Raw genomic sequence first — 72,089 nt, 5'->3', positions numbered from 1 at the left:
AGGACATCATCGGTGGTCATTTTGACCACAGGAGTGTGAGCTGTCTCTGCAGGTGATGGGGTGATGAGTTGTCATGTCAGCATCCACCTTGCCTTGCTGTCGTAATCTGTACTTGATTTTGACGTAAGCAATAGACAAGACACCTTATTAAGTTCTCCAATAGACCAGGAAGAAGACATTAACGTTGCTAAACAGAAAATACTGCACTTGCAAAACATAAAATTAAATGAACAGCTGAAGTACTTACTGTATCTTCTCAATTTTTGGGAGTTTAGCTACTTAGAGTCCTCTATTAACTGATTTGTGTGTGTACGTCCATGGGCACGCTCACCAGTATGATGCAAAAGACACAAATGACAATCAGCAAACTTTTTCAGGACTAAAATTTTTTTAGTAGGAAGACTAAGATATATTTTTAGTTTAATTCATCTTTACTGAGGTTAGAAGTTATTCTATACATTTAACCGAATTACTCATATTTTTAATTTCATGGCTTAAAACAGAAAGTATATATTAGCTCATTCTGAATTAATCAGACTATTAAATTAACAAGGATATTTCAGTGCTGTAACCATTCTAGATAACTGAAGTTTTATTATGCCATCTAAATTTATTGCCCTACCCCAATCTGTTTTTAAGAAATAAAGGAAGGATATTAGGGATTTATGTCTCAGATATTAACAATATTCACTAATTCTACCAGATAATGCTTCAGCCTTTTATTTTCCCTTGCCTGTGAAGAATATATGTGCGTGTGTGCGTGTGAGTGTGTGTATACGTAAATACATACATCTCCTTGTTTTCAAGAGATAAACATACATAAGGACATACAGTTTTTCCTCTAATTGTAAGCTGAAGCACTGAACTTTCCGTGACTTAAGATGAAGCACCTCATTATCCAAGTCACATTATCATCTGGAAAGAGTTGGCTGTGTTTAAGCTGTGCTTAACTGTATTTAAAATGAAATACAACATATTTACATTTTCCCCCTAGTGTATTATAAAGTTTACAGTTTAAAATTTTTAAATAGAAAACGTTTCCCAGAACTAGGATTTGTATGTGTTCCTTTGACTTAGCTGCAAAAATCAATCAGATCATGTTAAAGTGCACAATAAGGCTTTTTTGAAGCCTGTTATTAAATATACATAAGAATAGACTTTTTTTGTGTTCAGACATAAAGAGAAAGAAAGTGTTCCATGTTTTCGAAGATTGAAATCCTTCAAAGCTTTTTTCGTTTGTAAGAAAACAAAGGGCTATTGTAAATTGAAGCGCTGAAACAGCGACAGCAGCAAAGTAATTAATTGCTCATTCATGAAAGAAGTATAAGTGAGAAGCAAAAGTTAACCCCTCAAAGTGTGCGGCTAATGAAACAGCTATCAGCTGCTCTGTTTTTCAACACAATGGTCCTCTTTTTGCTGCTGGTTGTTTTGTTTTGAGGACTGGTGGCAATGGTTGATGTCACTATACCTATTTTGGAAAAAGACACAAGCATGCATCTAAAGATTTGAGTTTTTTTCTCAGAGGAAGAGCTTGCTGGTTATGGTACTATATTGTAAAACCAAGGTAAGGAGTTTTCTACGGCTAGTGTCTAACACTTTTCATACATTATATTTACGATCATCTCTGTGATTAGATTATCTAATTGAAATATACATGCATATATGCATACACATCTATGGTACAAGTGATTATTATGCTTCCAGGGGGCTGTGAACAAGTGCTAGTAATTGAAGACTATGTAGGTTTTTCTCTAAAACAATCAAATTAAGTGATCAATCCCATTTAGAAAGGTTTTTCAATATATTTCATGCCCCAGGGAATCTTGCTCCAACCAGGAGCTGTGGCTGGTAGTTCCTATGTCTACATTTGCAACAGCTTGAGCTATGCCATCTCACAGGGTTTAGGGAAATTGCTGCCAGCATAAAGCAAATAATTCCCTCCCTCTTGTCCTCAAGAATGGCAGGAAACTGCAATTTCTCATTATCAAACCTTCTGCTCTGTGCCATCCTGCTGTACCTTTGAACCGAGAGTCTTATTCACAATCACCTTTCCATCTTAAGCACAGGTGTATATGTATTTTGATGTGACAAAATCACACCTAGTCGTCAGCAGTATAACATCTTCCTAAGGTGATGGGATAAATCTGAAGCAGATTGAAGGGTGGCTAAAAAGTTCTCATCATTTTAATATTAAAACCTTAACTGAATTCACCTACAAAGGTTCACACATTTAAGTTAGTTGGAAAATCAAGTATCCATTTGGGTTTTACCCAAAATATTTGTTCACTTTACTTGAGACAGTCTAAGGCACAGTGTCCTGAATTTCATATCTAAATGTTCATTCAACTGGAGAGATCTTTCTTGAATTGTATTGATTTAATTTTTTGATCAAACAAGAAAACATAGATAAGAATTAAGGATGAATAATAATAATAAATCTATTCAAGGGTAAATGCAGTTCCCAATATATAAATATCTTATAATATAATTAATTTTATTTGTAAATTCATGTTTAAAACTCAGAAGCCATTTTCCCATGAAAATATATGATAAATGGTTATTGAGTTTCTTGGACAGCACAGGAAATGTATTTGAAATGTGGAAGGTAATTATGATCTTAAATAATATTTCTATGAGAAAAGGTATTCAGGGTGCCATAGAATGTCAAGACAGGTCATTCTCCTCATCCCCAGTGAAGCATGAACACTCCCTCCACCATCTGAGAGCAAGAGGACTTGGAGTGCTGTGGATTGAAGGCCCTGGTGGTGGCTCCTATGGCTGGAGAAGGATTTTCAGCAGGACAGGAGGTTGAATGAGGAGGAGCCTGAGGGATTGGAATGGGAGGCAGTGAACTGAGATGCAGAGAGACAGAGGGATGAACAGGAATGGTTGGGGAGAGATAAGGATTGCCAGGGGCTTAATGTTCTGTCATCCTGACCAGTGCCATGTCCATCACAGTAAGGGGGATGAGTAGCAATGTTTTCTCCCTCTATGGGGAAAGAATTTCAGGTTAACATTAACAGCAGAGAGGGAAGGGGAATTCCTATCTCATTCTACTTGGGGTGCTATTCACAGGTATGAGATATAAGTAAGTTGAGGGCCTGCTTATAATGATTATTTTCTTTATTGAATCTTTTGAATTCTGGCTGCAAATTATTAGCAATTCTTAAGAGAGTTGTTCTTTTTTTAAAAAAAAAAGATCATGTAAGCATTTGTTCATTCATCAAATAGTTACTGAGGGCTTACTGTGTATAAAAGATGTTAGCTATCTTAAATTTATGAACTAGGTGGATACAAAGCAATGCAGTAGAAACTTAACATTGCAAAGTATATTCTGGTTGTTGTGTTTCTGACTCCAGGAGCTTCTGGTTGTGGAGAAGACAGTATTCTCCACCTTATGTAATGGGAACTCTTGTAACTATGAGGGTGTAGACAGAAGATGGTAAGCTTTTAGAGGAGGGAGAGATTATTTCTAGTTAAAGAAGTTGGAGAAGACATGGAGATAGTGGTGCTTGAATCAGGTTTCGAAGGATGGACAAGACATATAGATGTGGGGTAGGATATTCCAGTCAAGATGTAGTGAGCACTTGAATTAGGTTGTTTTCAGATATGAATGTAGAGTCAGTAGGCCTTGGCAACTGATTGGATAAAGAGAGTAAAGAAGTGTTACTATGATTTTTGAGCTGAAGTAATTGTGAAGACACTGAGATCATTACAGGTGGAGAAAACACAGGAGAAAGTTTATATGCTTAGTTTAGGTCACACTGAAACTGAGCAGCCTTTCTGTCTGTTTAAATGGGCAGATGCAGTTAGCAGTGACATGCTGGGGTAAAGAGTTTCAAGTCCTCTAGAAATCATGGGTTGTATAAAATTAAGGGTTCCAGAAGGTAAAAAGGTCAAGAATACATCTTTGGGGGTCACACTGGCATTGTGGCACTAGCCAGACGGGCTGTGTGTGGCATCCCTGGACATGCCACCACACTGTCCAGCCTGACTGTGTGCAAGACTCCCTGTCATAGCTGTCTACAGTGTGGTTGCCACTGGTGACAGCCACCATACCACCCAGGCTGGCTATCCTTGGGACACACTGCCAATGCTAAAGTAGTAGCCAACCTGGCTGGGTGTGGGACCCCCTGCTGCTATATCTGCAACACAGCTCCTGCTAGTACCAGCAGTCATCCACGCTGCTGCAGCTGCACCAGTCAGACTGGCCACATGGGATGCACTTCTGACACCATGCATTGACACAAGGAGGGTCATGAGGTGGAGCCTCTGGAAGGAGGTAAGCCAGCACAGACTCATGTCCCAGTGGCCCAACCTGTAGGGGAATTATGCTGCTCCTGTGGCTGTGCACCAGGGGGTGGGAGCTACATTCACAGCACACACAACTGCCTTGACATGAGAAGAGACACACGCAGAGACCCTGTAGAGTAGAGAAACCCAGGATAGCTGAACAACATACAGAAGAAAATTCCCAGCCACCACCAACCCATCCCCCAACCAGGGAAGCAAGGATATAGGAGAAGGCTAGACCTGTAGGAATGAGGAAACGGAAACCTTGCCCAGGGTCACCCAGTCAAGTGGAGAGGATGTAGAATACTTTAGTGTTCCCATCAGGGTCACAGGACACTAGACAGGGAGCCAACAAATCCAACCAGGGTCATCCATCCCAGCCAAAGAGTGACAAGTCAGGTACTTCGCCCAAGAACTTGAGATCTTGCCTTTGTCCTCAATGACCCAACACAGTGTCATTACCATAGTAATGAATAAGTGCCCCAGTGCATAGGCCACAGAGGCACTCACATGCAACTTTGACACTGAATACAGCAGAAGTACCCACACAGAGATGACACTACTGTCTACCCAGAATCAATACTAAAATAACCTACTTAATGGTCAACATAAAACACATCATCAGGAGGAAATCTCTCTCCTCAAAGCTCACTCCAGAATGATAGAAGAAGCAACTACTGTACCAGAAGATCCAACATCAATGTTGAGATACTAAAAATATGAAAAAGCAAGTAAATATGACACTACCAAAGGAATACAATAATCTTCAAGTACCAGAACCCATAGAACAGGATACTATTGAAATGACTAAAAGGAATTCTGAACAGCAGTCTTAAGGAAACTCAGTGAGATGCAACAAGACTCAGATGACACAATGAAATGGGAAAAACTATCCAGGATAAGAAGGAAGAAATTTATGAAGAGATTAATACCTTAAAACAGAATGTAGCAGAACTCATGGAACTGAAAGATTCATTCAATTAAATAAAAAAAAACACAACTGAGACCTTAAGCAGCAGACTAGAGCAAGCAGAAGAAAGAATTTCTGATTTTAAAGACAGTCTTTTCAAAATAACACAGGAGGACCAAAAAGAAGGGGGAAAAAAAAACCCAGAAAAAAGAATTAAAAAAAAAAAAGAAAGAAAGAAAATCTAAGAGAGCTAGCAGACAGCCTTAAGTGTACAAATATCCAGATCATGGGTGTTCGAGAAGCGGAAGAGAGAGGAAAAGGCATTGAAAACATACTCAATGAAATAATGGTGGAAAACTTCACAGGTATTGGGAGAGACACAGACCTTCAGATCCAAGAGGCTCAAAGATCCCCAAACAGATTAAATTAAAAAATTCCTCTCTGAGTCAAACTGGCAAAACACAAAGACAAAGAGAGAATCCCCAAAACAGTAAGAGAAAAGCGTAAAGTCACCTATAAGGGAGTCCCCATCAGACTAACAGTAGACTTCTCAACAGAAACTCTACAGGCCAGAAGAAAATGGGATGATATTTTCAAAATACTAAGAGAAAAAAACAGCCAGCTAAGAATAACACACCCAGCAAGGCTATCCTTCAGAAATGAAGGAGAAGTAGTGTATTTCCTAGACAGACAAAAACTGGAGTTTGCTACCACATGACCAGCCCTACAAGAAATCCTCTGGAGAGTCCTGCTTCTGGAATCCAGAAAATGATTATCACTACCAAGAATACACAAGAAAGAACAAAATCCACTGGTAGAACAAATATGCAAACAAGAAAGAGAAAGAAACAATATATCACCACCTCAAAAAACAAACACTGAAGACAAACAATAAAAGAGAAAGAAAGGAGCAAGAGATAACAAAAATATCCAAATGAAAATTGATAAAATGCCAGGAGTAAGACAATACCTTTCAATAACAACCCTAAATGTAAATGGATTAAATTCCCCACTCAAAAGACACAGACTAACTGATTGTACTACAAAGCTACACCCAACTATGCACTGTCTTTGAGAGACTCACCTGTAAAGACACAAACACACTAACAGTGAAGGGATGGAAAAAGACATACCATGCAATTGGAAACCCAAAGTAAGCAGGAGTAGATATTCTTATATTGGATAAAATAGACTTCAAACCAAAAACCATAAAAAGAGACAAAGAAAGCCATTATATAATAATGAAGGGACCTATCCAGCAAGAAGACATAATCATAAATGAATATGCACCCACACTGGAGCACCCAGATATATAAAGCAAATGCTGTTAGACCTAAAGAAAAGATAGGCCCAATACAATAATTGTTGGGTACCAGAACACCCCTCTCTTAGCACTGGACAGATCATTTAGGCAACAAATCAGCAGAGAAACACAGAATTTAAACCACACTTTAGACCAATTGGACATGGCAGATATCTATAGAACATTTCACCCAACTACAGAATATACATTCTTTTTATCAGCACATGGGACATTCTCCAGGGTAGAACACCTGTTAGGTCACAAATCAAGTCTCAGCAAACCTAAAAAAATTGAAATCATTTCAATATCTTTTCAGATCACATCATATTAAAACTAAAATCAGTAACAAGTGAAACTCTAGAAACTATACAAATACATGGAAATTAAACAACATGCTCCTGAATGATCTATGGGTCAAAGAGGAAATTAAATAGGAAATCAAAAAATTTCTGGAAACTAGTGAAAATAAAGACACTATACTAAAACCTGTGGGATACTGCAAAAACAGTACTAAGAGGGATGTTTAGTGCAATAAATGCTTACATCAAAAGAATAGAAAGATTTAAAATAAACGATCTAACACTACACCTCAAAGAACTAAAAACAAGAACAATCCAATCCTAAAATTAGTAAATGGAAAGAAATGATTAAGATCAGAATGAAACTAAATGAAATAGAGAACCAAAAAACAATACAAAAGATCAATGAATTAAAAAGTTGGTTTTTTGAGAAGATAAACAAAGTAGACAAACCACTAGCTGGGCTAACTTTAAAAAGAAGAAAGAAATACTGCATGTTCTCACTCATAACTGGCTGCTAGGAAGGAAGGAAGTGAGGGAGGAGTGAAAGAGGGAAGAAGGAAGGGATGAAGGAAAGAAAGAAAGAAAAGACTACAACAATACATTGAACTTTCAGAAAGAGATAACAAACTTAAGGATACTAGAGATGGGGTGGAGGGAGGGACAGGGTTTGGGAAGTTATAGTTCGGGAAATGAGCATAAAGAAATATCATGATTTGTAAAAATGAATATGCTAACAATAAATAAAAATTTAAAAAAGAAGAAAACCCAAATTAAAAAAATCAGAAATGAGAAAGGAGACATTACAACTGATACTACAGAAATACTAAAAATCATTAGAGACTATTACACACAACTATACACCAACAAAATTGAAAACCTGCAGGGAATGGATAAATTTCAAGACACATACAAGATTGATCCAAGAAGAAATAGAAAACCTGAAAAGATCAATAACAAGTAATAATATTAAGTAGTAATTAGCAGTCTCTCAGCAAAGAAAAGCCCAGGACCTGTTAGCTTCACTGCCAACTTCTACCAAACAAGTAAAGAGGAATTAATACCAATTCTCTTCAAACTATTCCAAAAAATTGAAACAGAGGCCATTCTCCCAGTCATTCTATGAGGCCATCATCACCTTGATACCAAAACCAGACAAAGATACAACAACAAAAAATAAAACTACAGGTCAATATCTTTGATGAATGTAGATGCAAAAACCCTCAACCAACTATTAGCAAACAGAATACAGCAACACATCAAAAACATCATACATTATGATCAAGTGGGATTCAACCCAGGGGTACAAGGATGTTTCAACATACAAAAGTCAATAAATGTGATACATCACATCAAAATCAAGGAAAAAAACCATATAATTATCTCAATAGATGCAGAAAAGGCATTTGACAAAATTCAACATCCCTTCATGGTAAAGACTCTCAACAAATTAGGTATAGAAGAAATATATCTCAACACAATAAAAGCCATGTGTGACCAACCCACTGCTAATATCATCCTGAATGTAGAAAAGCTGAAAGGTTTTCCCTTAAGAACAGGTACAAGATAAGGATGCTCATTCTCACCACTCCTATTTAACACAGTATTGAAGTACTAGCCAGAGCATTCAGCCAAGAGAAAGAAATAAAGGCCATCCATACCGGAAAAGGTGACGTCAAACTGTCTCTGTTTGCAGATGATATGATCCTAAAGATAGAAAAACCAAAATACTCTACCAAAAAACTCTTAGAGCTGATAAACAATTTCAGTAAAGTTGCAGGATGCAAAATTCATGTGCAAAAATCAGTAGCATTTTTATACTTCAACAATGAACTAGCAGAAAAAGAAATCAAGAAAGCAAGCCCATTGACAATAGTCACTAAACAAACAAACAAAAAACCCCAAAGCAAAAACAAAACAAAAAAAACCCCTAGGAATAAATCAAACCAAGGTAGTGAAAGATCTCTGTAAGGAGAACTACAAATCTCTGCTGAAAGAAATTAAAGAGGACAGAAGAGATGAAAAGACATTCCATGCTGTGGGATTAGAAGAATTAGCATTGTGAAAATGTCCATACTACCCAAAGTGATCTATAAATTCAATGGAGTCTTCATCAAAATACCAATGACATTCCTCACAGAAATAGAAAAAACTTTCCTGTTGTTCATAGGAAACAACAAAAGACCCTGAATAGCCAAACTATTCCTGAGCAAAAAAAATTAAGCCAGAGGGATTACATTACTTGACTGAAAATTATACTACAAAGCTATAGTAACCTAAATAGCATGGTATGGGCAAAAAACTAGACACTCAGACCAATGGAACAGAATAGAACACCCAGAAATCAACCCATATACTTACAGCAAATTGATCTTTGACAAAGGCACCAAGAACATACAGTGGGAAAAAGACAGCCTCTTCAATAAGTGGTGCTGGGAAAACTGTGCATCCATATGTAGAAGAATGAAACTAGACCCCTACCTCTCTCCATATACCCAAATCAACTCAAAATGAAATAAAGACTTAAATGTAAGACCCGAAACTATAAAACTTCTAAAAGAAAACATAGAGAAACACTTCAGAAAGTCAGACCAGGTAAAGACTTTATGAATAAGGCCCCCAAAACACAGGCAACAAAATAAAAAATAAAAAACAGGATTATGTCAAATAATTATCAGAGTGAAGAGACAACCTACAGAATGGGAGGAAATATTTGCAAACTGTTCATCTGACAAGGGATTAATATCCAGAATATGCAAGGAACTTAAACAACTTCACAATAAAAAAAAGTAATCTGACTTAAAAATGGCAAAGGAGCAGAATAGGCATTTTCAAAGGAAGATATACAAATAGTCAACAGGTACTTGAAAAAATGCTCAACATCACTAAGTGTCATCTCATGCCACTTAGACTGGCCATTATAAAAATAACAGAAAATAATGCCGGCATGGATGTGGAGAAAGAGGAAACCTCCTACACTGTTGGTGGGACTGTAAATTGGTGCAGCCATTATGGAAAATAGTATGGAGTTCCTAAAACAACTACAGGTAGAATTACCAAATGATCCTGCATTCCTACTGCTGGGTATATAGCCAAAGGAATGGATAGCACCATGTTGAAGGGATACCTGCACTCCCCTGTTTATTGCAGCTGTTTACAATAGCCAAGAATTGGAACCAACTTACATTCCACCAACGGAGGACGGGATAAGGAAAATATAATATATTTTATATGGAATATAAAATATAATATATTCCATACACAATGGAATACTACTCTGCCATAAGAAAGAATGAAATTCTGCCATTCTCAGCAACATGGATGAACTTAGAGAAAATCATGTTAAGTGAAATAAGCCAGGCACAGAAAGAGACATACCATATATCCTCACTCATAAGTAGGAGCTAAAAAAACCAAATAAAAAAGAAAATAAGTTATAACAATCACAATAATACATTGAACTTTCAAAAGGAGAGAACAGAACTCAGGTTACCAGAGGTGGGAAAGGGGGAGGGGAAGGGGGATTATAAGAAATTGGTGAAGGCATACAAAAAATGATTACATTGTGTAATGATGAATATACTCATTATCCTGAATTTTCCCCATGTGTTGTATGCAGGTATTGATATTCAATGATATTCAGCTCTGTATCCCATAAAAATTTATAATCAATTATGTTTTAATTAAAAAAAAAATACGTCTGGGCGGGTGTATGCCTGCTCTCACTTAGGGAGCAGGAGGAGGAAAAAGGTGTTCAAAGAGGTGAGGAGCAGAGAATTACAAGAAAAAGATGGTAATCATTATCACAACGCAGAGACTTATTTACTTGATCACAAACAACTACACATCCACCTACTAGATTAGTAGCAAGTGAATATTTGGTAACTTTTGAGTCAAGAATCTTAATAATGTGATGAAACTGGGAGCCAGGATGGCAAGGATCAAGGAGTGCATGAGTGGTCATGAAGGAAGATTGGAGGAGAAAGGACAAAAACATAGTCGAGGGAGTGGTAGGACCTTGGATAAGAGAGACTAAAGCATAATTAGAGGCCAGCATTTACCAAAGTCTCTGGAGACTTGTATCCTTGAGATATTGGCAGATGTTCCATGGTCAAATAAGTTTGAGAAATATTCTTTGAACAAAGTTAAACAGGTTTCTTTACTGCAGGAATTCTCAGGGCCATCACTGAATTAATATGAATAGGAAATATTTTAGAGAGATATAGTATAAAGTTTTCAAGCTTTTTGACTACAAAAGCCTTTTTTATTAAACCATTTAATGGCATTAAAGTGGTGTAGGAACACACTGTGAGAAATGCTGTTGCAGGCCAAGGGACAAGATAAAGTAAGGAGACAGAGATCAAAAGGCAAAGGTGGACAGGTTACTGTCCCAACCCCAAACCTTCAGTATCTGCTCAGGGCTGAAAAGATACAGTTCATATTTCTTTCTTTTTTTTTCTTATTGTAGATTTTTTTCTTATTAAGGTATAATTAATGTACCATAAAGTCACTCTTTTAAAGCGTATGATTCAGGATATGTCTTCAATATGGCAGAATAGTTGGCCCCCAGTGCCACTCTCTCCCATAACTGATCAATTTACAACTACTGAAAAGCAAAGATTGCCAATCAGGGAACACTGGAGCTTGGAGGAAGAGGAGGAGAGTCCTGTGGAGTTCGTGAAGGCAGGAGAAGCCATAGCAGGAGAAAGAAGGGACCACTCCAACCATTTTGAGCCACTGCTGCTTCAGGGCTGACCCTGATGTGGGGTGGAAAGAAGTCTCGGCAAAAGCCACAGCTGAGAGCTTTGCCTGAAATCACTTGGAGTATGCAGGGGAGAAGAGGACTTTGGAGCACACCATACCAGTCCCCAGGCCAGCAAGACCAGTGACAGGGTTCCCATGGACCCATAAAGGAGTGAAGGACTCAGCCATCCAAAGAAAGAAGCCATACAAAGGCTGGCAAGTCATCAAGAGGGACAGGTGCAGGGCCTGCACCTTGGGAAGCATTTGGAATGGAGACTGGTCAGGGCGATAGAACTGCAGGGGTGCAGTTTGCTGGAAAGACTCACTTCAGGGTCAGAATTTCCACAAAGCCTAGGTGTATCTGACATCACAAAACCAGGAAGTGGTTGAAAGACCAAGAATTAAAACCTGAGCCAAACAAAAAGCTTTCCCTAGAGAATCAACAGTAGAGCAGCAATTTAGTTCAACCGCAGGGCTCAAGTGCTGGTCCCTACAGGATATTCCCCCAATTTTGGAGTCAACCAAAGGACAACAAGTTAGTTCCAGTGCACGGTTTAAGTGGTGGTGGTAGATAATAATCCAACGCAGAATTGAAAACAAACAAAACAAAACAAAACACAGATCAGAGACAATGTTCTGATATTAACCAGTAAAGTTCTAACACCACCAAAGAACACTTATAAAACCTAGAAGAGGTAGCAGTCTCCTTAAATGCCCAGGCATCAACATAAAGACACAAAGATCTAGAAAGAATAGAGAAATATGATACCATCGAAGGAACAAACGAAGCAGCAGCAATGGACCCAGAGGAACAGCAGATTTATGAAATGTCTGACAGAGAATTCAGAATCACCCTCCCAAGAATGTTCAGGGAGTCACAAGAAAATACAGATAGAAAATTAAATGATATCTGGAAAACAATCCAGGAGCAGAATGAGAACGTGGCAAGGATATTGAATCAATTAAATAAGAGCAAATAGAGGTTCTAGAAATAAAGAATACATTATCTGAACTGAAAAACTTGATAGAAAGCTCTAACAGCAGACTTAGTCAAACTGAGGAAAGAATCAGTGAGCTCCAAGATAAAATATATGAAATCACCAAATCAGAGGAGCAAAAAGAAAAAAGAATAATAAAAAATGTAACAGAAATACAGCAAATATGGGACTGCCTCAGCAAAATAACCTTCACATAATTGGCATACTTGAAGGAGAGGAAAAAGGAGGAGGTATAGAAAGCATATTCAAGAAAATAATGGCTGAAAATGTCCCAAGGTTGGAGAAAGATGACAGCATCCAGGTACAGGAAGCTCAGAGGTCACCAATCAAATTCAATCCAAAGAGGAACACCCAAAGGCACATCATAATCAAATTATCAAAAGAAAAGGTACTAAAGGTAGCAAGAGAAAAGAAACACAGAACAGTCAAAGGAGCCCCAATGCATCTCTCAGTGGATTTCTCGGTAGAAACCCTGCAGGCCAGAAGAGAATGGGCTGATGTATTCAGAGTGCTGAAGGAAAAAGACTGTCAGCCAGGAATTCTCTATCCAGCAAAAGTAACCTTCAAATATGAAGAAATAAAGTCTTTCCCAGACAAACAAAACCAAAGGAATTCACCAACACTAGACCTGCCTTAAAGAGATACTAAAGGGAGTTCTTCAATCTGAAAGAAGACAACGCTAAGGAGCAGCAAGAAACTATTTGAATGTACATAGCTCATTAGCAAAAATAAGTTCACAGACAACCTCAGAATAGTCCAATGTCATAAGGGGAGAGTGAATAAACTGCATAATCTTTGGTATAAAGACTAAAGGACAGATCTATCAAGACAACAACAAATACAGCAATCATATAAAAGATAGGCAATATTAAAAAATGTAACTTGAAACAACAAAATGTCAAAAAGTGTGTGTGTGGGGGGAGGTGTAGGGATGACAGCAAAGTGTACAGTTGACTTTGATGATTTCTTTTTTCTTCAGCATCAAGTTAAGATGTTATTAGTCTAAAATAATTTATTACAACTATAACATGTTTTCTGTAAGCCTCCTGGTAACCATAACACAAAAACTTATGAGACAAAAAATAAATAGCAAGAAATCTAAGTCAGGCACAGAAGGACAAATACTGCACGGTCTCTCATAGAAGTAGAGAGTAAAATAATGGTTACCAGAGGCTGGGAGGGGCGGGGGATGCTGGGGGAGGAGAACAGGTGGACTAACGGGTACAAAACTGTGCTGTCTAACCTAAGGGAATCATTGTGCAGTATAGGAGTGTATTGAAACAACACACTGTACTCTGCAAAATAAATATAAATAAGATTTAAAAGATTAAAAAGTTTAAAAAACATTAAAATCAAGGTAGTAGATTAGTGGTTACCACTAAATATCCAGAATGGGCAAATATAGAGAGACAGAAAGTAGATTAGTGGCTACCTGTGGCAAGGGGAGTTGGGGAAAATTTTAAGGTGATAGCTAAAGGACACAGAGTTTCTTTTTGGGATGATGAAAATATCCTAAAACTATATCATGTTGATGGTTACACAACATGTAAATATACTAAAAATCACCGAATTATGTACTTTAAAAGGGTGAATGTTGTGGTATGTGAACTATATTTCAACAGAGCTATTACATTCAGTGTGTTGTAGCCACACACTGAGTTGGTAGTTTTTTATATACTGACGTGATCAAATGAGTGATAAAACAAAATTACAAAGCTGCATGTATGCTATTATCTTATTTTAGTTTTTGAAAAACTACCAACGATTTTGCCTTGATCCAGGTAGTAGTTACGTAGGTATACACAAACATAAAGAAGGCGATATTAATAGTTGTGTACTTTATGTTTTGTGTACGATATTAATAGTTGTTCTTTATGTTATGCCTCAATATAAAGTAAGTATATACTTAGTCTGTAAAAAAAAAGTGTATAATTCAGAGGTTTTTAGTGTATTTACAGAGTTGTGCAACCATCACTGCTATCTAATTCCAGAACATTTTCACCACTTCCCCCCCAGATCCATACTTGCTAAAAGTCAACTCCCATTCCCTTTCCTCCAAGCCCCTAGAAATCACTCATCTACCTTCTGTCTCTTTGAATTTGCCTATGATGAACATTTCATTTATAAATGGAGTCTTACAATATGTGCCTTTGTGTGTGGCTTCTTTCACTTACTGTTGTGTTTGCAAGCTTTATGCATGTTGTAGCATGTACCAACCAGTACTCCATTCCTTTTTATGTATAAATAATATTCCATGGCATGGACATATCACATTTTGTTTATCCATTCTTCACTGGATGGATATTTGGGTTGTTTCCACCTTTTTGCTGTTAAGAATAATGCTGCTATGAACATTCATGTACAAATGTTTGTGTGAACATATGTTTTTATTTCTCTTGGGTATATACCTAGGTGTGTATTTGCTGGCTCATATGGTAACACAAACATATATTTATGAAAACTTTTTTTTTGAATTTTTAAAATTTTTTGAGGACTGCCAAAATGTTTTCCACAGTAGATGTATCATTTTACATTTACAGCAATGTATGATGGTTCCAATTTCTCCATTTCCTTGCCAGCACTTATTATCTATCTTTTTCATTTACATCATCCTAGTGTGAATGAAGTGATATCTCATTGTAGCTTTGATTTGAATTTCCCTGATAATTAATAATATTGAGCACCTTTTCATGTGCTTATTGTCCATTTATGTATATTATCTGGGGGAATTGTCTATTTAAATTACCTCCCACCCTGCATTTAATTGGACTTTTGTCTTTTTATTATTGAGTTGTTAAAGTTCTTCACATATTCTTGATGTTAGACCCTTGTCAGATATATGGTTTTCAAATAGTTTCTCCCATTCTGTGAGTTGTCTTTTCACTTTCTGGATAGTATCCTTTGAAGTTCAAATTTCTTGGCCATCAAAGGTCCTCCAGATCTGTTCCCAATCTATCTTTCAGTCCTATCTTTCATGACCTCTCATTCTATCTATTCTAACTACATATGTTCACCTTATATTTTAAAAAACCATCTAAGTATGCTCACCAGACTAATGTCATTCTCTCCACTGAAATACCAGGGTACTTCAAGTTTATGGAAAGATTCATATTACCTTTTAATTCAATTTTTCCATGAACATTTTAAGGTATCCTTGTATCTCCCTGTTTCTTCTATAATTATTTAAATCCTACCTATTCTAAAGGACCCACCTCAAATTCTGCTTCCTTTTTGAAAAATTTCTTGACAATCTTAGCCCAGTGTGGTTCCTTCTTCCTTTAAAGTCCTGTAGTCTATACTTCTATTGTTGCTACCAAATATTTGGCACTTAACATGGGCTATACAACCTTTTATTCTTAATAATTTTTTCAGCATACGTTTCTACCCAGCTGAAGGTGGATCTCTTGCTTTGCATATTTATGTTTAAGGGTTTGTCTAAGAGAGAGAAAGGTAAGTTTTTACGTTGTTTAAATTTGTTTCAGGAAAAGCTCTCTAGTTTAACTTTAAAACAATAACATATGATTGGCACTAGATCAATTCTCTCAAAAATTCATATTTATTCCTGATGTTAAATATGTTTAGCAAGCTACCTATATTTCTTCAATAAAAGTAAACATTTGCAATTCGTAAGTCTGAATGTGATTCTCATTGTAGGAAACTGATGGTAGGAAAACTGACTCTACTAATTTCAATACCCAAAGTGGATGCACTGCAATTTATTACTTATTACTTATGATAAGGCTGTCTTTTTGAAAGGAATGTTGATAGAAACCTATTGCTAATGTGGAGACTGCAAAAACGATCTGAATATGTGATAGCTCCCAGCAAGAATACTGAGAAAGGAGTGAAGATTAAAACTAGGCTATAAACATACGTTGAACTTTCAGAAGGAGAGAACAAAGCTAAGGATACGAGAGGTGGGGGATAGAGGGGTGGGGTGGGGAGTGAAGTTCAGGAGGAAGGCATGGGGGAAGATTACGATTTGTAATGATGAATATGCCAATAAAAAAAAAAAAGAACTCACCCCCCCCAAAAAAAAAACACTGGGCTATAGAACTGGAAGAACAGGTTACCTAGTGTTACAGTCATGACTGACATTGGCTAAAATGAAGGAGATATGTCACTAGTAAATGACACACGCATGGACAAGTATAGAAAAGGGAGTAGAGAATAAAACCTAAAGAGTTCAAGAATTACATCAGAGAAAGATCAGAGAAAATAGCCTACCCTTCATATTTCCCTATTTTAACTAGAAGGATAAACTTTCATGTTATATTTTGACACTGGTGATGATGAAATAATTGTCTTTTTTTTCTTCCTGGAAAATGGACATGTTTTAAATTGGGAATTTAAGGTAAATGAAAGAAATGAGAATGGGTACCTGATTTCTCTCTATTCCTTCTCCATCAAATCAATCCAAGAGATTATACACATAGCTGGCAAGGCCATGTACAAGCTAAATGAACTCAAGGCCAAGATCATTCTATAAATGATAGATATGGGAAGATATTTACCAAGCTAGGTTCTGTGCCTCTCAGCTCACCCATACTCCGCTATATAAGGGGGGAAATAAAAACTTTCTTTAGGCTAGGGAAGAGAACGTGGGGAGAGAGAGTGGGAAGAGAAAGAGAGAGAGCCAGAGTGACAGGTCACTGAGAAGGGATCCTATATCGTGCCACTTCCTCAGGCAGAGTCCCTGTCAGGGGAGTCAAACCTCCAGGCATTCTTGGCAATCTGAGCAACAGAGGTGTGTGCCTTATCTTCTGGCAGTGCACCATTACTTTTTGAGGGATTGTGGGGCTGCCAGATTATTATGATAGTCTATCCTCTCAATTCACTAGGGAAGAGACACCAGCTATGTCCCAGGAGTTGCTTCTTTGCTGAATAAACATACGACTCCTCATGCATTGAACAGTGTGTTTCAAAAATTTCTGAGAGCTAAAATGTGTTGCCATAACCCTTCAGCTCTTTTGATACCCAAGTGTTTAGCTAACAATAGAGTTCTGTAAAGAGTGAGTCTCCCATTCCATGGTGATGTTTTTCTCTCGACATGCTGGAAATAGGAAAGCTAGAAAAAGAAGATGCTAAGTAACAGAAGTGAGTAGTGAATTTTATACAAATCCTCTAAAAAGCAGCATCATTTCCCTTCCGTATTTCACAGTATTAATGGGAATATAAGACTAATATGTGATAATAAGAGGTTAATAAAAGACAATTGTGTATTTATCGGGAAATTAGTTGTGATGATTCATTTATCTTCTTGGTTATAGTATTAAAAATACATCAGTATTCCTTACATGAGTATCATAATAGCTGAATGAGTTAAATTTCTCTAGGCAATTTTCAGCACTAAGAAAAGAGATGCCTTTCAAACTAATGAGTATTTCATGGATGCTTTGGAGAGATATTCAGCATCTGTAATTCTCTTTGGCCCAAGAGTGAAGAGATAAGTAGTAATCATGCCTTCAAGGTAGAATTCATAATCAAATCCTTAATTAAACTCACTATGGAAAGTCGTTAATAAATATCAAAATCTGACTATCAGATTTTCTGGTAAATATTTAATGCTGTGTTCTGTATCTGGCATCTGAACATCACTGGGGAAAGAATTAAGCCTTTCTTTTTACTTACTGGGTGCACAGAACTATCAATGTCATATTTAAATGTAGAAGTATCCTATATTTTAATAACACAGCTTCATATTATCCTGTTTCTGCTTTACACGTACTTAACACTTTCCAGAGGAATTTTAATTCATTTTACTATTTTAAAATTTATATTCATTATGTATTAAGCGGATGTGTAGCTGATTCTCTCTTCAAGGAGTTTTTAATCAAACCTCTTCTATTTGTTTAAACCCAAAATCTCATTGTCTTTCTTGACTCCTCTCTTTTTTTCATATGCCACATCCGACAGCAAATTCTATCATTTCAACCTCTAACATAGAATTTTATCAATTCTTAACTCTGCTAGTGCTACCACCTGGTCCAAGCTACCCCCATCTCTCACCTGGATTATTGTAATAAGCTCCTATGTGACCTCTTTTCTCCTGCCCCTGCCCTTCTGCTGTCTATTTTCAACATGTAGCCAGAGGATCCTGTTTAAGGACAAGTCATATCTTGTCACTCCTCTGCTCAGAACCCTCCAATAGCTTCCCAACTCACTCTTGAAAGCCAGACTCTTTACAATGTCCTAAAAGGCTCTTCATGATCTAGACACCACCCCCCTCTTCTCTACCTTTATGACTTTATCTTTTGTTTCTGTCCCCTCCCTCTCATCTCTACCCCTACACCTGCCTCATTCTCTTTCTTCCAGTCACACTGATTTCCTGGTGTTTCTGGAATGTGCTGGACATACTCTGAATTTAGGCTGTCCTTTTTGTCTTGAATGATCCTCTCCTATTTATCTTCGTGGCTAAAGCCCTCCCTCCTAAAGGTCTTTACTCAAAAGTCATGTTCTTTGTGATGCCTTTCCTGAATACTGTATCTAAAATTTCATCTCCCTCCTGACATTGCATATCTTCCTTCTTTGCTTTATATTCCTGTTAGCACTTGTCATCACTTAACATATCATATCATTTATATTGATATTTGCTTATTATGTCTTCCTTGCAAGAATGTAAGCTCCACGAGGGCAGAAATTTCTGTCTGTGTTCTTCATTATTGTATCATCAGTGCTTAAAACAGTCCAGTAAATATTTGTTAAAAGACTGAAATATTTCATTCATGTGGATTAATCTTTATACAAGTAAAAATATTTAAATGGTGCCAGATTACTTGTTGCGTTTATATTGTACTGAGAGCAATGGGAAGAAGTAAACGACAAGTGTTTTTATCCTTGAAAGGCAGTTGTTGGAATTTCTCAATTAAGGAAAAAATGTTACCTTTCTTACACAGAGTACATGCAGGCTTCTAAAAAGAGGTAGGTTTTCAGATACTGCTTGAAACATGGAAAGAGTCCGTTAAAACCATCTTCTGGAGTTTGAGAACACTTGAATTTTGGCTAAATGTTTGGAAACTAGGATAGACTGACTCGACAGGCAGTATAGTATAGTGGTTAAGAGAGGGGCTCCCACGTGAGAAGACCTGAATTTGTATTAGAGGCCCGGGGTGCTATGTGTTTGAGATTTTGGGCAAGTTATTACACTTACTTGCCTCAATTTTCTCATTTGCAAAATGGGATAATAATAGCACCTGCTTTAGAGGGTTGTTGTGATGATTAAATGAGTTAACGCATGTAAACCACTTAAAGCAATGAATGTAATCAAGAGTTTATTAAGTTAGAATGAGTACTTTTATCGTTATTACCTTAACTGTAAGCACCATGCAGACAGGGGCCGTCAGGCAAATCAAGAGAGATGGTGCCCTGGAAATTGAGGTCAGGGAAGATACTGAATCGGAAATGGATCGCTGGTTTCTAAGGTGGAAACCCGGTGCGGGGATGGGTGGTGAGGAGTTGTTGGAGGAACATTTCACCATACAGGGTTCTGAAGCCAGACAGAAGAGGCGTGTTTAGATTTTCTAAAGTCAACACATGCTGTACAGGGAAGGATGGATGGTGGGGTGTATTCCAAAAGCCCCAGTCTTGATTCTTGCTGTATTTCTGATATTCCAGTAGGATATTGAAGCGAAGAGGGAGAAATCAGAGAAGGGGAAGCTGGCAGGGAAGAAAAAGCAGTGCTTTGTCAGTCACTGGATAATGCTGTTCAGTAAGAGGGGTGTATAAAATATGCCCATTAAAACAGAGAGAAACTGAGAAGCTAAGAAGTAATTTGAAATAAAGGAGAAGATAGAGTCAAATAGCCAGATGAATTGCCAAAATTCTATCAGCCATTTGATGTTTCTGAATATCTTGGTGTCTAGCATTGTGTAGGTAAAATATCCAGCTGCTTGTCTAAATTTTCCATTTTTCATCCAGATGTTTCCATCCTTACTGTACGTGGATATAGTTAATAATATTTATAGTTTAATTAGGCATTTGTGAAAGCAATTATGAAGTTTGATTGGATATTCATAGTTTTGAAACTATAAAGAATGGCATGAAATGTTTGTACTGCTATAATAAAATTCTATTTTTATTTTGCAAAGATGTACTTGATTTTTCAATAGAAGAAAGAACTTAAAAAAAAGTTCAGTGTAGTAACAAATCTGACGCATCTGTTCTTCCTGCAGAATCCTAGATTGTGAGGCTGGAATGGGCGTTAGGTCACACACTGGCTATAACAAAGGGCCACCTCCGTGAGACAAGAGATTGGGCAGGAGTATCTAAGATTCCTACTGAGCTGAAAGCTGCCTTCCTGAAGTTTTTGTAAACGGATCCTCTTCCAGGTTTTTGTGGTTGTTGCTCAGAATCCATTTTCATCTCTTCCCCTTGGCCAATTCTGTAAATATTTCAAGACAACTCTCATGTCTGTCCTAACTTCTCCCTTCCTCGCACACTGTATCTTCTTTTTCTTCCATCATTCTTCATATGACCTTGTGTTGAAACTATTCTCTACCCTAATCACAATCCTCTGTACGTATTGTATCATTTCCTTTGAAAATAATAACACTGGTAACTAAATATGAAACTCTTCCTGGAGTCTGACCAGGCCAGAAGACAATGGGACTATTACATTTCCTATTTTGGAGACTATAGATATGCATGCAGCCCAAGTATTCAATGGCATTATGGAAGTTACATTTCACTGTTGATCTCTGTTATTTATGTTAACTGACATAGCTGGAGTTTTTCACATGAGTGGCTCTCTCTATCCCCATCCTGTTCGGGAGCCTTGATTGTATAACACCATGAGAACATGGCATTCCTTTTCTCCCTGTTAAGCATCTGTGTGTCATTGAGCCTGCTCAGAAGTTTGGGTTGTGTCTAGCATGTTACCTATCCTTTCCATCTTTAGGCCAACCGAAAAAATCGAAAAGCCTGGTGACTATGTGTTTAACTATTTTATTAAAATTTGAATAAAACAGGGCTATGTGTGTAGCATGTCCTTGGAGACATCTTCCAGGCTGCTACCAGTGAGGAGAATTTTGGAATGATTTGTTGGATGCAACCCCTGGAGGAGATCTGTGTTTATTAAGTCTGAGGAAAACCTTTTGGAATAAACAGATTTTATTGTGGAGTTTACAATTTGAGCACCTTAAGGGTTCATTTACTGCTAAGAATTAACATCTAATTAATTTGATAAAATGTTTCAACAACAGCAAACAAAGTAGGTAAAGGGAAAAAAAAAAAGATTGGTTGTTGCCACGTGCAAGAAGTAAAGTTGAATTGTGCCCTGATTAATTGATTAAGGATGGTTCCTGTGGTGAATAATTATGTTCAATAACTGTCAATATAATTTGCAATCAATTATCACTTATAAAACCAGCCTATAGCAAACTCAGTTTTACATGCATTCTAATGCAACTGCCACATTAGGAAGCATTACTTTCCATTTCTTTCATAATGTCCCTTATTCAACAAATCATAATTGAGAGCTTTCACTTTATATCCAAGAAGACATCTTCCTTCCACTTTTAGAAATTGCCTTAAAGCTTGTTGTTGTTTCTTTTTTCTAGGAAGTTCATTGTGATTAGTGGTCAGAAGTCATCCAGCCTGCGGTAGATTGAATTTCTCACTATTCTTCACTCTCCTGTAGGGGTATTATACTTCCACACCTTTGTCATGGCCTCATGGTGGATGAAGAATACTTTCCTACTCTTTGACACTGGGGCTTTGTTATGTGACTTGCTTTGGCCATGGGGATGTCAGCAGACATGCCATAGCAGAGGCTTGAAGTGTACTTAAGTAGATGGGCTTGGCCTCTTGTGCATTATCATGAGAAGAAATTCCCCACATACCTCCCACCCTTGCAGCCTGGGTCCTAGACCAAACATACAGGGAACAAACGTGAGCCCAACCTGCAGCAATGAGTCATGTCTACTCAGACCCATAACCTGAGGCAAAGTTGCCTACTGAGCTTAGCTTAGGTGAGCTGAATTCTAGCTGGCCTAAAGACCTATAAGCATGAGAATAAATGTTTACTGTTGTATGCCACTGAGTTTTGGGGCTGACATTCTTTACACAGCAATAGATAGCACCACAGTCTTTTTCTATCAAGTCCTATTTCTTAATTGAAGTGGGAAATTTGATATCTATCCATCTCTGGATCGGTTGAAAATTTAAAAAAGCCTGGTTTCTATGTGTTTATTTAGGTAGTTGATTAAAATTTGAATAAAAACAGAGCTAGCTTGCACTCTTGTCTCAAAGATTGAATTTAGTAATAATTCATCTAATCAAAATTACCTGCCAGAAACTTCACTTATTTGTAACTTAGCCAAGAACACAGAAGAGAGAAGAACAGGTCTCTGAATGGACAAAATAGATAACAAGAATGTCCACACCCCAACACTCATACATTTATTCAAAGGAGAATTTTTTAGACACTCAGGTGTATTTATTCTAATACTTACATTCAACATAAAATCTTTGCTAATCTGGTTTCCTTATCATAGCAAAGTATAAGAAGAAATATAAAAATGAGATAAAGACTGTTACAGCAGGCATGTGAAAGGAAATACAGAGGCAACCCATGGCTTAATAGCTAGGGGGAAAATGTGACGAATGTAGTAGTCTGGGATTTTCAGTGTGGGGGCAGAAACCCCACTTACTTCTGCAGGCCCTGAGAGCATCACTGCTTTACAGTGTGTCCCTGAAGCTGAGCTTCATAAAGATGCACACTTTTAGCTCATAAGGCAGGATGCTAGGGGGTATAGAATATGTGGGACTCATGTGAAACACCTTTTCGGAGCTTTTTAAAAACTTTATGAAAAACAGTAGGTATAGGTTTTTAAGTTTTATGGACTAGTAAAATAAAATCAAAGTGAAGGAGAGGCTCTTTTTTTTTTTTTTGTCAAGGGCTTTTATCGACATCATTTCATAAATGAAGGCTATTTTAATGTGAGATAAATAGGAGGAACATAGACCTTCTCCAAAGAGGTCATTTGGCAAAACGAAAACTTTGTCAAATCTATGACCTGAGGTTATAGATTGAACCACTGATTTAAATCAGTAACTTCATTCTTAAACGGAGATACAGTATGTAATGTAAAATTTAGATAATATTTTAAGATAAAAATGGGATGTTTCATGCCTATTCTTTTGGAGACAGATATTCACTCTCTTTTGCTGGTAGAAGTTGTGTAGAAAAATTTGAAAGTTGCTGTTCTGTCCTGTTAAATCAGGCCCATGTCAGCCTATTTAAGAAAACAGGAAAGCATATTTTGCATTTTAGGATGTAGCACACATTTCCATCAAATGGTTAAAATATAAAAAGTGATGATGCTTTAAATTGAGAGGGATATTTTTGTTTACCTGGAAATGTAACTATGGAGTCTCATTTATTACCCACGTATGAGTATTCCAGATAGCTGAATTCTTATTGTATATCAGTCTAGCAAATCTCACCTCTTCCAGGAAACTTCCAGTGTGATATAGCAGTGAGTTAATTCAGGGTGATTCTTAGAGCCAAAAAAATGTCAGCTTGTGTCTGGGGCTGACCCCTATTTGGAAAGAAGAGGACATGGCTTGCTTGGAGGAAGTTGAGACCCAAGTCATCCTTCCTTCAAGCATTCCCTCCAGGCTTGTAATTTCCACCATTAATGCGGTTACTGTGACTATTACAAGGAAGTACCAGGCATGGGAAGCCACACAGGCCACCAACATTTCCTACCATGTGCTAGGAAGAATAATAGCCACAGACATGTATTACTCCTTTCTCAAAGAGCCTATAATATAGCTGGAGAGAGAAGGCAGATATGAAACAGTAAAATAAAACAATAAAGACAAAGCAATAGTTAATTAAGAACTAAACTACGTTTTATTGTTTCCAAGAGTTATAGGAAGCTTGAAGAGGAGAGTTCTAGCAGGACTAGTGTGGAAGGTTTCAGGGTCTGAGGATTAGGCCTTGAGAGAGGGTATGATTTTAGGGAGTGAACAGAAGCAGAGAGGTCATTTCAGAAGCCTGCCGTATTGGCGGGTGGGGACTTGAATGGCAGAAAGCCACCAGGAGCAGTGGAAAATACTTTTAGAGAGTTAGGAGTGTGCCAGGATATCAAAGGCATCAGAGTTAGAATTAAAGAAGGAGGAAATGGAAGGCTTGTGAGTAGTTAAGTGGTGTGATAAGAAGTTTGATCTGAAGATGGGAATAGCAAGAGGGCCATAGTAAAATGTATAAGTAAACCACTTTTATAGGTAGATTCTTCATGAATTTAGGCAACCTAAGGATACCCTGGAGAGATGAGATGAAGGAGAGGTAAGCTTCCCTATGTGTACAAGGGTATTCAAAACGTTTGTGGAAAATGAAATTAAAAGATAATGCAACTATTTCCATGGCCTTTTTGAAGACCCCTCATATGTGTGTGGGAGAAGGAGGGGGAGATACAAAGGTGGGTAAATGTCCTAAGGATGATGGAACACTTGAGTGACTGATGCCAGTTCACAATTTTACTTCAGGCATGGGGGGGGGGCAGTACACTTGGTAAACATGTTTAGGGGTCCTGAGTTAACTCCGGGTTCTCAGAAAAGCCAACCACCCAAGAAATCAGGGAGGACCTCTTATCTCTTAAAAGATAGAGAATCAGTCCATGGTGGTAAAAACAATGGCAGTTAGGGACAGTCTTGCATCTTTTATACCTGCAGCAAAATTCTCCAACTCTGTGATCACTGTAGACAGCAGAAATGTATTTCAATGGAGAAATTTTTCTCTGATTTTATTTCATCAAATGTGAATGTCAACTCTGTGTTTCACTGAACACATGAGGAGGCAGACACTCAGATAAGGTCACATGATGATAAAGGGGAAGCCAGGACTTGCACGCTGGTCTTCCAACCACATAAATCTTTACCCTGCTCTGTTTTCTTTCTTTCATGACCTGGAAAGGGGAGTGAACATCTCAGAAGACCTGAAATGCTGGAGAAAGTAAACTATGCTTAAAGGAAAATAGCATTTTGTTTTAGAACCTGAAAAATGGAAAATAAAAGTGGCACACACTTGCATATGTCCATTTATGCACTCCCTTTAGTCTCTGTATAAAAAGTACTATTTGAAATCAAAGGTCTTTGTATTCAAATGCAGAGAACCAAAAGCAAGATGTTTCAGTTCTTAATAGTGTTTTTCATGCTGTGTCCAGGGGAGGGTAAACAGTAGCAGAGAGGATAAGGTGGGACCTACATGGTGTCCACGGCTTCTTGGCTCCTTTCCCCATCACAGATGCTCTGCTTTTTTTTTTTTTTTTTTTTTTTTTAAAAAAAAAAAGCATTTGTTTTCACCTATGAGTAAAATTTGCTTTGAACAAAAGGTTATGCAACTTAAAAGAGGAAGGCCGATTTCCAAGTCTAGTACTTTTCTTTTCCTCCAAACAACATCAGTTGAACATCTCAATTGGATTTATTCTGAAATCAAACCTGGTTTTATGTTTACTACAACAAATGATACAAAGCAGAATATGTTATTTTGAAAGTGCAAGAAAATACGATCAAGATATCCAAATAATGACTAAATATACACACAAACCCATTCAAGCGAGAAAAAAATTGACTCCAGAGAAAAGGCAGCCATGCCAGGGGCATAAATAACAGGTACTGCTTTAAGATCTTTTGGGTAAATGGAAGATGAACTCACTCTCTGGAAAGCAAATGGCACAAAGAAGTCTAAGTGTTACAGCGAGGACACATAGATCAGCTAGAAACATCATCATTCAGATCTTTATGGGACAGTTTTAGGGATGAAATAGAAAGAATCTGGACATTCAAAAGGCCCTATATATATTCTCGGATGGACTCACCAGACTAGTGTTATTATTTTATTCTACCAAAGCTCATCAAAATATTATGAGAATGCTAATTTCCCTACAACTTCAGGAATTGGGTATTTTAAAGATCTTTGCTGCTGCAGGTGTTTTAAAAACCTCAGTTGGAGGAGTTAGAGCCTATCTTACCAACTGGGGCCTTTAACTGTGGGAACATGGAGTCGAACAGAACAGGACCCAGGGAAATTGTCCTAATGTGTGCCATCTTGTAGGAGTCTCTAACTAATCCACTGGAACTGGGGCTTTCCATGGAGAACAGATTCATCTGAATGAACATTATGGTTAGCAATCTATGACAGTGGAACAATCTGTGATAATTTAAACTTTTGAATAACCAACTACAGTACAATGTTTGAAAAGCTGTAAAAAAGACTTCCTCAGAATTCACAACTGAAGATGAAGACTTTTATAATTCTGCTCCAAAACGTTCCATTTCAAACATCTTATAGATAAATAGAAGTAAATGGTATGTATTTAAATCAGATTTGTTCTTAAACCTGTTTCAACTTGAGCAATTGCTGCAATAAAATTTCCTTTAATATCTTTGTTTAACTGCCATTGGTAAAAACCCCTAAATCTGAAGCTATTTCTGAAATTGAAGATTGAACATAATTGGTATTAAGTACCATTAAGCTCATTATTGGTCTTGTAAAGATCTTTCTGTATTCTCCAGGATAGATACCATCTCAGGGAAAAGAAAGCTCATCTCTTATGTGTTTCCTCCATTCAGTTCTGTTAACCAAATTATGCCATGTAATGTGCTAGTCTCTGAGTATAGGAAAAATGATGTAAACCTTCCTCAAGAAGGTCGGTGGAATATGACCATGTTCACGAATAATTGCACATGGTGATAGTTGCTGTAATAGAAGCACACATAAGTGCATGGAAACACAAGTGCAAGGTGAATAATTCTGCAGTCACAGTAGAGGGAAAGGGCAGAGAAAGGTCAGGGAAACTAATAAGAGATGACATTTCCGCTGGGCCTTGATTAATGAGCAACAGTTTGTCAGGTGGATAGGGGGCAAGGGACTCCAGACAGTCGGAAGAGTCTGTTCAAAAGGACAGAGGTTGGAAAATTCAGGGAGTGGTGGGAAATCTACTGTGCTTAGAGATATAGCCACACAAGTGGGGAGAGGCTGGACAGGAGCCTGGAAAACCCAACCAGGCAGACTGTAAGCTGCATACTTATTTGTCCACTGTGAATATTGTGCTAGAATGTACTTTTATGCAAATCCTGGACTTACGGGATAAGCTGGGATAAGCTCTCACTTGATTGCCTCTGTAAAGCATTGCATTTCCTTTCTTCTCAGATGTATACAAAAGGAAAAGAAAGATTTTGAAAAACAAATCCAATACATTTCTTTTCAACAACATTCATTTGTATTTGAATTTCTAAAAGAAACAGATATTCAGTGTATAGATGTGTAGAATGTGTGCAATTTTGCTGAAATATATATTTCTACAGAACCATGTCATTTCTACCAGCTTTTTTCCTATTCTGCAATAAAAAGTCCTTAAAATGAATGACAAGCCAATGGTATAGCATTATCTCCACTAGGGATTCTTAGATATTGTTTGTCAGTGTTTGAATAGTGCGTTTTTGCATGGGAGCAAGCAAATCGTGAGCTCCTAACAGAAAGCATCTCAGAGAACTCTTTTGATGATGATGAATTTTATCTTTATATATAAGGTTATGCTGGGTGATTTCTCAAGTCTGAAAACATGACATTATTTTATACATATTATAATATCAATAAATCATTTATTAACCTATGTCCCCAGACTTGGTAGCTAGCCTGTAGTTCTAACATCAGTGACTGATGTTGAAATTAGTCAGATATATTTTGATAATAAATGAAATCAGATGCTTAAAAATAATTGATTCTATTTAAGTAGGGTTTACTTTGGTAGACCCCTTTGTCACTTTTGAAAGATATTTTAGATATAATCTGATATTTTTATATCTCTGTCAGAAAGCAGCTGTATTGAATTAAACTGAGCAGCTCACAGTAGACCTGGCCAAATATGGATATAGAATAGGATGATAAAAGCTAAGGAAGGTGAAGGCTGTGATAGACTGATGTCTATGCATGGAGAGTGAGCTTGACTGCCCTGGTCACATTCTACCTGTACACATTATATCAGCGATATAATTAGGGGTTGGTGTTAAGTGTATTCCAAACTCTTCTGGAAGTTAATTAGAATACTTCGGAAAGTGTATGTGGAGCCTCTTTTAGGGTTCTAGATATGGCTGTGTCCCAGTAAGGCACTGCTAAGGGTGTATCTCCCTTCCTTCTGAATGCCCTCCAAGTCATCCCACTAGCTCACATAGTACCTTTGTGGAAATTAGAAAAAAGGGTGACCCTTTTTCTATATAGCCCTGGGATCCTGGATCAGGGATGAAGCATGAGATAGATCTTGGGTTCCTTGTGCTGAAAACAGTCTTCATAATAATATATGATAGTCCTGCCTCCATTGTCTATTCCAGGTGTCTCCAGGCTCCTAATACTTAAGGGAGAATCCCATTGTGCATTTTTGGTTAAACACCTATTAATTACATACTTAAAGAAGTATATAAGTACTAACACACTTACTATACATACAAAAAGTATATGTAGTGTACATACTAATACTTAATATGTGGAGGTGGCATTTCAAGTTGGCTAGCTTTTTCTAACTTCCTTTGCTAAAGTTGTGTCAAAACTTCAAAAAATCTCATCCCATCTGTTTTGGATATCGATTATTCTAAACCAGAAAAGAGAGTGTGAATTCATGAAATATCTTGGTCAGTAAAGCAGATGGCCATGAGAGTCTATAGAAATTCAGTTAGCATCAAAAAGTCCAAAGGGTGCAGAGTTACCACATTCAGCTGAGACAAGAGGGAGAAAATGTGTTCAGAAAGTCATACAATACCAATTCCAGGTTTACTTATGTTTCACATTTTTTTTTTTTTACTTTTTGTGGTAGGCAGAATCATTGACCCCCATAGACGTCCATGTTCTAATCTCTGGAAACTGTGAATGTGTTACCTTACTTTGGAAAAGAAACTTTGCAGATGTGATAAAGCTTAAGGACCTTGAGATGGGGGTGATTATCCTGGATTGTTTGGATGACCCCAACCTAATCAATGGAGTCCTTAGAAGAACCTTTTCTCTGAGATGAGAGTCAGAGGGATTTGTGGCTACGGAAGAACGGTCACAGGGCAATGCAGTGTTGCTGGCTTTGAAGATGGAAGAAGAAGCCATGAGCCAAGGAAGGTGGTTGGCTTATAGGAGCTGGAAAAGGCATGGAGACATGTTCTCCTGTGTACTCTTGGGAAGGAATGCAGCCTTGCTGACACCTTGACACCCTGTGAGACCCATTTCAAAACTCTGACCTACAGGTTTGTAAGAGAATAAGTTTGTATTGTTTTAAGCCACTAAGTTTGCTTGTAATTTGTTACAGCAACAGTAAAAAACTAATACATACTCTAGGTATTTAGGACTAAATTATATATTGCAGGTTTATGTTTGTTTTGGGATGGCTCTTTCAAAGACTTTCTATGGCATTTTTAAAAAAAATTAAAACAATGTACTATAAACTTCTGTGCATCAAAGGATTCTACCATCAGAGTGAGAAGGCAATCCATGGAATGGGAGAAAATATTTGCAAATCATATATCCCATAAGGGATTAATATCAGAATGTATAATGAACTCCTACAATTCAACAACAAAAAAACAAACAACATGATTTAAAAACGGGCAAAGAATTGAACAGACATTTCTCCAGAGAAAATATACAAATGGCTAATGAGCACATGAAAAGATGCCCAACATCACTAATTAGAGAAATGCAAATCAAAATCACTTCCCACCCATTAGCATGGCTATTATCAAAAAAACAGTAAATAGCAAGTGTTGGTGAAGACGTGGAGGAATTGGAATCCTTGTGTATTGTCTGTGGGAATGTAAAATAGTGCAGCTGCTGTGGAAAATGGTATGATGGTTCCTTGAAAATTTAAATATAGAATTATCACATGATCCAGCAATTCCATTTCTGGTTATATACCTAAGAGAATTAAAAGCAGGGACACAAACAGATATTTGTACGCTTGTGTTCATAGCAGCATTATTCACAATAGCCAAAAGTCGGAAACCACCCATATATCCATCTACAGATGAATGTGGCATATCCATACAATGGACTATTATTCAGCCTTAAAAAGTAATAAAATCAGATGCGTGTTACAGCACAGATGAACCTTTTGAAGATGTTATTGTAGGTGAAATAAACCAGACACAAAAGGACAGATATCGTATGATTCTTATGTCTGTGAGGTGCCTAGCATAGTCAAATTCATAGAGACTGAAAGTAGAATGGCGGTTGCCAGGGGCTGGAGGAAGGGGGATAAAAGTTATTGTTTAATGAGAAAGTTCAGTTTATGAAGATGAAAAAGTTCTGAAGATGGATGATAATGATGATGGTTTACAGCAACGCGAATGTACTTAATGCCACTGAACTGTACATTTAGAATGGTAAGTTTTATGTTATGTATTTCACTAAATAAAAAAATTTGATATACTTTGAGTAAAGGAATCAAAGTGAGATTGTCCCAGGCAAATTGAGAAATGGTAATGAAAGCATGGCAAGGGAGAAACAGTCTTTGTAGAGCGGTGGTTCTCTCTAGTACTTCAACTGGGAAGATTTTTATTCCCCAGAGGACATTAGGCAATATCTGGAGACATTTTTGGTTGTCCCAAATGGAGGTTGCTACCAGCATCTAGTGGGTAGAGAATAAGGATGTTGCTAAACATCCCTGGTGCAGTACACAGGACAGTTCCCCACAAGAAAGAATTGTCCAGCCTAAAACGTTAATAATGCTCCCTATTGTATAAGTATTGGGTAATGTGGTTGGACAGAGTTGAAGGGAATGATGTGAAGAGTGTTTTAACGCTAATCCAAGAAGTTTAGAGTCCATGCAATGGGCAATATATTCTTTAAGGTGGGAGATGAGGAACTTAATGGGGATTGAGAAAGATTAGTCATGGGAAGATGGATTAGGCGCAAGGAGAGATTAAAGGCAGGAGACCAGATAGGCAGTGGCTGTGGTAATCTACTATGGTGGGGAAAAATCTATAAAGCTCCATGTGGTTCCATGCAGCAGGCATTGTTCTAAGTAAGAGCTTTACATGTATTAACTTATGTGGTCCTCATAATGCCTATGTGTTATGTTGTTATTCTCATTTTACAGAAGAGGAAATGAGGAACAAAGTAAATGCTAGGGTAGGTTAGGGATGGAGTTGGGCTTAGAACCCAGGAAGACCATGCTACTTCTTCTTACAGGTTGAATTATTATTTTTTTAATGCCTGGATACATCTCCTTTTTTTTCTGTCAACGTGGTTGGAAAATTGGGCTTGTGATTAGGAAGGATAAGGGGATTATGTAGAGTTTACTACCTCCTTTCTACATTAGACTGAGTTTGAGGAAGATGAGACAGCTGAGAGGACAACAATTGGCTTTTTGAGTTTAGAAAATTGCTTGGAGGGAAGATTAGAATTAAGAGTGGGTGAATTAAAAATATAGGTTGGAGGAGGTGAATAATCAGGGAGAGATCGCAATTTCTCACCCACCAGCTCTCAAATTCTGACTCTCCAAAAGCTTCAGCAGCCTGTAGATGCCATTTCACTGACATGCCTCAAACTTGAAAAACACAGGATTGTCACTCCACCTCCTACTCTCCAGTAACACTCACTCATCCCGAACACTTCCCACTCAATGATCCTTTCCCATGAAAGGGAAGGAAGAGGGCCATGCCCTGCTGTGATGGTCTTGTGTGAGCTTGTTTAGGGAACGGAGAGGTCTGTGCTACTGAAGAAGGAGAGAGGAGAGAAGGGGCTCTTTGTTTTTTTGGAGAGAACATCACACTTGACTCCTCACCTGCTCTTTGTAATCAGTATTGCAGTTTGCACTAGCTCTGAAGATCTGGAAAAGGCAGAAAATCTGCTGGCCCAATAAGTGTTTGTTCCTGAAGAGGTCTAAGTCAGAAATCCAGCTCTTTTAGTCTTGGTTCTGTCACTAATAAATTCTGTGATCTTGGACAACATTACCATATTCATCATTATTGCACTGCCTGCTTTTCCATACCACATCTTCTTTTGATATTCATAATAGGCTGCTGGAGTAGGCAAAGCAGATATTACTAGCTTTTCTTTTCTAATAGAAAAACTGAAGTTCTTAAAGGTTCAGTGATCTACTCAGGATCACCCAGATAGCAGGTGACAAAGCTGGACAATGAATGTGGTTTGACTCACTTCAAATTCATTTGTCCTGATATCACTACTTTTCCAACTCTAGGATGCATAAAGAGGCCCATGGAGTTTATTAACACAGATTCCTGGGACCTACTCCCAGGTACAGCATGAGTATTACTGTGGAATAATACTATCTATTACTATAATATTTCTATTATTTAGATAGTATCTCTATACTAATTTAGTAGGCCTGGAGTAGGATCCGAGAATTTGCATGTCAAACAACCACTCAGGTGATATTAATGGTGCTGAACTGTGGGTCATTTTTAAAGTGTCACTTCTTTCTACTGTTGATGTACCTCTTCGTACCTCAGCTCCTCATCTGTTAAAGTGAGAGGATAATAACCAGCTCTCTTCATTCTCAGGATTGCTATTGGGACTGTGGTGAATTAAAGACGGCTACAAGCACATTGAAGCTCATCCATTGAGAGGCGTAGTTTATCTCCTTGCCTCTTGAATCTGGGCTGGCCTGGGAACTTGCTCTAACAAATAATATATGGTAGAAGTAACATGAGACTGCAAGAAAGTCGTCAAGTGGCCCTCTTGGATCACTGAAACCACCAAGTGAAGAAACCCGGGCAAAGACATGCGGTAACAGAGACCCAGCTGACAGCCCAGACACATGAGTGAGGCCATCTAGGGTTGTCCCATCAGCTAACTGATGCTGCATGAGTGAGCCCAGGGAAGACTAGGAGAAGAACTGTCCAGCCAACCCATAGGATTGTGAGAAATAATATATTGTTGTTGTGTTAAACCACTAAGTCTTGGAGTGGTTTGTTATGTAGCAATAGATAACTCATAAGGGGACAAAATGGATAATAATTATGAAAATATTTTGGAATTACAGTAATAAAGCTTTTTAGTAAAAGAAAATTTACATTTTATTTAGATTGAAATAAACTATACACAATTGATTTTCCTCAGCAAAAATAACAGCAGTATTTTCTGTATTATTTCTAGATAAACCACAAAACACTTTAGGCTTTTCAGATTTTGTTTATAAATCAAGATGAGGCAGTATAGTCATGGAAAAAGACAGAAGAAAACAGACATGTCAGTTGTCAGTATCCACGGCCGCTGATTCTGTACTGACCATGAAACACATGTTCAACATATGATTGCTAAAAAGCATGTGGAGATGTAGGCTCGACGAAGGAATGGAAACAGTAACCACCAGATGAGGAACAATGGCAGCCTCTGCCATTCAAACTTTAACTGTAACTTGTTCCTCTAAGTTTATTCGATAAAGACAAAATCTACACTGAAATCCTTATTTGGCGAGTTCACAAGCGTCTCTCTCTGTTAATTCCCTTAAGTGTCCATTACAGACTTTCAACAATATACTTAAAACTCCCACTAGTCAAAGGTCAATCGTGGGCTTCATTGTAACATTTTATCAAATGTATTCCTTCCTCCCACACCTCCTTAAAATTTATTTCTTCAAAGAATTTATAACTCAATACCTGACAAATGGATCCATGGTGATAATAAATGTTATGTCTAATATGACTTGGCTATAACAATTCCAGAGCACCACTAGCAGAGATCACACAGAAGTGAAACGTGGCACTTTCAATGCTATCTTCTGGAAGAACCGATAGGTTTTCAAAGCATGAGAGTTCAAACGGGCCATTTAAATAGGAAGATTATCAATGGCTCATGTACTCAATAGGAGGCCCACAGGCAAAGATATTCAGTGATTAAGTGGCCTACATACACCTTACAGATTTTCTTCCAAATATCAAATATAAGAGAAAGCCTATTTTAAAAGTCTCTTAGGTATTTTCAATGGTTTCTGAATTATCTGTAGGAAGCTCTGACCTAGTTGTATAGAGTTAGATATGTGTCCACCATTAAATCCAGAACATGTTTTATATCAAAATTTATGTTAAGCAAAGCCAAGTTACTTGACCTTTGGTCTGTCAAAGTGTTCCTCAAGTATGCTTTGAGACGCTTTTGTCCATTTTCATAGTGCTCATTCTCAATCTTCATCACAGGAAGAATACATAAGACCTTCAGCAATGCATACACATTAGGGAAAAACTTGATGTCAGGCAGATGGAGGGCTTCATACATGGTGGATGGAAGTTCTATATCTTTCCCTCTGTGTTTCCATTTGATTCTCCAACAATGAAGCTTGGCTGAGAGTGTGTCAGGATTGGGTAAGTTACTTCTGTACACGTCAGCATGGTGTTCTTCTGACGTATTGAATTTCAGCTGTCCCATGACTGAGGGTACCAGAGATAAGCATTTAAGAGCTTTGAGGTGCTGTTCTGAGAATATATCTTTAAGTTCCTGAATAATATGCTCCCCTGTTGGAACACTTAGGGTTTCTTTATAGTAACTCTCAGAGGTTAGGAGAGATTCCCAGTTACCTTGCTGAGCTCTGTGGAATTTCCCAGGGAGTTTCATTTGAATATCAAGTTTGGTTGCCAAATTTGTGGCTTCCTCAAACCAAAACTCATGATAAACTTCAATATTTTCCATCACTTCATCGAGTGAATGCAGTACTGCAGTTAAGCTACTGGCTGCAAAAAAAGACAGCAGAGGTTTGCCCTTGGAGATTTTTCCCAAAGGCTCTTGTAAAAGATAGGGCATTTTAAAGAACAAAAATGGTAACAACAAAATCAAAATCTGTTATTGCACTACAGAGTACAAATGCTCGGCCAGCTATACAATTATTCCATCTAATATTTGTGTCACTATTTATACCATCTGAACATAAACCAAGTGCTTGCAGGAGGTCCACTAATATTTCAAAAGCATCATGCCTGCCTGTCCACTGAGAATGGCAAATTTCCTTCAGTTCTCTACCCCTTTCTTCACTGTTCTGAAAAAAATAAAAAACCAGAAATCACATTAAGTTCTAAAAGCAGTTGTGATCAATGGGAAAAAAGAACAAACTTCCTCAGTTGCTCCCAATGCAACAGTTACTCTCATAATAGGCACTGATTTTGCCAACCACATATTTAAGGCACAGGAAGAGCACAGTGTGTAGATAGCTTGGGGATATTTCTCTAAAAGTCTAGAAGCAACAACTTTCATTTTGGAAGAAAGTCCACTGAACACAGTGTAAGCCTGGCCACGACAACACTCCACGTTTAGGCCCCACTTCTCAGTTATCGTAGTATGAAATTTCACAGCCAAAATTTCTGCACCAGCTTCATAAGGCAGGGAGCCCACAAATTCCTGTCTCAGATTATGAGATTCGCCGACACACCTCGCCAGCACAGGTAGGTGCTCCTCCCCTGCTATGCCCACTGCATCATCAGTGATAATTGAAAGGAAGTGTGAGTCTCTTACTTCCCTGAGAGTTTCTTCCCGAATACAGCTCTCACAGATGTCCAGCATCTGTTTCTGCTGTGTTTTCAAACAGAACAACTGCTGTTGTCTCAAAGCGCTTTCTCAGGACCTCTTCACCAGAGTTTATCCCGCACCCCAGCAGGGCTTGAAAGTTATCAGGAGTAAAGAGACCTTGGGAGATTTCATCAGCCTCATGTCCATCCAGAGGTATATTTTGTTTTCCCGTAAGAATCAACATTTCAAATAGAGATTTCAAGTATTCTTTGTTTTCCTTTTCTTCATGGGTTAGAGGTAAGGAATCTTCATCCTGTTCTCACCCCCTTCTGCATTGGGGTTCTGAGCATTGCTGTTGGTTTCTTTACGTTTTTGTTCCTGTTCAGAAGTTTCATCATTTTTTTTTTTTCCTGCTTCAGTGTCCTGATTTCATCTTCACTCAATTCTTTTATTCGTTTTCTGTGTCTACTATGTGGATTGTTCAAATGACTGGTAGGATCAAATATTGCTGGTATTGCATTATCTCGAAGAACCGTCCTATCAGGACTAGTTCTACAGGTCACAGAGGTCTCAAAGTGTTGGGCACATAATCGAGAATGTTTAGTGACTTGATCAGGTGTTTTATCTTCTAAGTCTGCTCTCCTGCAATTTTCACCCACTTCTGGCATCTGGCCGGATCCCGCGGGAACCTGAAGACGGCCAGGTCGGACTGCGTGCTGTTCCGCGTGCAGCTGGGGGCAGCGCAGAAGGGGACCCGGGCAGGGGGAGCCGGGAAGGGGGAGCCGGGCAGGGGAGCAGGGCGGGCGGGCTGGCTCGGCAAGGCCAGCGTGGAGGGAGGGGCCCAGTAATAAAGCTTTTTAATAATAAATAATAAAGTCAGCTGTACTAAATATTAACAAAGCAGATAAAAGATTTAAAATCAAACTATTAAAATATTAACACTATTGAATACAAAAGAAATCTGTAAATAATACTGATAAAATTAGGTAAATGGGTGAATGAATGAGAGAGAAGACTCTTCTGTTTACCAATAAGTGTAGAGGGAGAGGTGGAGTTGGAAAAATCAGTATTTTGTAGCCACGTGGTAAAGATTGGTTAGAGCAAGAGTCACCTGGACGCTAAATCTAGGGGGAAAGTTTGATGAGGATATTTACTTGGTCTTAATATGTCTTCCCACAGATTGTTATTAACTGCAAAATGAAAGTCCTTAATTACACAGAAGAAAGACCTTATGATATCATTACCGGGTAACCTAAGTTAAAATCAGCAGTGAGGGTAGGTGAACACTGCGTGTCTCTAGATGGGACACCATGAGAAGGACACAACGTTACTGAGGATGCATAACCTGAATTTACTCATGAGGAAACACTAGATAAACTCAAATTAAGTGATATTCTACAAATTAAACTCAAATTGGATGATATTCTATAAAATAACTAGCTTGTGTTCTTCAATAATTAAAACATTGTGAAATACATAGAAAAGTTGAGAAATTGCTCCAGATTAAGGGAGACCAAAAAGACATGACAACTAAATGCAGTACATGATCCTTGACTGGATTCTGTATTTGAGGGGAAAAATGCTATAAGGGACATTTGAAAAGACTGGAATCTAGATCGCAGATTAAATAAAAATAAAGTATCAATGTTAAATTCTCCAAATTTGATCATTGTTCTGTGACCGTGTCAACCAAATGTTCTTGGTCTTGGGAAATGCACGTTGAAATATTAATGAATAAGAGGTCATGGTGTATGCAATCTACCCTTAAATAGTTAGGAAAAGTAAATTTCACACATGCACATACATGAAACAGAGCGAGTGAAAGAGGATAAAGGAAAGTAACAAATGTGGCAAAATGTTAAAAACTGATGAATCTTGATAAAGGGTATATAAGAGCTTTAAAAGTTATTCTTGCAACTTTTCTGTGAGTTTGAAATTGTTTCAAAACAAAAGTTATGGGAAGTATGTAGGTGAATATATTTTTGATCTCCAAGTGAGCTTAATAAAAGAAAAAAATTATAAAATAAATTATTGATAGATTTGATCACATTAATAAAGCTGTAAAATCATCAAGAAAATTAAAAGACAAAATACAGGCTAGGGAAATATTTGTGATAAAAATGACACAAGGAGAATGTGTCAAACATATGAAGAGCTCATACAAATTGCAGTAGGTAAATAGACAAAGAATACAAACAAGACTCTTCAAAAAAATTAAAGGAAAAGTACTAACCAGTGTTAAAATTGTATATCCTTATAAGTAATATAAAAATGCAAATGGAAAAAATAGATGCTTTTTTACTTATGAAATTAGCAAAGATAGAAAATGATAATATTCAGCGTGCTTAAGGGTCTAGCATGGTGAGCACTTATTCTAGTAACTGAAAATTTGTACAATTTGGAAAGCAATTTGGCAGTGCCTATCAAGAATTTTAAATGTGTTTTTACTATTCATCCAGTATTAAATTCATCCTATGAAATTCATCCTACGGAAAGAATTGGAAATCCAAACAATAATTCATACACAGAGATATTCTTTGCAGCATTGTTTATGATATTTAAAATTTGAATAGTCTAACAAAAAGTTAAGTAAATTAGGTTTGCAAAAAATTTTCAATAGTACGGGAGCTTAATTTTCATACATTAAGCAAAATGAAAGCATAAACTTAGACTAAATAGAAATAAAATATTAACAGTATCCAACAGTAAAGCTTTTAGCGGGAAATGAATGGCACATGCAGTAAGGTTTATAGGAAGAACATTTAAAGAAGGGATGATTTATAGAGGTGTGGGCAGAGTTATGGGAACCTAGATGGTACAGCATTCAGGGTTCTAGCAACGGAGAGTAGTGTTACTGCCCATAATCCTGATGATGGGGACAAGAGCAGAGAAATGGCTACCAGAGTTGGGAAAGAGCTGAATCTGCGGAAAATCCTTGCCTAGCTCTTTTCCTACCCTCTGATGTCCTGATCTCCTACTGGGCATGTGATAAGCTATCCTTAGGGATCAGACTCCTAGTGCATTGAGAAGGGCATAGAAGAATGCTGAGTGGATCTGCAGGAGCAGACAGAAATTAACCAGCACAAGTATTATCTCTGGTGGGAAAACTGTGGGTGCTTATTTTGTCTACTAGCCTATAAAACTCTTGGCCCTAGTGTGAAAACCCTCTGCTTATGAGAAGGAATTAAATAACCAAAGGTGTACAGTTTACATATTATATTTTCTCTTTCAAGCTATCATAGTTAAAACAATTTAAAATGTAGAATTTATACTAAGAAGGACATTTGCTACAATATTCTTCATTTAATTTTTTCCCCCTATAACTCCTCTTTTTTGATTTCCTGTACTGTGATCCTTTTTCCTGTATTATTTGTATGTTTTATAAGGAAACTTCTTTTTTTTTTTTTAGGTGGACCAGAAGCTGTGATTTATTAGCAGGTGCAGGTAAGGAGGTGGGCAGCATAGTGAAAGCCCTTATGAGTGCAAGGCCCGCCACTTGTCTAGGGGGCCACGGTTGGGGATGTACTTAACCCCACAACCATCTGGGATGAGCAGCTTCTCAGCCACCATGTCTTCAGATTCATCCGCATTAAACTTGGTACAGCCCCACTTCTTTGAGATGTGTATCTTCTGGCGGCCAGGGAACTTGAACTTAGCTCTGCGTAGGGCCTCGATCACATGCTGCAGCTTGGTGCGGATGGACATGATGACTTGGCCAATGTGAACCCTGGCCACTGTGCCCTGAGGCTTTCCAAAAGCACCTCACATACCAGTCTGGAGCCTAGATTGGGGCCAGCACTAAGTCAGAGACATGAATGTCCACTGGAAAGGGCTGTCTCCAAGGTCCCTTAGGGCAACCCGTACAAGCAACAGGCTGCATACACTACCAAGGAGGCTGCTGTTTGCAGCCATTGATATAAGGAAACTTCTGACAACAAAAAAATCTTATAGGAATGTCTGCTTTATGAATAGCTGTGACTACATAAAGCAGTGCACTGTTGTAGCAGCAGCAGAAGTAATGTCAACTTTGATTTGGTCAAGGCCAATTAGGACAAGGGGAGGATACTTTCTGTCTTCCCCAGACCTGGGAAAATGTAATTCTCAGAATGTCCCTAGCTATTGTAGAGTTAGAGAAATATTCGATGTAGATAGGAACACTACTTTTCTATTTTCAGTACCACTGTGACTACAATGGATGTTTTGTCTAGGACCACCCTTCAAACTGGCCAAATGTTCACATACCTATAATTTGGGAGCACAACTATGACACAAAATACTCGAGTTCATTTAATTTGGGATTAGGAACAAAATAATAAATACCTTCATTTGAAGTGTGTTGATTTTATAGAAAGTGTCTGGAATAAAGCAAGTGACTATATTTTAAAATATGTCTTTTATTAAATTTTTCTCCACAAAAAGCCTAGTATTAATCAGGTAAATCTGATTTCTGTTATAGACATTTTGTGTTTGAAAAGCAGTCATACTGAAGGTATGTAATGGTATAATATCATTTTGGCCTTGACAAGCTAATTTGAGAAAAAAGATTTTGAAAGAAAAAAAGTAATTTTTCCACTCAGAAGTTTGAATAACTTCTTCGAGTATAATTTGAAATTATTAAACCAACTCATTACCTGCTAAAAGGCTTGGGTCATGTGTATTTTGACTTACATTATTTTGCACATTGACATTGATTTTGATAATTTGCTCATACAAGGCATCTCTGTGGATATTATCCAGTGAAACCATTAACAACACAGATTTTAATTCAAATTGTTAAAACCAATTGAGACATTGTATGTGCATTTGGTTCATTGAGAAGTTCAGTTATGATCAACCTGTTGTGGTTTATCTTCCTGGAGAAGCACTAGTTTTCTCCAGTATTTTGGCCTGTTTGAGTGCTAGGAGCTGGACTCTGAACTCTTTTTGAACTCAGTGTTCCAGGTTGTATGTCCAGTTAATCAGGTACAGTTTTAAAAATGTTGTTTTAAAGTAAATTAGATTTAAAAATGCTCATTTTCTTCCTGTCCATTTTTTCATGTTATCACATGTATCAATTCTGACTTTGTTATTCATCTAACTTTAATCATTAATTTAAGTAAATACATTGGCATAGTATGTTTATCAATTAACTCAAATAATCAATTGATAAAATACTTTTTTTTTACAAAATATGTAATTAATTATATAACATGTATTAACTGACAATGGATATGCAAACAAAATCAGAATAAATCAAATGATGCATCTGGCTCATAAAAACTATGTAAAACTGTTTAGTTACCAACATATTTAAAAGGTAAAAATTTAACATGAATTTTTTAATAAATAATTCAAAACAGAACTGTTGTGAGAATTAAGCTGCTGAAATATGACAATGACTAGAGCTAAGGATGAACTATATGAAGAATAAACATTAAGAAATCTATATATAAGCATATTATATATATCATATATTATTATGCATATTATAATATACATAATCAGTTCCATTTTCCCTTTACTAAATATTGAAGAACACTAGACTTCAACCCTGGCAGAAAGGGACCAATGATGGACTTGAGAATGTCCACATATCACAAACATGCACACGTGCACAAAATAAATTTATTTAAGAACACATAATGGGAACTCTGGTTCACTGGTCCACTAGGGACCAGTGCTTAACAGTAGCATAGCAAAAATTTCATTAGGTTTTAAGGCCTGAGAATAATCTTCTTTATCTTGATGCTCTACTTCTAGGCCCAAGGAGGCAGTAATCATGCCGTCTGTATCCATGGTTCTACCCTTGGTTTCATGCTTCCTTTATTTCCTCCTGTCTATGTCCATTCAGTCCAGTCTGGCAGTGTTTCTGCTGGCAAAACATTCTCAAAAACTTTGTTGGTCTTCTGTAATTCATGAGGGTCTAAGAAATTATACAGAGGGTCTTCTACAGAGGGTCTTCCACAGATATTTCTTGGGTAACACCATCTTTATTCCTGACTTCTGCTGAGGTGGTTGATTGGATCCATGAGTTACATGCCTAATCTTTTCAGCAAAAGTTTGTCCAGCCATACTCTTTCTCATGCATAATATCTGGATAGGTTGAGAATTTCCAAATCACCAAGTGTTGGTTCCTTTATCTTAATAGTTTCTTCCTCAGTATCTCTCTGCTGTTGCATTTTACAAGAAGCAGTAAGGAGAAACCAAGCTGTACCTTCCACACTTTGCTTGGAAATATCCTCAACTAAATATCCAGGTTTATCACTTATAAGTTCTACTTTCCACCCAACACTAGAACACAAATAAGCCATTTTTCTGCCACTTTACAACAAGGATTGACCTTCCTACAGCGTCCAATAACATTCTTCATTTCCTTTTGAGACCTTATCAGAATCACCTTTAATGTCCATATTTCTACCAACCATCTTTCCAAGGCAGTCTAAGATTTTTCTATCACGTGCCTCAAAATTCTTCCAGTCTCTTCCTATTACCCAATTCCAAAGCCACTTTCACATTTTTTAGGTATTTGTTAAAGCAGTACTCCACTTCCTGGTACCAAAATTTGTATTAGTTTTCTGGGACTGCTATAATAAAATACCACAAACAGTGTTGCTTAAAACAACAGAAATTTATTTTACCACAACTATGGATAACTGAGTCTGAAATCAAGGTGCAAGCAGGGCCATACTCCCTCTGAAGAAAGCCTTTTCCGTGCTTCTTCTCAGCTTCTGGTGTTTGCTGGCATTCTTTGGCATTCTTTGTTGTGTAGCTTCATAACTCCAGTCTTCGTCACTGTCATCGTATGCCTTTCATCCTTCTGAGTCTCCATGTGGCCTTCTTATAAGGACACTAGTCATTCAACTAGGACCCACAGTAATCTAGTACGAACTTTTCTTAACTAATTACATTTGCAAAGGACCCATTTCCAAATAAGGTCACCAGAATCTGAGATTTTGGATACACATGAATTTTGGGAGTCACTATTCAACCCAGCACACCATACATGAGAACTTCAAACACATTAAATTGCTTAACTATAACAAAATCAAAACCATTGATTGTAGTCTAACTAACAGTAAAGTGATCAATATTCATTGAGTAACATAGATGTTTATAAGGAAAATCAATTCAACTTCCCGTAGGGAAAGTAAATTTTACATGTGGGCTCAATTTACTTTCCTATCTTATGATTATATTTTTCACCACTTAATTGGGTCCATATTCTTAACCTACTATAGAATTACCTGATCTGGGGAAAAAAAGTTGGAAGACATAGATGTCTTTTGTTTTTGTTTGTCTCTTTCATTCCTCTCCTACTGTTCCCAGCCCACCTCTCCTCTTTCCAAGAGTGGTTGTCATATTTGTTATTCCCCCTCCCCTATTAAGTAGTTTTTTGGGGTGGGGGGAGGGAATTCCTAACTTATAAGCTCTGCCTACCTAAATCAAAAGTTAGAATTAAAATTCACAAGTTCCCTGGCTCTCTGGAGCTGGGGTGGTGGGGGACCTCGGGCCTCCGCCATGTCTCCCTGACATCCACAACCAACCCAGTGACAACCACTGAGGCACTGCAAGAAGCGCCCTGGGCTCCTGAACTGGGGCAGTGGAGGGCAAGGACTTCAGCCACACTCCCCTGGAATCTTCACCCAGCCCAGTAATGACCAAACCACTGCTGGTAGCCCCCTGGTCTCTTCTGCAGGAAAGAGAGAGGTGCCACAGGCCTCAACCCTGCCCCTCCTCTTGCCTCCTCCCACTCTGTTTTTTCCCCCTTCCCTTTTCCACCTCTCTCCAAACTGTTCTTCAACATCATAGAATGTAAAAAAAAGTAATATTAATAAATAAATAAACTTAAAAAAAAAGAGTTTAAATTCCCGGCTTCCTTAACATTGAACCAGAAATTCTAGCTAGCACATTAAGACAAGAAAAAAAAAAAAAAAAAAAAAAAAAAGCATAAAAAATAAACATTGGAATGGGAGAAGTAAAACTGTTTATATTCAGAGATGACATAATAATCCATTTTGAAAATCCTATGAAATTAACAAAAAAGCTACTCTAATGAGTAAGTTTAGAAAGATTGCAGGATATAATGTTAATATACAAAATCAATTGTACTTTTATGTACTAGCGCTAAACCACCAAAAGTTGAAATTAACATAAAAAAAGTCATTTATATCAGCATCAAAAATATGAGATACTTAGGGATAAATTTTGCAAGATTTGTGTACAAACTATGTTCACTGAAAATTACACAATATTATTGAGAGCAACTGAAGAAAGCCTAAATCTATGGAGAAGACGTATTGTATTTCTGGATCAGAAGATTCAATATTACTAAGATGTTATTTATCTCCAAATTGATCCATAGGTTCAATATAGTAACAATTAAATCCCAGCAGGCTTTTTACAAATTGACTAGTTTGTAACTGACAATTATTAAATTTATGGGGAAATGCAAAGGACCTAGAATAGTCACACATGCGTGTACGCACGCGCACACACACACACACACACACACACACACACACACACACACACACACACACACACACACAGTAACACACTAAAGAAAAAGAAAAAATTTGGAGAACACCACATGATTTCTTTCTTTTTAAAATTAATTAATTTATTTTTTAAATTTTTAAATTTTTTTGATGAGACATATTGATTGTATATATTTATGGAGTACAGAGTTGCACTTCAACACATGTATACAATGTGTGTTGATCTATTCAGGGTGATTAGTCTATTCATCATTGCAAAACTTAATCATTTATTTGTGATGTGCACATCTAAGCTCCTCTCTTCTAGACATCTGGTTACATGCAGTAAAACAATATTCGTTATAGAATTCTGGGTTGACTGTATACCAATAGGGCTTATTTTTCCTATCTTGCTGTACTTTGGGTTCCAATTAATCAGCCTTTCACTATCCCTCCTCTCCCCTCCTCTTTCCTGCTGGTAGTAACCACACTTCTCTCTCCTTTTAAAATTTCAACTTATTATTATTTGTTTTTGTTTCTTTGTTTGTTTTGTTTTCTCTCTCTTTTTTTTTTTTTTCTAGCTCCCACCTATGACTGAGAACATGTGGTATTTCTCTCTCTATGCCTGGCTTATTTCACTTAAAATAACTTTCTTTGAGCTCATCCATGTTGCTGCAAATAACAGAATTTCATTCTATCTTACGGCTGAGTAGTATTCCATTGTGTATATGTACCACCTTTTCTTTAGGCAATCATCTGTCAATAGATGTTTAGGTTGGTTCCATATCTTGGCTATTGTGAACAGAGCTGTGATAAATATGGGAGTGCATTATCCCTTCAACATAATGCTTTCCATTCCTTTAGGGATATAATCAGTAGTTGGATTTCTGGGCCATATGGTAGCTCTATCTGCAGTTGTTTCAGAAACCTCCATATTGCTATCCATAATGGCTGTACTAATTTACAATCCCACCAACAAAGTATAATGGTGCCCCTTTCTCCAAACCACCACCAGAATTTGTTATTTTCTGTCTTTTTGATAATAGCTAGTCTAACTGGGGTGAGATCGTGTCTCAGTGTGGTTTTGGTTTGCATTTTCCCAATGATTAGTGATGTTGAACATTTTTTCACATACCCGTTGGCCACTATTTGTAGGTCTTCTTTTGAGAAATGAACTCCCTTGACAAGTTTTTGGTTGTGTTATTTGTTTTTTTCACCACTGAGTTTGAGATCCTTGTATATTCTGAAAATTAGTCCTTGGTCAGATGTGTATCTTGCAAATATTTTCTCCCATTTTGTAGGCTTTCCTTCCACTCTGTTGATTGTTCCCTTTGCTGTGCAGAAGCTTTTCGGTTTGATGCAATCCCATTTTTTAATTTTTACTTTTGTTGCTTATGTTTTGGAGGTCTTATTCATAAAATCTTTACCTAGTCCTACCTGGAGCATTTTCTCTGTGTTTTCTACTAGAATTTTTATAGCTTCAGTTCTTATGTTTAACTTTTTAATCATTTTCAGTTGATTTTTGTATATGGTGAGAGATGGGGTCCAGTTTCATTCTTCTACACATGGATATCCAATTTTCCTAACACCATTTATTGAACAGGCTGTCCTTTCCCAAATGTATGTTTTTACAGTTTTTATCAAAGATCAATTGGCTGTAAGTACATGGGATTATTTCTGGGCTTTCTATTCTGTTATATTTGTCCAAGTGTCTGTTTTTATGCCAGTGCTGTGCTGTTTTAGTTACTATAGCTTTGTAGTATAATTTGAAGTCAGGTAGTGTAAAGCCTCCTGCTTTGCTCTGTTTGCTCAGGATTACTTTGGCTATTTGAGGTCTTTTGTTGATCCAGATGAATGTTAGGATTGCTTTTTCTATTTCTGTGAAGAAGGTCATTGGTAATTTGATAAGGATTGCATTGTATCTAGATTGCCTTGGGTAGTATGAATGTTTTCACAATGTTAGTCCTTCCAATCCATGAGCATGGAATGTCTTTCCATTTTTTTGGTCTTTTCTTTCATTTTTTCTTTTTTTGCATCAGAGTTTTGTAGTTTTCATTGTAGCAATATTTCACTTCTTGGTTAGATTTATTCCTAGATATTTTACTTTTTTGGTAGCTATTGTAAATGGGCTAGCTGTCTTGGTTTCTTTTTCTGCTAGTTCATTATTGCATAATAAAAATGCTAGTGACTTTTGTGTATTGATTTTATATTCTGCAACTTTGCTGAATTTGTTTAGCATCTCTAAGAAATTTTTGGTGGAGTCTTTAGGTTTTTCTATATATGATCATGTTATCTGCAAAAAGGGATAATTTGATTTCTTCTTTTCCAATTTAGATGTCTTTATGCCTAATTGCCCTTGCTAAAGTTTCCAGTATTATGCTAAATAGTTGTGGTGAGAGTATGAATCCTTGTCTTGTTCCTATTCTTAAGGGAAAGCTTTCAACTTGTCCCCTTCAAGATGATGTTAACTGTTCATTTGTCATCTGTGTCTTTTATTGTGTTGAGATAATTTCCTTCTATATCTTATTTGTTGAGAGTTTTTTCATAAAGCAATGTTGAATTTTATCAAATACTTTTTCTGCATCTAGTGAGATGATTATATGGTTTTTATCTTTCATTTTGTTAATGTGGTATATCACATTTATTGACTTACATATATTGAACCATCCTTGCATCCCTGGAATGAATCCCACTTGATCATGGAGTATACTCTTTTTGATGTGCTGTTGGACTTTGTTTGCTAGCACTTTGTTGAGAATTCTTACATTTAAGTTCATCCGGGATATTGGCCTGTAGTTTTCTTTTTTTGCTGTGTCTTTGTCTGGTTTTGGTATCAGGGTGAGGCTGGCCTCATAGAACGAGTTTGGGAGGATAACCTCTGCTTCCATTTTTTGGAATAGCTTGAAAATAATTTGTATTAAATCTTCTTTAAAAGTATGGAAGAATTCAGCATTGAAGGCATCTGGTCCAGATCTTTTTTTGTTGTTGTTGGGAGACTGCTGATTACTGGTTCAATCTTGTTACTTGTTATTGGTCTGTTCAGGTTTCCTGTTTCTTCTTGGTTCAGTCTTGGTAGTTTTGTATGTGCCCAGAAATTTATCCATTTCTTCTAGCTTTTCAAATTTCTTGGTGTATAGTTGTTCATAGTAGTCTCTAATGATTCTTTGTATTACTGTAGAGTAAATTGTAATATCCTCATTTTCATTTCTGATTTTTGATATTTGGGTCTTGTTTAGTCTAGCTAATGATTTGTCAGTTCTGTATGTCTTCTCAAAAAAACAACTTTTTGTTTCATTGATCTTTTGTATCATTTTGGGGGTCTCTATTTCAATTAATTCTGCTATGATCTTTATTAGGTCTTTTCATCTACTAATTTTGGGGTTGGATTATTCTGGTTTTTCTACCTTGAGGTGTAATGTTAAATTGCTTATTTGGGATCTTTCAACTTTTTTGATGTAAACACTTACTGCAATAATCTTCCCTCTTAGTACTTCTTTTGCTTTATCCCATAGTTTATGGCAAGTTGTGCTTATATTTTCACTTGCTTCAAGAAATTTTTTTTATTTCCTCCTTTATTTCTTTTTTGACCAATTGGTCATTAAGGAGCATGTTACTGGTTTCAAGATGGCGGCGGCTGCGGTGGCTGGCGCGGAGTAGCTGAGGTGGAAAAGGTGGCCACTGGGCCTCAGGCAGCCGGGAAACTTGTGGACCTTCCTCTGGCCATCTCTTAAGGGAGGACTGCTGCTGCTGGCCGGTCGTGGGGGCTCAACGCCACTTTGCCCCCGGCAGGAGAGGCTGCCTCATTTACAGGCAACAGCTTTCAAGTGTGGAGCAGGAAAAGAACTGATTCTTAGCTGCAAAAGTGAGTCTTGAAACAGGGAACACGGCGCCAGGGCTGCTGTGGATGCAGCCAGGATCCCGGAGGCTGGGGCCGCACTGAAGGCGGCCAGCTGCCCTATTCAAGATTCGAGGTTTCAGGCCAGCATTAAAGAAGACTCCTGGGAGCGCCCGAGCGGCGCCGCGACTGAACAGCCCGAGGCGGCAGCGCCGAGAACACGGAAGGCAACAAACCAGAGACAGAGCGAGCGCCCGACCTGGCACAGCACTGTGAGTGATCCCTGGCACAGCTCTGTTCGGGGGGTGGTTGCCCACGCGGCTCCCCGACTGCACCACCAGGCCACTCACTGCCCCGGTGCTGCCTCCATTTTCCCAGGTGCGGGCAGCTCCGCCCTGCTCGGCCATCACTGAGCCCATTTGCTTGGCCTGGCGCAGGGCTTTCCGGACCCTGCGGGCCGGCTTCCTCTCCCACTCCCTCCACGGTTCTCTGGCAGGGCTGGGGGTGTGGGGCGTCCCGACCAGTTTTGGGAGGGCTAGGAAGTACGGGCGGGCCGACTGTCACTCCACCACACCCTGGACTCCGGCCCCGGTAAACTTCCTGTTACTGGGAGGCAGATACCATCTCTGCGACCACCAGTTTGGAAAAAAGCCTAACGAATTTCTGGTTGGGAATAGTGTGGTAGTAGAGTTCCCAGGTCCGCTTGAACCTGCCGGAGAGCAGGCTGCAGGCGGGCACTAGACTCGGTTTATACCGGGGGGATACAAAGGTGAACAAGACCCGAGAAAGATCTACACAGTGTTACAAAGGCACCCAGAGAGACCGGTCGTCTGTGCCTAGCAGAAACCTGGTAGACTTCCTGGGCGAGGCGGTGCTGAGCAGGGTCTTGAAGGCCCAGCTGATAGACGAGGGGTGCAGAAGACACGCCCCAGCCCAGCACAGTGTGCACAGAGGGGGGAGACGTGCGGCCAGGGAGGCGGAGACTCGACAGAAACCACACACCCGGTGGGGTCGCCACTGCACGATCTAACAGCCTGGGCCAGAGCACACGGAACGGGGAGAAGTCCTGTACAGAAAGTGAAAGCTCAACAGAGATCACACACCCTGTGGTACGTGATCCACCAGCCCAGCAGAGTACAAGCTGACCAGAAAGGTGGATCCCCGGAGAAGCCCAAGACCCGAGGCAACCACACACACAAGACACTAGAGGCCAACTGAGCAGTCACGGCGGGAGCCATACCAAATTGGCAACAACAGCAACATCCTAGTTAGTCATTAGTCTTAAACCGGTGGACTGTGAAACCCCCTGCCACAATGAATAAACACCAAAAAAAAGACACCAGAAATACAAAAAATCAAGAAAGTACACCACCAAAAGTTAATAAATCTCATCCTCTAGATCCTATAGAACAAGAAGCCCTTGAAATAACTGACAAGGAATTTCGAGTGATAATTCTAAAGAAACTGAATGAGATACAAGAAAACTCAGCTAGACATCATGATGAAATGAGGAAAAGTATACAGGATCTGAAAGAGGAAATATACAAGGAAATCAATGTCCTGAAAAAAAATGTAGCAGAACTTGCTGAACTGAAGAAGTTATTCAGCGAAATAAAAAACACAACGGAGAGTTTAACCAGCAGGCTTGTCGAAGTTGAAGAGAGAACCTCTGAACTTGAAGATGGGCTGTTTGAAATAACACAAGCAGACAAGAAGAAAGAAAAAAGAATCAAGGACATGGAAGAAAATCTGAGAGAGATATCAGACAACCTCAAGCGCTCAAATATCCGAGTCATGGGTATTCCAGAAGGGGAGGAAAATGGAGATTCCATTGAAAACATATTCAACAAAATAGTGGCAGAAAACTTCCCAGGTATAGGAAAAATCACAGATCTTCAGATCCAGGAAGCTCAACGATCTCCAAACGTATTCAACCCAAAAAGGCCTTCTCCAAGACATGTCATAGTCAAATTGGCAAAACTCAGAGACAAAGAGAGAATCTTAAAAGCTGCAAGAGAGAAGCGTCAAATCACCTATAAGGGAGCCCCAATCAGGTTAACATCAGACTTTTCATCACAAACCCTAAAAGCTAGAAAGGAATGGGATGATATTTTCAAAATACTAAAAGACAAAGATTGCCAGCCAAGAATACTCTACCCTGCAAGGCTATCCTTCCGAAATGAGGGGCAAATAGTATATTTCTCAGACAAACAAAAACTGCGGGAGTTCACTACCACAAGACCACCCTTACAAGAAATCCTCAAGGGAGTACTGGGTTTGGTTCCTGAAAAATAACTACCACTGCCATAAAAACCTAAGAAAAATCTAAACCCGCTAGTACAATAAAAATGGCATTCATGAAGAGAAAACAAGCTAACAAAAACACTATCTACAACCTAAGGAACCAACAAACAAAGAAACCAAACAGTAAATCAGAAAGCAAGGAACAAAAGACACCTAAGACAACCAAACAACCAATAAAATGCTAAGAATAAATCAACACCTTTCAATAACAACTCTTAATGTTAAAGGCTTAAATTCCCCAATTAAAAGACACAGACTGGCTGACTGGATCAAAAAGCAGGACCCAACTATATGCTGCCTACAAGAGACCCACCTCACCCATAAAGATTCACACAGACTAAGAGTGAAAGGATGGAAAAAGATTTACCATGCAAACAGAAAAGAAAAACGAGCTGGAGTGGCTATTCTTATATCTGACAAAATAGACTTTAAACTAAAAACCATAAAAAGAGACAATGAGGGACACTACTTAATGATAAAAGGACTGATCCATCAAGAAGACATAACAATCATAAATATGTACGCACCCAATGTTGGAGCAGCCAGATTTATAAAACAAACTCTACTAGACCTAAAGAAGGAAATAGACACTAATACCATAATAGCAGGGGACCTGAACACTCCACTGTCAATATTAGACAGATCATCTAGGCAAAGAATCAGTAGAGAAACACAAGATCTAAACAAGACTCTAGACCAATTGGAATTGGCAGATATCTACAGAACATTCCACCCAACAACCTCAGAATATTCATTCTTCTCATCAGCACATGGATCATTCTCCAAGATAGATCACATATTAGGTCACAAATCAAGTCTCAATAAATTCAAAAAAATTGGAATTATCCCATGTATCTTCTCAGACCACAATGGATTAAAACTAGAAATTAATAACAAGCGAAACTCAGGAAACTATACAAACACATGGAAATTAAACAGCATTCTACTTAATGACATATGGGTCCAAGAAGAAATCAAGCAGGAAATCAAAAAGTTTATTGAAACTAATGAAAACAATGATACATCATACCAAAACCTGTGGGATACTGCAAAAGCAGTATTGAGGGGAAAATTTATTGCATTAAATGCTCACTTCAGAAGAATGGAAAGATGGCAAGTGAACAACCTAACACTTCACCTTAAAGAACTAGAAAAACAAGAACAATCCAATCCTAAAGTTAGCAGACGGAGAGAAATCATTAAGATCAGAGCAGAACTGAATGAAATTGAAAACCAAAAAACAATTCAAAAGATCAATGAATCAAAAAGTTGGTTTTTTGAAAAGATAAATAAAATTGACAAACCATTAGCATGGCTAACAAAAAAAAGAAGAGAGAAGACTCAAATAACAAAAATTAGAAATGAAAAAGGCGATATTACAACTGATTCATCTGAAATACAAGGAATCATTCAAGACTACTATAAACAACTATACGCCAACAAATTTGAAAATCTGGAGGAAATGGATAAATTTCTGGACACACACAAGCTCCCAAAACTGAACCGTGAAGACGTAGAAAATTTGAACAGACCAATAACAATAAAGGAGATTGAAGCTGTTATCAGAAGGCTCCCAACAAAGAAAAGCCCAGGACCAGATGGATTCACAGCAGAATTTTACCAAACATTCAAAGAGGAATTGACACCGATTCTTTACAAACTATTCCAAAAGATTGAAACGGACGCAAATCTCCCAAACTCATTCTATGAAGCAAACATCATCCTGATACCAAAACCAGGTAAAGATATAACCAAAAAAGAAAACTACAGGCCGATATCCTTGATGAATATAGATGCAAAAATCCTCACTAAAATACTAGCAAACAGAATACAGCAACACATACGAAAAATTATTCATCACGATCAAGTGGGATTCATCCCAGGGATGCAAGGTTGGTTCAACATACGCAAATCAATAAATGTGATACACCATATTAATAAACTCAAACACAAGGACCATATGATCATCTCTATAGATGCTGAAAAAGCATTTGATAAAGTTCAGCACTCATTCATGACAAAGACCCTCTATAAGTTAGGTATAGAGGGAAAGTATCTCAACATAATTAAAGCCATATATGCCAAACCCACTGCCAATATCATCCTGAATGGGGAAAAGCTGAAAGCTTTTCCTTTAAGAACAGGCACTAGACAAGGATGCCCACTCTCACCACTCCTATTCAACATAGTGTTGGAAGTACTAGCCAGAGCAATCAGAGAAGAGAAGGAAATAAAGGGCATCCAGATTGGAAAAGATGAAGTCAAACTGTCCCTGTTTGCAGATGACGTGATCCTATATATCGAACAGCCTAAAACCTCTACAAAAAAACTCTTGGAATTGATAAATGATTTCAGCACAGTAGCAGGATACAAAATCAACACACAAAAATCAGTAGCATTTCTTTTCTCCAATAGTGAACATGCAGAAGGAGAAATCAAGAAAGCCTGCCCATTTACAATAGCCACCAAAAAAATAAAATACTTAGGAATTGAGTTAACCAAGGAGGTGAAAAATCTCTATAATGAGAACTACAAACCACTGCTGAGAGAAATTAGAGAGGATACAAGAAGATGGAAAGATATTCCATGCTCTTGGATTGGAAGAATCAACATAGTGAAAATGTCCATACTACCCAAAGTGATATACAAATTCAATGCAATCCCCATCAAAATTCCAAAGACATTTTTCTCAGAAATGGAAAAAACTATTCAGACATTTATATGGAACAATAAAAGACCACGAATAGCCAAAGCAATGCTCAGCAAAAAAAATAAAGCTGGAGGCATAACACTACCTGACTTTAAGCTATACTACAAAGCTATAATAACCAAAACAGTATGGTACTGGCATAAAAACAGACACACTGACCAATGGAATAGAATAGAGAATCCAGAAATCAACCCACACACTTACTGCCATCTGATCTTTGACAAAGGCACCAAGCCTATTCACTGGGGAAGGGACTGCCTCTTCAGCAAGTGGTGCTGGGATAACTGGATATCGATATGCAGGAGAATGAAACTAGATCCATACCTCTCACCGTATACTAAAATCAACTCAAAATGGATTAAGGATTTAAATATACACCCTGAGACAATAAAACTTCTTAAAGAAAACATAGGGGAAACACTTCAGGAAATAGGACTGGGCACAGACTTCATGAATACGACCCCAAAAGCACGGGCAACCAAAGGAAAAATAAACAAATGGGATTATATCAAACTAAAAAGCTTCTGCACAGCAAAAGAAACAATGAAAAGAGTTAAAAGACAACCAACAGAGTGGGAGAAAATATTTGCAAAATATACATCTGACAAAGGATTAATATCCAGAATATATAAGGAACTCAAACAACTTTACAAGAAGAAAACAAGCAACCCAATTAAAAAATGGGCAAAAGAGCTAAGTAGGCATTTCTCTAAGGAAGATATCCAAATGGCCAGCAGACATATGAAAAAATGCTCAACATCACTCAGCATCCGGGAAATGCAAATCAAAACCACATTGAGATACCATCTAACCCCAGTTAGGATGGCTAAAATCCAAAAGACTATGAACGATAAATGCTGGCGAGGCTGCGGAGAAAAAGGAACTCTCATACATTGTTGGTGGGACTGCAAAATGGTGCAGCCTCTATGGAAAATGGTATGGAGGTTCCTTAAACAATTGCAGATAGATCTACCATACGACCCAGCCATCCCACTGTTGGGAATATACCCAGAGGAATGGAAATCATCAAGTCGAAGGTATACCTGTTCCCCAATGTTTATCGCAGCACTCTTTACAATAGCCAAGAGTTGGAACCAGCCCAAATGCCCATCATCAGATGAGTGGATACAGAAAATGTGGTACATCTACACAATGGAATACTACTCAGCTATAAAAACGAATGAAATACTGCCATTTGCAACAACATGGATGGACCTCGAGAGAATTATATTAAGTGAAACAAGTCAGGCACAGAAAGAGAAATACCACATGTTCTCACTTATTGGTGGGAGCTAAAAATTAATATATAAATTCACACACACACATACACACATACACACACAAACCGGGGGGGGGGGGAAGAAGATATAACAACCACAATTATTTGAAGTTGATACAACAAACAAACAGAAAGGACATGGTTGGGGGGAGGGGGGGAGGGAGAAGGGAGGGAGGTTTTGGTGATGGGGAGCATTAATCAGCTACAATGTATATCGACAAAATAAAATTAAAAAAAAAAAAAAAAAAAAAAAAAAAAAAAAAAAAAAGGAGCATGTTACTTAACTTCAGTGTTTTGTATAGTTTCCAAAGTTTTGTTTGTTACTAATTTCTAGTTTTATTCCATTGTGGTCCAAAAATATACTTGATATTATCTCAATCTTTTTTGTTGTTGCTATTGAGACTTGATCTGTGGCCTAACATGTGGTCTATCCTGGAGAATGAACTATGTGTTGATGAGAAGAATGTATATTCTATAGTTGTTGAATGAAATGTTCTGTTTATGTCTGTCAAGTCCATTTGGTCCAAAGTTGCATTTAAATCCAATATTTCTCTGCTAATTTTTTTGTCTAGATAATCTGTCTAATGTTGAGAGATACATGTTAATATCCCCAACAATTACTGTGTTGGGGTCAATCTCTTACTTTTGATCCCATAACAATTGCTTTATATATCTGGGTACTCCGAAGTTGGGTGCATATGTGTTTATAATTGTTGTATCTTCTTGCTGCATTGATACTTTTATCATTATATAATGTCTTTTTTTTGTCTCTTTTTATAGTTCTTGGTTTAAATTCTATTTTTTCTGATTAAGTATGGCAACTCCTGCTCATTTTTGGTTTCCACTTGTGTGGAATAGCTTTTTCCATTCTTTCAATATTAATCCATGTGTATCTTCATTGGTGAAGCAAGTTTCTTTTAGGAAGTATGTAGTTGAGTCTAGTGTTTTAATCCATTCAGACAGTCTATATATTTTAAGTGGGGAATTTAAGCCATTTACATTCAGGGTTGTTATTGAAAGGTATTGCCTTATCCCTGCCATTTTATTAATTTGTAATAAATATTTTATAAATATATAAAGATATTAGCATAATTTTTAATATTTACAAATATTTTATAAGTATAAATATAAATATTTCTTTTGTTCCTTTCTTTCCCTTTTATTATTTGTCTTTGCTGCTTGGTGTTTTTTTGCAGTGATAAGATACATTTCTTTCTCTTTCTCATTTGTGTATCTGTTCTACTGGTGGTTTTTATTCTTTTTTGTGTATTCATGATGATATTTATTGCTCTTTTGATTCCAGATATAGGACTCCCTTGAGGATTTCTTGAGGGCTGGTTTTGTGGTGGTAGATCCCCATGGTTGTTTGTCTGGGAAAGATATTATTTGTCCTTCATTTCTGAAGGACAGCTTTTTTTGGAATAGTATTCTTGGCTGGCAATTTTTTTCTTTTAGCTCTTTGAATATACCATCCCGCTCTCTCCTGGTCTGTAAGGTTTCTGCTGAGAAGTCTGCTGTTAGTCTGATGGGTATTCCCTTATAAGTGATTTCACATGTTTCTCTTGCTGCTTTTAGAATTCTTTTTTTGTCTTTGACTTTTGACAATCTAACTATAATGTGTTTCAGGGAGGTCTTTTTTGGGTTGAATCTGGTTAGCGATATTTGAGCTTCTTGGACCAGGGAAACCATATCTTTCCCAATACTTTTCAGCTATTATTTCATTAAACAGGCTTTCAATGCCTTTTTCCTTTCTCTCCCCCTTCTGGTACACCCGGAATATGGATGTTTATGTGTATAAGGCTGTCAGATAGATCTTGTAAACTATCTTCATTTTTTTTAACTTGTTTTTTCTATCTTTCTTTTTTTGGGGTCCAACTGGGTTAATTAAAAAAGCCTACCTTCTGGTTCTGAAATTCTTTCTTTTGCTTATTCTAGCCTGTTGCTCAAGCTATCAGTTGTATTTTTTATTTCATTGAATGAATTCTTCAATTCTAGGATTTCTGCTTGTTTCCTTTTTATTGTTTCTATTTCTCCATTGAATTTTTTACGCATATCCTGCATTGTTTTTTGACTTCATTGTGATTTCTATCTTTTCTTGGATGATGTTGAGTTTCCTTATAATTGGTGTTTGGAATTTCTCTTCAGGCATTTCACTGGTTTCCTGTTGCTTGGGGTCTGGTATGGGAGAATTATTTTTTTCTTATGTGGAAGTCATGTTTCCCTGTTTTTTCATGCTTCTCATATCTCTGCATTGATTTCTGAGCATCTGGTTATGCAGTCACTTCTTTTAATTTGGAGTAGTTTTTGAGAGGAGAGACTCTTACCTGTAGAAGTGTTCTATATTGATAGGTTAGGTGTCATAGGTTTGGTTCTAGATGAGTGCAGTAGTAAGAAATGGCTCACTCTCCATACTCTCTCCACTAGTACAGGTAGGCTTGTTGTGTCAAACAGGCCTCTGAGCTCCCAGGGGAAGGATTGCATTGATCCAGGTGGTCAACACACTCCCTCCACTCTTTGCTAGCGTAGGCCAGTCAGCTATGTCAGGCAGGTAGGACTCTGAAATCCTGGGGAAGGAGGGCATGGATTCAGGTGATCATTATAGGGGACTGGTGAAGTCCCTGCACTGTGCACTGGGGTGAACGGGGCATTGAGTTGGGTGGTGTTCTGAGCTCCGAGGGGAAGAAGAGCATGGATAAAAGCAGCCAGCATGCTCCCCCCCCACTCTCCATTGGGGGAACAGGGCTGGTTGGTAGGACTTTGAGCTCCCTTAGCTCTTATCCCAAAATGGCAATGTCCAGCCATCGGGGGGGGGGGGGGATTCAGTGTATATTTCCCCTCTGAAAAAACATAATTATGTGGGCTCTTATCAGCTCTCCACACTGTGCTCACTGCCCACAAAGGCTGCATGGTTTGCAGCCTAATTTGCAGTCATCTGTGGTGGGAGCACTGGCCACCGACCCCTTCCCTGCCCTTGTCCCAGCAGTGTAAGGTCTCTCCAGTTCCTGCATCAGTCTTGGTTGGGTGCTTCTCTTATCTTTCTACGTTGCCATCTTGAGTTTCCAGATCTTGGTGGGTTTTCCTCACTGTTTTTCTGGATTCCACCATTGTCATCTAGACACTGTACTCTACAGGTGTATTAGTCCATTTTGGTTGCTTATAACAAAATACCTGGAACTGGCTACTTTGTAAGAAAATAAAATTTATTGATTACAGTTTTGGAGGCTAGGAAATCCTGAGTCCAGGGAACACATCTAGTGAGGGTTTTGGTGGTTGCAACAGTGATGGCAGGTATTACATTGCGAAATGGCAGAGCAGAAACAGCAGAGAGATTTATCTCCTCATTTACTCTCCTTTTAAAGTCCTCAGAACCATGCCCCTGATCACCATTTTTAATCCATTCACTATGACATGGTCTTACAATCTAATTACCTCTTTAAGACCCATCTTTCAATTAGCATGATTGGATTTCCCACCCTCAACAGTTACAGTCGGGATTAAGCTTCTAATATATGGACTTTGGGGGACAAAATTCAATCAACCCACTGCAATTGGTGACTATATGCTTGTTGTTTTGAACTTTTTTTGCATTAGAGGCAAGGACTGGCTACCTCTAGTCAGCTATTTTGGTGAAAAAAAGAAAACTGATTTCAAGACTTAATATAAATATACAGTAATCAAAGCCACATGGAATTTGTACAAAGATAGAGATATACTGCTCAATGGAACAGAACAGGAGTCCACAAATAAATCTAAATAGGTTTGGTCAAATAATTTTTGACAAATATGCCGAGAAAATTCAGCGGATAAAAGATAATTTTTTCAATAAATTGTGCAAGAACAATTGAATAGTCCTATGAAAAAGAATGAACTGCCACCCTGATCTTATGCCATATACAAAATTAAAACAAAATGGATCATAGACCTAAATATAAGAGTTAAAGCTATAAAAATCTTAGACAAAAACAGGAAAAAATGGTATTTACCTTGGGTTTGGCAACGATTTCATAAATACTGCACAAAAACACAAACTAAAAAAGAAAAAAACCATGTCAGTTGGACCTCATCAAAATGAAGAACTTTTATTCCTTGAAAGACAATGCTAGGAAAACAATAAGGCAAGCTACAGAATGAGAGAAAATATTAGTCAAACACTTATCTGACAAAGAACTTGTATCTAGGATGTATAAAGATACACTACAACTTAATTATATTAAGACAAACATCCCAATTAAAAGTGTGCAAAAGTTTTGAACAGATGCTTCATCCAAGAAGAGATATGAGTGGCAATTAAGCACACAAAAAATGCTCAACATCACTAGTCATTAGAAAAATGCAAATTAAAACTACTATAAGTATCCAATAATATGGCTGAAATTAATAAGCACCCAATAAAATGGCTAAAATTAATAAGACTGACCATATCAGGTGGTGAGAATCTGGAGTTACCGGAATTCTCAAAAACCGCTCATGTTAATGTAAAATGGTATAGCCCTTTTCAAAAACAATTTGGCAATTTATTAAAAAGTAAAATGTACACCTACCATTTGACTCAGCCATTCTCCTTCTGGAGAAATGAAAGCATATGTCTGCACAAAGACTAGCATGTGGATGTCCATAGGAGCTTTATTTGTAAAAGCCCCAAACTGGAAACAACCCAGATATCCATCAACAAAATGAATAGATAAATAAAAATATGCTACATCTATACAATGGAATACTACTGAGACATAAAAAGGAATAAACTATTGATTCATGAACCATATGGATCAATGTCAAAATTATTATGCTGAGTAAAAGAAGCCAGGCAGAAAAGATTACATACTGTATAATTTCATTTATATAAAATTCTAGAAAATGCAAATTAATCTATAGCAGCAGAAAACAGATTTGCGATTGCATGGGGGCATAGGGCATGTGACAGAGGTCAAATGAATTACAAAGGGTATTAGAAAACTTCTGCAGGCGATGGATAGATTTATGATCCTTTCACGGTAATGGTGTCATAAGAGCATATACAAAGTACTTTGAAAAGTTCATGGAAAGATTTGTGTTATCTTTTAATTCTATTTTTTCCACAAACATTTCGAAGTACCCTCATATATGTCAAGACTGATCAAATAGTGCACCTCAAATATGTGCAGCTTATTTCATTATCAATTACAAATTAATGAAGCTGAAAAATTACAAAGACCGAAAGGAAAAAAAGGAAAAATATTTAAAAGAGACTGGAAGAATATTTCAACTTTTGCATTAAATATGAGGGCAGAAAAAATGCTTGCATCCATACTTGTAAAGCACTTAGAACAGCCTAACTCAGAAAGCATTCAATAAACATAGTTATTATTCTATTCTTAAAAAATTTCCAGCCACTTTAGAAGTAGGACACAGACCATCTGAGTGAGACTTCAATTCAGAAATGAACAGTGAAACAAATTAGCTTCAGTTTTGTTGGCTTGTGTCACAGGTGCCTAGCTTTTGTGGAATATTAGTGGCTTCCAGGTTGAACTCTTGACAAAGGAGCAACTCCAGCAATGGGGATGGTGCAGTGGCAGTTTTCTTCTCAGATCACTTCTCTGGCATGTTTTAACTTTAGACCACTAGCCTGTTTCTCCAGCCTTCTGTAAGTTACCTAATATACTTTAATATATTCACTTGTTGCTTAACATAGTGAGAGCGGATTCTGTTAATGCAATCGAATGCCTTGACCAATACAACAACCCTAAGGAAAAAAAAAAAGCAAAATCTAAACATATTTTTAGAAAAATTAGAATTTGTTTCTTTTGTTTTTACTTGTTGTTTTTGAGCGGGGGTGTGGGGAGGAATTCTTAACCTACTTGGCTAAGCAATTAATCAACAGCCTAAAAGACATTTCTATATTCTGCACCCCCCCTTAAAAAAAGTTTTTCATTATTGCTTTACATGAAAATCTTAATTGGAATTAAAATAGAGTCCTGTGGGTGGAAAACTCATTGGATTTTCCATAAAAAATTTTGAGTTCTCAAAATGTAGTGATTTGGGGAACAGTGGATAGGTGGGAGGGATGGATGAACATAAGTGTAAATAATATTAACGATAATGTAAATAACATAAATGATGACAAACTGTGACACTTTTTATTGCTGCTTTCAGATCACATAGCTCTGTTGAACATCACACACCAATTTTTATGTAAATGAGTTTTCACTTGATTAGAAATTTTTGCTTAAAAAGGTAACCTGATTTTCAGATCAAACTGTCATTTTAAAGATGATGCCTCTGGGGAACAGTAATCTTTGTGTACTGACAAAGAAGAGTATCTCTGACAAATTGTGAAAAGAAAGAAGCAAGATAAAGTGTCATGAGGATAGTATAACCCCGTTTGTGTGTGTATATGTACATATAATGCAGTTATATTGTTTATAGATAAATTGAATCAGAGAGAGTTTGGACTTTGCTGAACAGGCATAGCCGAAGACAGGAGTGAGCCACTCACTGAAAACAGGATTAAATGATAGTTTTTACCGTGAAAAATGAGAAGCTCCTCTATGCCTCCAATTGCTACTGAGCCCCAGTAATGCTGGCTGCCAGCTGTCTATATTCCAGTCAGAAGATTAGAGGCCAGCTCTTGAAAAAAGACCTATGGATATTGACATTTGGGGACTTTCTTAAAGAAAAGTATGGATTTCTGCTTAATCGGCCGAGAGAAAGCTATACTGGTCAACAATGGCTTCCAATCAGCTTTTTATTGTCCCAACTTAAAGATTGCCAGACATTTGAGGAAAGCCTCCAACAGAGACAAAAACAGCCTAACCGACTCACCAACTCACTAAGGAACTCAGAAGAAAAAAGAATTAAGAATGAAGAAAATGCAAAAGACAAAACAAAACATTTTACAGTATCTTCTGATAGAAAAGATTCACAAAACCAGAAGAGGATACTTTAAGAAAGTCAGAAAATAAGTACAAATTCTTGGAAATTAAAAAAAAGAAAAAGCAATAGAAATATTTTAAAAATTAGTTGAAGGCTGAGAAGACAAAATTGAAGAAACCTCCCAGAAAATAGATCAAGGTAAAGAAATATAAAGTAGGAAATAAATAAAAAAGAATTAGAGGTTCAGTCTAAGAGGTCATCATCTAGGTTCAACAAGAGAGAGCAGAGAAAATGGTGGGGTAGAGATTACAAAAGAAAAAGAAAGTTTTTTTTTAAGCTGAAGGTAGTAAGTCCAAAAGACTAAAAATTGCCCCTGAGTGTCCAGCAAAATAAAAAAAAAAAAAAAAAAAAAATAAAAAGAAGGAAGCTCGTATGATAGGACAGTATCCTTAAGTTTCTGAACCCTGGGGGTAAAGAAAAGATCCTAAGACCTTCTGAGGAGAAAAAAGATGATATCAACGGGTCAGGACTGCGAATGGCATCTGGGTTTTTATCAGCAACACTGGAAGGTAGAAGACAATGGAGAAATGAATTGAAAATTTTGAGGAAATATTTTCCAACCTAGAATCATTCACCCAGCCAAACTATCAATAAAGTGCAAGGAGAGAATAAAGATTTTTTTGTATGTAGATTTTCATAAAACTTACTTTCCATGTACCCTTTGCCAGGAAGCTATTTGTGAATGTGCTTAAGTAAAGGAGAGGAATGAACCAGAGAGAAATATACGTTATATGGGAAATAGAGGAGTCAGTGTGGAACAGAACCAAAGGGAATCCCTCAGATGATAGTTAAGGACAAACTTCAGTATAAATGCTGAGAGCCACTAGTATAGGTCAGTGCAGAAAGTTCCAGCAGGTCTGTCTCCAACAAAAGAAATAAATTTGATCACTCAATTATGCGAAAAGTCTTGATTAAAGGGATCTTACATTTTTTTTAAAGAGCTTGTAAAGAATTAGAGAAAGGTACATAGAAAATCAAGCAAACAAACCAAAAAAGATGTGAATATTAACTCTGGGGAGAAAAACGCAAAACAACTTTATTAGAAAAGAAATGTAATTATGATTTTCTACTTGGCTGATCATGGCTGAAGAGACAACACAGATCTGCCAGAAAGTTTGCTTGACATCAGCCCAAAGATTAGTACTGCCACAGATTCCCCATGTGAAACCTCCTGCCCCCTCTCTGTAGTCAAGTGTCTAGCTTAACTAAACAACACGGTGATGTTTGAAAGTCTGAATCTGGCATTTCCGGGGTATCAATATATGATGGATGAAAGCATGGGTCATATTCAAGATGATTATTGTATGAAAGCTGAGGATGATTTGTTATGATATTACTTTTATTGAGCACTTACTGCATGCCAAGTGCTTTCCTTGGTTTATCTCCATTCATCCTTATCTGTTATCTGCTCCATTTTACAGATGATAAAATCGAGGTTTAAAGAGGCTAGACAACTTCCCCAGAGTGATGGGACTCGGACTAGAATGCAGGAAGTGTAGTTCCAGAGCGTGTGCTCTTCACTACCTACTGTTCTTCTGCCTCAATACATACTTAGAGAAATGCTGAAGGAGATAAAAACTTAGAAAATCAAAGAAGAAAAAAGGCCTTGCTGGTGGAGGTAGTGGTAGAATGAAGTGGACTACAGCCGGGCAGCAAGAATCAAGAGGAGCAGGAGGCTGACCTGTTAATCTATGCACAAGAATTAAGAATTGATGTGATTTTGTTAATGATTGATTTAACTCACAGAGAGAAACTGATAAACTCCTTTTCTCTTTTGAAGAAGTCGAGAACATTGGCATCAAAATGGATCTTTCTCTCAGACTATCTCACTTCATCCCTTTCATGTCTTTTAAATACCATTTCTTTCACTTCTCGTTCCCTGAAATCGCCAGGGTTCATATTACAGGCAGAGAAACCCAGACCTGGATTTTCTTGTTTGAACTTTCCTTCACTTAATATTTGCACCCAGGAGTATTGGCAACCAGGCAAGGTGATGGCAACCTGGAGGCAAAGAAGACCTGGTTCTCCTTCCCACCCCCAGCCTCATTAGATATGGTGCAGTTCCTACCAAGCGGGCTGGGGGCGGAGGCTGTGTGGGCAAAAGACACAGCTTCCAAATGTTCTTGTAAATATTCATAAAAACATGTCAGTGTTGCTAAACCCACAGCAAACGATAATCATCCATCCCCCTACACCCTGCATCTTTTTGCTGTTAATCCTTTTGTCCGCTTTGAATTCCTTCCCACAATTGCTTCCCCCCATCCTGTGTTTTTGAATTGCTGCCAGCTACCCTAGCCTTTGCAGCCCTTCAGGCAAGTCTGTGGTACCCTTTTCAAAGCAGTGACCCTCTGTTGCCAGCTAGGGATGTGAATGACATACACCATCCTAGGGATGTGGCTTCTTCTCATCTTGGTTCCTCGGTCTTGGGGAACACAACAATTATTCTGCCCAGGAACTGATGGGGATTTCTGAGCAACCTGGCACATCTGAAACATTTTTCTGACTCATTGAGCTGGCATATACTGCTAGATCAGCACTGGCCCCGTTCCACACAGCCTGTCACCAACAGTGGGTGTTGTAAGCACTAGTTTTGATTGTGGCAAGATGGGCTCTGTGACTCTCCTCTTGTTCTGTTGAGTTCAGAAAAGGCATCTGGTCTCCATTCACATTACATTTGACAAGAATCCAAAACCTAAATGAATGTTGCTAATAAAGAACTGTAAGGAAAAAACATGTTGAGAACTACTGAGTGTATTCAACACACATCAAGCGTTGGAGCCGGAGGAGGGGGAGGAGAGAGAATGCACTGGGTTAGGATCACCGACTGGGGGGTAAGAGCTCCAAGCTCTGTTCCTGGCTCTGTCCGTGAACCGTGCCTTAGTTACGCCTTCTTTAAATTGAGAGTGCTCTGAAAATGCTTTAGGATACAGAAGAGACTATATGTGCCCTCGCATATGTTTAAGTCTGCTGATGGTCAATAAAGTTTCAAATGAGCTGGTATTGATTGAACAACCACTCTATGTCTAAATTAATCCCCTGCATAATCTTCATTGGCTCGCTCCCTCCAAATTCTTTGATCTGGATAATTGGCATGTATTCCTTTTGTATAGTACATGCAAACACAGCCTAAGCCCATCTCCCCTTTATCTTTCTCAGGCATATCTCTTGCATTGCAAACATTATGTTGGTGTCTGCTCCCCAGAGAACCTAACCAGCACAGCAGGAGAGTTTGCTTCTAAATGGAATTGGTCGGAGTAGACTAAAAAATGTTAAGACATGAAGCTAAATTAAACTAAATGTCGATAAAGCCCCCACTGAACAATTATTGTGTCCTGGGATATCCTCTAAATATGAACTATCTGCAAAATGTACACACAGTGAGCTAACTGAATGAGGAAACTTAAAAAAATATCTTAAATTTTAGAATACTGACATTTTTGCAGCTAAAACTTTTCTTTCATGTAATGTTTAGCTAACAAAATAAAATGATCAATTCTACATCATCTTAAATAAAATAGGATTTTATTCTCATAAAATCCTACTCTTTGTATATAAAAGATTGCCTGTCTTTATGTTATCTAATATAGAGGGCATATGCCTCGCTCATTAAAAAGTGAGTGTCGCACAAATAAGATGATAATATTCCCATTGGATAACTTTTGTCTAGAGAAAATTCCTACTATCTTAATTTTTGCAGAAATGTTGTTATGCGAGATGCCTACATGTTAAGATAATTTAGTTTTAGCCTAGGGCCTTAAGACCTTAACCTGTCTAGAGTAACGAAGACTGGGACAGTGAATAGAAACTACAAATAATTTAATGTTGTTCTTGGTGGATTATTTTGTGGTACATAAATATGTCTAAAGCTTGTCCCCTCGTCAGATAAAACACTCATTATGTTAAGTGAAGTAAGCCAGGAACAGAAAGAGAAATGCTACATGTTCTCACTTATATGTGGAAGCTAAGAAAGTTGATTGCATGGAAGTAGAAAGTAGAATGACGGTTACCAGAGGGTGGAAAGAGTAGGCGAGAGGGAGAATATTGATGGGTGGTAACAGATACAGAATTACAGCTAGATAGGAGGAATAATATCCAATGTTTTATAGCACTACAGAGTGACTGTAATTAACAGCAATTTATTACATATTTTCGATTAGCCGGAAGAGAGGATTTTGAATATCCCCAACATAAAGAAATGATTAACGTTTGAGGTAATGGGAAAAAAAAAAAAAAAAAGATCAGTGGTTTCAGGGGAGGAAAGAGGGAGGGAAGGATGAATAGGTGGAGCATGGAAGATTTTTTAGGGCAGTGAAACTATTCTGTATGATACTGTACTGGTCCATACCTGACATTAAGCATTTGGCAAAACCCATAGAACTGTACAACATGAAGAGGTAAATCCTAATGTAAAACTGAGTTAGTAATAACAAATCAATATTGGTTCATAATTGTAACAAAGGTACCACACTGATAAAAAAGGAACAGTTCAGAGCTGTAATTTGTCAAGCAAACATCTGGTATACAGTGTTAATGGAACATATAATAAAGTGATAGCCTGTTATTTGGGGGAAGTAGAAGGCTGCCCTTTTTGAAGATGGAATGATCTATGTTCAGGTCTAGCCCTGTATGACCACATTTGAACAAACAGGAAATCTAATGCGATATTCAGGAAGTCCTCAAATGCCTCTGGGGGTCAAAAGTCTTTTTAGGGAAACTGGTAAGTATAGTGGCAGGCTTACAGGGGGAAACAGTGGTGAGTACAACTGCACGTGTTAAGTCGCAGTGCTGGTGCAGGGAAGGAGCAGACACAGGACAGCAGGGGCCGAGGATCTGAAGCTGTGGGGCCTTCGGGGCTACAAGTCAGGAAGGGCAGTTGACAGGAATGTGGAGACAAATCAAGGAGGCTGGGAATTGAATAATGAGTCTAAGGTTTGCATTACAGCAGATCACTCGTTCATTCAGCCTTTACACTAATATTTAGTGAGTGCTTATTTGTGCCGGAATTTGTGCGAGGAGTTGGAAATAAACAGATGAAAGGACGTGTTTCTTGCCTTTTATGCTGGTACAGAAAACCAAGCAATATTATACAGTATAAAACAGTAATTGCCATTATTATGGAGCTACTCAAAAATTGCATGGGATCTGCAGGGAAGTCTCTCTCAACCCTAAACTATCTTCCAACTACAAAATCTCTCTCCTTCACAGCCAAATTTCTCCATCTGCTGTCTCCATTTCTTTATCTCTCACTCACTCCTCAACTCACTCCGTGCTGGCTTTTGGCTCCGCCACTCCACCAAAATTGCTTTCAAGCCACCCTGCTAAATTCCAAGATAATCTTCAGTCCTTATTTCCTTGACCTCTTGGCAGAAATTGGTACTCTTAATCATCCTTTTCTTTTACAAACACTTTCTTCCTTTGCAAAGCAGAGATTCTCTCTCACCTTATTAGCTAGTCCTTTGAAGATCTTTCTTCCTCTGTCCATACCTTAAATACTGGGGTCATTAAAGCTCTTTTCCTGTTATTTGCCCCCAACATAGTTCCTGACAACATTCATCACACTTTAATATTATTTCATTGGGTTTCCTGCCATTATAAAATTTCTGAGGCCAGGACTATCCCACCCTGTATTTCCAGTGCCTAGCATGGCGCATAACATGAAATTTGTGCTTATGAAAGTTAAGCATTTATTGAGCTAATGAATAGTTAAATGAGTCTGAAAGTCTTAAATGATGAGTAGGCGTTGCAAGAAAGAAAAGGTAGAGATTTTTACAAAGATAGTTGATTGGGAAGCATTTGAGCAGAGAAGAAATATACTGAGATTTGAAGGTTAAATCACTTCAGTGGCAGCGTGAAGGATAGTTTAGAGGAGGGGATTCAGGGCAACTGATATTACAATAGTCTTAGTGGAAAGGGTGTTCTGGAGAAATGAGGCAAAATGCAATGATTTAAGGCATAAGTAAAGTAAAAGGTTGAACCAATAATCCTTAAAGATGGATTGGTTCCAGGGGGTGAGGGAGAGGGAGAAATCTTGGATGTCTTGGATTCCTTTACCTGCATAGGACACACAGGAGAAAAAGCAATGTGAGAGAAAAATTTAGTTGGATCCAATGAGTTTTAGGTTCTTAAGTGTTCCATTAGGAGTGCATTAGTTAGATTACATTTTAAATTCTAGGAGTTCAGGGATCATGTCTGTTTAATCACATAGTTCATCCTACATGTTGGTGCTTGATAAAAATTCTTTTGGTAGTATTGATGGAATACCACACTGGCAATCCTGCATTGCTGTTGCATTTTGGGGAACCCTTCTATACAATGCTCATATGTTTATTACTCACTCCAGTGGGGCTTTATGATTAGGTGCCCTTTAGATGAACATTATCTATTTTTGCAGATGCTATTTCAAAATTGATTAGTTCTCTGACCCGCCCACTGAAATCATCCAACCTATTGAAGAAACAGAATGGGATGTGGATTATAGGGTTTCAGATAACACCAAATCCCTAGTGAAAGGTATGTTATTTCATGGCTTTGTTCTGCTTTTGGAAAAGTGTAGCTGTGTTTTCTTTTCTCAAACTGTATAGGTCACAGCAATTTTTTTTTCCGCTGGGAATTACAAGCTATACAGAAGATTTCCAGAGCAGAATCACAGTCTCACACAAATGCTAAATACAACTAATCAATGCCTGGAAGGTACACAGATGGTAATTAGTAGGTTATATTTGGGTCAGTATTAAGGTCATTTAAGAGATACTATAAGAAAAATAGACCAGTTGACTTTCTGTAGTGGAAAATGGAAATATATTTATTTACTGCATTATAATATATATTAAAATGGATTAAAGGCATTTTCTGTAATTGCATGTGTATACGTGTCTGTGTGTATAAGATAATTTAAAGAGCAAAGTGAAACACTATACTGTATGCATAATAAGAGTATTAATCTTGGTAACAAGAAATGGCATAGATTTGTACAATATGCCATAATTAGTATCAGAACTAACAAAAGGGGATTCTCAACCTCAGCTTAGTATGAGTTCTCCTAGTAAGGAATCTGGGAATCTCGAAGCCTTCTCTGTACATCTGTAACAAATAAATTCATGATAGTAGGACATGTTTATAGTGGATCTTAGTTCCCATGGTCTGTGTGGGCTTTTGGGGACTCACTTGACTAATAGGAGCGCCAGATGAGTGGAAATAATGTTAACTCAAAGTGTGAATATACGATAGATATTTAGGAATTATTGGGGACAGTGAAGGATATCAAATTGGTGAAATACAGGAATGGATTAAATACAAAGGCCACAAAATCCCTTATTCTTGCATTCCCGTGAGCTGACCTCATCTATACGCCCATTGTTTCAACCACCATTCCTGTGGGAACAAATTTCTCCCCACTTTCTCTCTTCGGCTCAAACTTTCTCCCTTGAGCTTTGGATCCACAAATCCAATGCCTTCTATATTTATACCTACATCAATTTCTGTCTAAATCTGTAACTTTGTCAACATCTTTAATCTCAGTGTGTTCAAAGTAAAGCTCATTATCTTTTCCCTAAAAACTCTCTCTGTTCCTGCTGAGATTTCTAATAAGCCAAATGCCTAGTCCTGGGTATCATCCTCCTTTCCTTTATCTCCAACTGGTAACTAAACAGTCTCTTCTTAGAATGATTTTGGCTTTAAAATACCTGTGGACACTATTCCTTTTATTTCTTTCCACTGTCACTGTCTTAATTTGGCTTTCATGATTTTCCCCCTCAATGATTTCAATAATCTCTTACTGGGTCTCTCAGCTTCTGGTCTTTCCTCATCTTCTCTCTTTAATCCATTCTTTGAATCTCTATCAGAGACTGTGTTTTAAAATATAGATCTGACCATGTAACTCTCTTCCTTGAAACCCTGTTAACTTCTACTCCTCACACAAAGTAGAGGCCACCAGGCATGAACTCTCTTAACTCCTGGTCAACTCTCACTGTGTATGGAGATTTGCACTATTCCTGTCTTTGCTTCCTCTCGACTTCCTTATTTCTGGCCAAGGCTAACTTCTGAGCCCGTGATCTGTGTGCCTTTACTCTGTGCCTCCTCAGGGCTCTCAGGCCATCATTTGTAGCCACCCTGTTCATCCACCACTTCTCTACTGCCTTGTTCCCTGCTATGGGTCAAATGTGTCTCCCAAAAGTTCGTGTTTTAGAAACTTAACCCACATTGTAACAGTTTTAAGAGAATAGGGAATCCAATTATGGTATTTGAAAGACGGGGCCTTTGAGAGGTGATTGGGTCATGAGGACCATGCCCTCATTAATGGATTGGTGGAGTAATGATTTGCCATGAGTGTGGTTCTGATGGCTTTATAAGGACAGTAAGTGAGGAGGTTAGCTCACTCTTGCTCATGCCTTTTCTTGCCATGTGATAAGCTGGTCATCATGGGACTCTGTGTAGAGTTCCCACCCAGAAAAAGGCCCTCACCAGATGTGTTCCCTGGACATTGGATTTCTCAGCTTCCAAACTGTAAGAAATAGATTTCATCTCTTTATAAATTGCCCAGTTTCAGGTATTCTGTTACAATGAACAGAAATGGACTAACATATTCCTCTTAATGTATAGATATGTCCAAGTTTCCTTGATCTTAGGCAATAAAAATCATTCATCAGATGCAAAAGAACCAAAATGGACCTCACCGTTTCCCCACACCACCTGCGGTTAACTGTTTTTTGTCCTTCAAAACTCAGCTCAGGTTGTACTCCCCACCCCCACTCTGTGCTATTATGTTATCTTGCATATTTATCTATCAAACACTTCACATGTCGTAGTTGACTATTTTCATGCCTGTCTTCTCTACTAAACTGTGAGCTTCTTGAGTGTAGGGACTGGTATTTAATCATGATTACCAGCAATTAATTAGCTAAGTAATGAGTATAAGTGTCAAGCCATAAACTCAATTCTAGACACTCATCTTGTTTTCCTAAATTTTTAATTTTAAGCTCTCATTTTGTCAGAAATAAAATTTGACCAATTCAGGTTCCCTACACTGCCTCCCCCACCTTCCCCTTTCCCACCCCTGGGGCTGTGTGTAGGTTCCAGGCGGGTTATGGAGTACTCATGCTGATGGGGGTAGGATGTGGGATATGCTTGGTCCCGAGTTGCCTAGGCTGGCATCCTTGGGACACCCATTCCTGCCTGGTCACCTTTTACTGGTCATTCACACGGCTACACCCTCCTGATCCAGACCACAAACTATTCTGACCTGGCTCTCTCTCCACTACTTCTATCTCCTCTCTGGAAACATAACTGAAATTTCTCTTGTTCCCTCTTCTCCCTGCAGTTAGGACAGAGGTTGAGCAGGGGGCAGGACTTTTTGTCAGGAAATGCCAATGTCTTAGCTTTTTTACTTCCTCTGTCTCTCTTTTTCTACCCCAAGGAATCAGTTTTTACAACAAATTGGCTTTGACTTTTGCTTCCAAATCTATTGGCATAAAATTTGTACTCCGAGTCATTCAGGGATTAGTAATCTCAAATCATACTTATCAGTTCTGATGCTTTTACTGCAAAAAATAAGATACCTCACTAAAAAGCAACCCCCATAATAAAAAGGTTTAATGATCTCATATGAGAGGAGGTTCGAGGATAGCGTACAATTCTTGCGTTGGTTGATAGTACAGCAATGACAATGATGATTCAGGCTTTTCTTCTATCCATTCTTCTATCCTCGGTGTATTAGCTTGGTTCTCAAATTTGTTTCCTCATGGTCTCAAGAGGGCTGCTTCTCTTTCTCTCTTATCCTTAGATAGGGATGGGTAATGTATCATATCATACTATCAGAATAAGAAAATAAGATATTGCAAGATCAAATCGTTGATGGTGTGATAGTAAGTAAAATGTTTCCAACCCCAGCAAATAGAGAAATTAAATGATCAGGACAACTCCAATATAACAAATGATGATAGAATAAACAGTGTATTTATATTTGTCCTACATTTGAAAGCCACGTATGAAGGATGTTATTTAGTTGGCATACATAAAATATCTCTACAAAATACATGTATCAATCAACTGTTATACATGCTGTGTGTATATATTGGGAATACATAGTAGCCAACAAAGTCACCAAAGAAAAATAAAAGAGTGAAAGAACTTGTCCAAAATATAACCCCAAAGCCTACTGCATTAGACTCATACTCTTATGTGAAGATTCAAATGCCATGCTTCAATTTAAATGATATTACACAGGTCTTCTGGTGAAAGCTTTACCTGCACCCTCATCAACTTACTTTGCTTATGATGGGCTTGTCCCACTTTTACAAAGCACTTTTTTCCCACCTTTTAAGTAGTCTTCTTAGACTCATCTTTACCTCTTTGATGATCAACCTACAGGCTGCCAAGGCAGGTTTGGTAGCAGCCAAGATTCAAGGCATCTGGTCTCTTTTCATAATCACACTGAATCCCTGGATAGCTATATATTTTACTCCAGAAGGAGAAAATTGTTTATATCTGGCTCTCATCCTTCTTTAGTTTGCATTATAACCAGAAAATTATGCATTCTTGAGTTGAACCAAGTTACAAAATAACGAATGAGTAATGGTACTTGGCTCCTGTTTTCCTTTTTTAATTTTAAAGGACAT

At 37.8% G+C, this 72,089-nt stretch overlaps 2 pseudogenes; both read right to left on the bottom strand.

The window, feature by feature from the left end:
* Positions 1 to 34,461: 34,461 nt before the first annotated feature.
* On the bottom strand, positions 34,462 to 39,688 carry LOC134372725 (52 kDa repressor of the inhibitor of the protein kinase-like; annotated as a pseudogene).
* A 125-nt stretch (positions 39,689 to 39,813) lies between these two features.
* On the bottom strand, positions 39,814 to 39,921 carry LOC134374356 (small nucleolar RNA SNORA70; annotated as a pseudogene).
* Positions 39,922 to 72,089: the final 32,168 nt, after the last annotated feature.

This window comes from Cynocephalus volans, chromosome 3 (assembly GCF_027409185.1).
Source record: "Cynocephalus volans isolate mCynVol1 chromosome 3, mCynVol1.pri, whole genome shotgun sequence".
NCBI lineage: Eukaryota > Metazoa > Chordata > Mammalia > Dermoptera > Cynocephalidae > Cynocephalus > Cynocephalus volans.
The sequence above is the reverse complement of the archived record's forward strand: the minus strand, read 5'-3'. Positions and strand labels throughout refer to the sequence as shown.